General features: G+C 34.4%; 1 protein-coding gene across 1 annotated transcript; it reads left to right on the forward strand.

Annotated features, from left to right (window-relative positions):
- Nucleotides 1–2,826: 2,826 nt before the first annotated feature.
- Nucleotides 2,827–51,560, forward strand: MS3_00008362 (uncharacterized protein). The gene is made up of 10 exons (XM_051216723.1): nt 2,827–4,343; nt 16,354–16,516; nt 19,543–19,667; nt 31,849–31,884; nt 35,794–35,893; nt 38,806–38,870; nt 40,889–44,576; nt 46,348–46,402; nt 47,842–48,115; nt 50,351–51,560. The coding sequence occupies exons 1-7, from the start codon at nt 3,662–3,664 to the stop codon at nt 40,993–40,995; spliced, it is 1,278 nt and encodes a 425-aa protein (XP_051065319.1). The 5' UTR covers nt 2,827–3,661; the 3' UTR covers nt 40,996–44,576; nt 46,348–46,402; nt 47,842–48,115; nt 50,351–51,560.
- Nucleotides 51,561–61,194: the final 9,634 nt, after the last annotated feature.

Raw genomic sequence — 61,194 nt, forward strand, 5'->3', positions numbered from 1 at the left:
TCGAAATGTACAAACATAATTAAAAATTCAGTCACAAACATTCACCTTCAAAATCTATGGTTTAAGCTTTGCATATATAATTAACAAGGGTTGAAGTGTTATTCAAACTAGTAGGAACTAAACATAGAGAAATCGATATAGGCTTATTGTAAAAGAAGATCATACTTTGTTGAAACAGTAAATGCTTGACTGTCAAAGATTATCTTTGTCTTCTTGGTGCCCAAATGTAACAAGAAAGCTTCATGAGTTTTTTTCTGGTGTTGTTGGACTGGACCGGTTTATTATAGAATAAAGAAGCAGTGTTTAGTCTCTGTCTTAATTATTGAGAAATACATACTTATGGTCACCCTTCATGGAGGATAGTCCGAAGTCTGGGATTCTCCAACTTAAGCTGTCCTCTCTATTTGTTTTTAAGAGCTACTCATTCTTTCGATGTATACCTCCAATTTCCAAATCAGTATGTTCTTTGGTCTTCCTTTTTTTGCCATCAAGATTCCAAGTTAAGGCTTGTCTCGTTGGGCAGTTTGATGATTTCCTCAATATGTTTCCTAACCACTTATGGCATCTTTTTCTAATTGACTTTTTACCTAGAGTCTGATTTGTTCTCTGTCACAGTAGGTTGTTGTTGATGCCTTTCAACCAATGGACACTGAGTATTTAACATAGACAGCTGTTTGAAAATACCTGTACTCTTTTTGACATTAGTTGTGGTAGTTTTCCACATTTCAGCTCGGTACAGTAGAACTATCCTGATGTCCTAACTGTCAAACTAGTTTCTTGATATTATATAAAATATTTCTATCAACAAAGTCATAAGAGGACAGTCTTACACTTCATGTTCTCTACTATTCGACCTACCAGTTCATATTTATGTATCAGAGAATCCATATTGAAAGAAATAGAAGAAAGTTTATTGTTCATATGCGTTGTATGTGCACAGAATGATGATTTCTTTGTACTTGATTGAAAACTTGTTACGAATTCCAAATATATATTACGTTCAGTTGTGCTTATCAAGTTCTAACTGACTGAAATTGCATGATTTCAAGAATTCTTAGTCAGTACTTTAATTCGAATACTTCTAATTATCTTTACATATAACATATTTTCAATAACTTAATCGTTTGTCATGATGCTAATATTTTAAAATAACTATAACCTGGATAACTACGAAAGCTATCATCCACAAGATACAAGTGTTTATTAACAGTTGTCTATGCAAAATACTTCGGATCCATTGGTCAGAAACAACCTACTGTGGGAGAGAACAAATCAGATTCCAGTGGAGGAAGAAACCAGGAAAAAGTACTGAAAGTGGATAGGACACATAGTGAGGAAATCACCCAACGGCATCGTAAGGTAAGCTCTTACATGAAATCCCGAAGGCCAAAGGAGGAGAAGAAGACCAAAGAACACATTACGCCGAGAAATGGAGACATAAATGAGAAGAATGAATAACAATTGAATAGAACTAGAAAGGAGGACCCGTGACAGAGTGGGATGGAGAATGCTGGTGTGCAGCCTATGCTCCTCTATGAAGGGTAACAGGCTTAAGTAAGTATGATTATTATATAGAGTTATTGTAAAAACACGTACCGAATAGAGTTCATGTGAAATGTTACAATGAATAGCATTTACTCAATGCGCAAATGTTTTTAAACCATAAAATCTAAACTTGCTTTGGACATCTGAATATTAGATTTTGATTACATTTTCATTGGAAAGGAACAATCAATAGTTACATTCATTTTAATTGTGTAAACTAGATGGTTTAACAGTAAAGCTTTCTTTAGCGTCTTGGATATCTTCATCAGTGTTTATTACATGTGGAATTGTGTGTTAATTTACCCTTTTCTGACAACCATATTAGTGAATGATTATGTCAAGAGTCTGTGTCGGCTTTTCTTATCATTGTATTCCATTTGATAGTCTTGACATAATATCCAGCTTAGAGAATACAACACAAACGAATAATCCATCTGAACTAGAATGCTTATCGAGACTGTAATTTATGAACGAACCAATCAGTCTTGAATTTTGGTGAGAATTTCATTCATCCATTTAGCTAAATAGAATCTTGGCATTTTAGCTGATGTCAGTTCGTGATGAAAACCCTAAGTCTAATCCCCAACCCTAGCCACCAACCATGAATCATAATTCTAATTTCTCACACTGGTTTATAACCCCTATTAGCCCTAATGAGTAGGAAGACATTCTCAGTCCTTTAAGGTTGCTCTAAGGTCGTTTATAAATTTTAGTCTCCGTTTTGTAATACATTTATGATCTAAGTTTTTGATAATTCACTCTATAACATCTCCCCTGTCAATCAACTTGTGTAATATTGTAGTGTATACTCAATCAGTTAGTAACAAAGTAGAACTTCGTACGTACGTACGTCAGTTCGAGTTGCCATACTACTCATATCTGTCGACATAAGTAGTGTGTAACATCAATCGGAAATGGAAAACCTGTCACAGGAAGGCTATGAAGGTCAACTTAAAGAAAACAGGAACGGAATTAGAAAAGAATCGGGAATCGGAATAGACATACAGAATGTGAACGACAAATCGTAGAAATTTACAGATGAAGTACTTAATGGGTAATACTCATATTTTATCAAAATACTCTGTAATTTTGTATTAAAACATATTGGTTATCCCCATCCGTGTTCTCATTCATTTCAATATGACCTCATGAATTTCTTAATACTTTCTTCTAGAACATCTGCCCGATAAATCCTGGGTTCGGATCTCGCAAGGCGGTTACTTGTGCTAGAAAAATAGTCCTCCAAATGATATGGATTCTTCTATCTAATATAATGTAAAGCTTATGTGATTTAGTGTATTGACAATCAGAATGTGATAGAGAGATTATGAACTGATCAATGTTATACCACCACTGAAAACCTGGAAGCACTGGACTACCGTTTCGTTCTAGTATGAGACCCTTCAGAAGTGCGCATCCACGATCTCACCTCACGAATCCAGTTACACATTTACACTATTTGATACCGGCCGGCTCAGTGGTCCAGAGGTTAGGCATTCGCGCGCGAGACTGACAGGTCATAGGTTCGAATCTATCGAGACGGAATCGTGGATGCATACTGCTGAAGAGTCCCACAATAGAACGAATCAACCATCCAGTGTTTCCATCTTTTTCATAGTGGTCTAGCTTCAATTAACTCATAATCTCAACTATTAAAAAAATTACTATCATATCCACAAAAACCCCTTCTGATACATCAATATTTAATATAATAAATAAAAAAAACATGAAAGATACTATTAACTCTTGTGACAATAAGATTAACAACTAAAGTACCATACAATCTGATTATCCAATCATAATCATTTGTATCGGTTCTTTTTTATTTTGCTCTCTTTTCTTCTGATCACGTTCATCATACTATACATACATATGTATTCAAGTACCCCTCAAATACATATGAGTATGTACAATGATATGATTATATGAATATTACAAAAAACGTAACCATGATAATGAACAATAATAATAATAATAATAATAATAATAATAATAATATAACTGTTCAATTTACATATTCATTGCACTATATTATTCACTGATTATCCAAAGTTCACATTATTATGTAATCATCATCATCATTATTATTATTTCAATCGTATTACATATAGTATCCATGTATATGATATTTTTCATATTCTATAGTTTGATTATCATTCCTATAAATCAATGTATTGATTATGAAAAAATACAAAAAAATATCAGAAATTTCAATCATTATTATTATCCTCATCATGATGATTATGTGATCCATTCAAAAGATTCATGTTATCAAATTCAATTCAATAATAATAAGATTGAAGAATTAATTAAACAATCCGATGTAATTATAGCGGGACGTTTAACATATCATGATACATATGAGAAATATAAACAAATTCATTCATTATATCCTAATCATATAATGACTACTACTACTACTACTACTACTACTACTACTACTACTACTACTACTACTACTACTACTACTACTACCAATACTACTACCGATACTACTACTACTAATAATAATAGTAATATCTACTTCAATATAACTGTATTAGTTAAAACTATTTATAAAGCTAATTATCCGATTGGGAATGAAGTTATTATTGGTCCAGTATATATATTAGATAATAATAATCATCATCATGGAAATGGTATAGGATGTTTACCAGTATTTTATTCTAATGCCAAATATATATTTTTTCTAAAGAATAATAGTAAACTATTGAATTATTATGAACCTATTAGTGGAATAGCAGAATATACTGAATATATGGAAAAGAAAATTTATGCATATTATTGTCAAAATTGTGGTAGGTTGTACATAATATTGTATGTAATATTGAATATATATACATATATGCATACTCTATATTTTGCTATATCAGTCAATAAGGGGTGAGGATTTTGGGTAGCTATGTGAATCATATGATGGTGTTTGAAGCGAATAGTACTGAGTTCGAGTCACAGAGTGAACATTTAATTAATGAGTTGTTATAACTCAAAGGGGCCGCCGATTAGAGGGAAGTGACTTATCGATCAAATCAAGGGATTCGGAATCTCTTTAGGCTATTCTGGTCCGTTGTCTCCGACTCAGCTAACTCCATCAAGAAGTCTGAGTAAAGCGTAGAAAGTGTATTCTACAGACAAACAGCAGATACCAAGTCAGGTCAATCAGGCACACAAGTCAAATATTTATAATCGATATTGTCATGGTAAAATGTTTTTAAACATTAATCAATAAGTTCATCAATCGATAGCCATCCAAATATTCAATCGATAATTTCATCAACTGACTGCTATTTAATCATTTTTAATCGATAAGTTCATCAATTGACTGTCATTCAATTATTTAAACATTTAATCGATATGAGTTTTGAGGATCTATCGTCTCTAACATGAGTCCTAAATAGAATGAAACGAACATTCTAGATTCCATTGTTAACTTGTTATCTATTTTTTTTGTTTATAATGCATGTGAATTAAAGTCATATCAAGTTAATACGCATAGTATGCACATATGCCAATAAGAGATAGAGATTGATCGATTGAAGTTATAAACATCAAAATGAGAAGATTCATGTAAACAATATCTGGTGGATTTTGCAAACTTTTTTTTATTTTTGTGTTATTCAGAATTGAAGTTGATTATTCTTACCTGAATTATGGGAATCTGATTGGATGACTTAATATTGGAGTTCAGTTACAAGTTTTTTCTTGGTGCATTTCGGTTGGAATCAAGTATCCGTTTCCTGACTTATCAACTAGATGTACATGCGTCTCAGTGTTTACAGGCATAATGAAATTGGAACTCAATGAAGTTTATCCAGATGCCAACGCTTTGCTCATTAAGCTTTTGAGTTCATATGTGGACTAAATTCTTCAATGGGTATAAAATATTAATAAAGATTGGTAATATCCCATTGTTTATATTCACCACAGTATTTGATCAGTCTTTGTTGACAATTAGGTTATATAATCATATACCAGGATATATTATGGTCGCTAAACGTTGCTTATATTACATCAGCACTAAGATACAAGTATATCCAGTCAAATACTCTTAAACAAAAGGCACCGCATGTCTCAAATTCCATTACTTCCGATTATTCCAAGTGATAAGGTATATTATAGCATTATTATAACATTTCACGACTTTTGTTTTTTAAAAAAAAAACACTGCTGCAATAAACTAATTTCTGTGTAGTATCAGTTTACAATTGTAGAGAAACATGCAGATGAGAGAAAATCTTTTTCCTTTTTAATGGAAATCAAACTGTACAAAACATAAACTAACGATTTTCTAACAATATCCTATAATGATCCTAATGTGACAAAACAAAATGTTTTTGATTGAGATCATGAACCGATTGATATTAGACAACCATAGTAAACCTGGGAATACTGGACAAGCCATTTCGTCTTATTATGAAATTCCTCAACAGTGCGTATTTACGATCCCACTTGCGGGATTCGTACCCAGAGCTTTCAGTCGCGCACGCGAACTCTTAACTTCAATATCACGCGAGCGGGATCGTGCATACAAACTGCTGAGGAGTTCTGCAATAGAATGAAACGGCCATCCAGTGCTTCCAGGTTTTCAGTGGTGGTCTAACATCAATCGGTTCATGATCTCAATCAATAACTTAACAATCTCCACAACCCTATACTGATAAAACAAAAAGTCACAAGCACAGAACAATAAGGATGAAAAATAGGACTTTACCATAGAAACTTTATAATTATCTTAAGATGTACATGTTAAAGATCCATTTATTGATAATCTTTTTGTTACATTAACCCGAATGAATAAAGAAATTGTATTTTTGATGTTTCGTGACTAAATATAAATTACTTCTTCAGAGTAAATATATAACCGAATTCAATTAACACAAGTTTAAATAATACAATAATACTCTGAAAAAGTGAATTAAGTCACGAAACACCGTTAGAGATACAATTTTTTTATTCATTAGGATATAGTAAACGGAATACACTCATTAAGAAATTAAATAAGGAAGATTAGTTTAGCGAAAAGTTCTCTTTTCGGTGAATTCATTTTCAAAGCTGTACAATCACAAATATATATACTTATGTTTTTAGAATGATAATAATTACAATAATAATGATAATAAACTTCTGTTAAACATAGTGACAAAGTCATTAAAAAATTTTAGACAAGGAAAACCCAGGGGAACATCAACTCCGAAGTGCAGGTACATCCAGCTGACAAGTCTCAAATAGGACGAAACGCGCGTCCTAGATTCCACTACTAACCACTATCTATCTTAGCATATAATGCTTGTGAATTAAGACTATATCGAAGCAGTACTCACAGTAAACACATATGCCAAAAAAAGAGACTGATCAATTGCGGTCGCAAACATTAACGGGAAGATTCAAACAAACAATACCAAGTGAATTTGAACCTAATAAACATTTCATTATTAGTCGCCTAAATATTCATCAAAAGATAGATAGAGAAATAATCATGGAAACAGGATAGCTCAGAATGATAAGATAAAACGTTGAAATTGAGAATAGATGTAATCAGGAAGATCGTCGAAACAGAAATAAACCAGTTGAGGGTAGAAGACTTAAAGGAAACATGGAGGGGGAAACAAATAGCCTTGATAGAAGAAGAGTATGAAGAAAAAAAATTTCAAAAAAAAATTATAAGACATTAAGACCATGGTAGAAGAAGAGGTTGTACCAATCTCTTTTGCACACACAATTCTGGCTTTCTCAGATGTATGGCTGTTGCTTCGGCAATGCTAAAGAGATGCAGTCTAATTGCCATTGGAAGACTTCTACTTACCTTGTAGATGAATTTGAACTCAGAGTTCATCGTGATTGAGTGACCTGTGTTCATAAACTGTTCGATTAATAAAATTGTTATTGAACCGTTTCCTCCTCTTCATCGTCACGCCGGATAATGTTCTTAAATTCTTTTAGATAAAGTACGCATCGAACGACCTATATACCTAGCTCTACATGAGCAGATAAATTGGGATATAACGTTGAAAAGACAATATTTATTATCGTGGACACGGAGAGTCCACCTAGAAGAGTTGGAAAACCTTGATTCAAAACCATTGATGCACATGAGACTCCAGTATCCTGGAGGAACACATGGCGTATGAACCTACTGTTGGTCAATGACTACCATGAGACTGCATCTCCTTACGTTTCTCCACTGTCTTGCGGGTTAGATCTTTAGGTCAAAGGCTCGGGGTGTGGTCACCTAAAAAACCACCTGCTTCGTTTTGTGCACCTGAGCAGTATCCCAGCCTTCACACAAATCGAATGATTTATGTGGCGAATATCTATTTGGTGACTCCTTGTACCAATGTTTATGTGTTTAAATAAATAAAATACTCAATTTATTTGAAACTATCAAATCCAATCTTGATATGAATACCCATCATTTGTTGATTGTTATATAAGACTGAATCATAGTTAAATTAATATCCAATCCATGATCTTATCATTAAGGTCTATAGTAATTTACTTCTTGTTGTATCCCGATGAGAATAATGAATGGTAACTGTTAGAATCTATTTCTGGACTAATACTATACATATATTTTGCGTTGTATAATTGTCAAGTAACTCAACTATTTATATTCGTGTTCCTGTTATTATAAGCTTTATTTTGACCTACAGATTGTTATTATACGATTCGTCGTTCCTGATTTATATCCAGTCTATTAATTAGAGTTTCCCACATTCACAGCCACTTTTGGCTAGATCTTGTACAAATGTTAGTTTCTATTTTGCAGTGTGATGTGGTCTGTTTGGTTTGTATATAAACCCGGTATGTTTGAAATACATAATTCATATCACAGAGGTTGAGATTGATATTCTGGACAGGAATTAGGATCGCTAAGGACTGTAGACTGCTCGTAGAGGTTTTATGCGTCATTGGTCCAGTCGATAATTCACTGTTCTCTAATTGGTGGTATCATTACGTTATACATTGATAGGGGAACAAACCCACAAGTTATAACACATCTAACAATTGAATGTATAATTCACTATTGCATATCATTACATCTTTACCTAATAACAATAGTTACTAAGCTTAATTCTAATGATTAAGTTTCAATATACTTTTGAAGAATAGAACTATGACACTTAACTCTCTAGAACCTGAACTTTATCATCATTTCTGATGTTTAATGTTTTTAAATCTAAGATTACTCAACAATGAACATCCAATCTTACAAGGCATATATCTATTACAGATTGTATTCTATGAAAAATATTGTACTTTAAACTAACATTACTATTGACCATACGTTTTACATGTATCTTTTGGCTTAGACAATTAATAACTCTAACATAATAGTTTAGTAACAAAATAACTCATAATACAAGCCTATCCAAATAACATACCTTGGTTTATCAATAAGGTATTCACCTTATATACGGATATATAAATGACTTTTATGTTCTTTAATATATATGTTGGTGTTATTAGAAAGAAACTAGAGAGCTTAAAACCCATCTGTTAGATATCTAGTGGTTTAGAAAATATCTTTCTTCTAAGAACTTATTATCTCTATTGAAATCATGAACCAATTTAAGTTAGATAACTCTTAAAAATACAAACACACTGAACGACTATTTCACCCTAGATTGGGACTTTATAACAGGGTTAATCGTTAGTCAGTCAATCAGCTACAACGTAGGATCAGGCACATATATATGCATCGGTCTAAGTTGCCACACCTCATTGGAATAAAAAGATCAAAACCAAATTCATAGAAGTAGTTAATTCAGTGGAAGTATTATGTAAAATAAAGATTACTAAAGAATACAATACAAAATGAAAGAATCAATTCACACGAAGGAAGGTATAAAGTAACTTGGATCTAACGGTTTAAGGGAAGACAGAGAGTATATACACCGACGACATTGTGGTCGATTCTGAGCCATGTCACCCACAGTCTCCAACTACTGATTACGACAGTTGCGCGGACCCCAAACAAGTAGTCTGCATCTAACAGCATGGCTCAAATCAGAAGTTATTGACTTTACAGACTGATACCACGTATTGGCTGGTTTGGCCGCCCCTAACTTTTTTCCAACAAACCCCAACACTAGTCAGCATTGCGCATCGTGATAACCAGTGTTGAGGCATACGTATCCCATGGCCCATCCATCTGTAGCAAGCCCATTCAACTATTGTATCATTTGTCTACTCACTGTAATTCAGACACTTAATTCACTATGTTAATTTCTGTGTGTATGATTGAGCGCGTGTCTGCACATCAATTCTTAATATATTCTCCTATTGGTTATAACATACAGATAATCAATAATTTACCCACACTTGATTGACACTCAAAAATATAAATGGATTTTTAACTCACACACACACTGTCGTGGTTTCACAGTGTGCTTGCTCGTTGTACGCTTGTGGATTTTATTTATCTTTAAAAATAAAAATATCTCTACAACTGGTGTTCAGGCTTCTGAATAATCTCGAGTAAATCCATAATTCTACTAGGAGATTTAGCCTACCTTAAATACTCAGTTAACGGGATATCATTTGTTGGAGTCAGATATACAGGAAATTAGCCTCAACACATCTCACTCGATCAAGATTTACAACCTCATCAACTGAGTTACCATCATTCACTAATATCCTGCATCTAACCTCACTATTACTTAACTGGTGATCCCAGCAGATATTGGCAATATTTCTAAGACATCTGTGATCGAATACTAGTAACTTACGAGTATCTTCTACTCTTAATGGCCACGTTTCACAACCGTAAAGTAGAACAGAACAAACTGCCGAGCCGTATACTCGTCCTTTTATTGATAGACGGATATCTCGCCTTCGCCATAGGTGACGTAAGTTGGCAAAAGCCAAACGAGCTTTTCGAATCCATGCTGAGATTTCGTCAAACACCAACTCATTAGGGCTGATCAGACTTCCAAGATAAGTGAAGTTGTCAACACATTCGACTACTTCACTCCCTATCCTTGGTTCAGGTGTTGACACAGATCAGTCTTGAAGCAACGGCTTGCATTTAGAAAGGGAGAAACGCATCCCAAACATCGTGGCTTTGTTTCTGAATGCTACCAAAAGACTCTGCATTTATCAGTGTGTTCACCAAACAGGCCAACGTCATCTGCGTATCCAAAGTCGATAATTGGATCTCCTGTGTAAGGAGATCAATTTATGAAAATTCATACGACGAGAACGTTTTTTCCATCAGGGTAAAATGACAATCTCTCAACCACGAATCAAATTTAGTCATGTACACCACTAGATATCGATCCAGTAGTCTAGAGGTTACATGTTCGTACACGAGACTGAAGGTCACGGACTCAATTGCCACTACTGCTGAATAGTCCTATACTAGGATGGAACTGCTATCTATTGCTTTTAAAGTTTCCAGTGGTTTTATAACTTAGATTGGTTCATGATCTTAGTAAAATTTAATAATCCTTACAACCTTATACTAAAACTCTTATGATCATTACATTGCATATTCCTACAGAAACGGATAACTCTAAACTCAACTAACTCTATGTTAAATTTAACGACATAACACTTTACGCTTTCTTATATCAAATATTACCATAGTTTTTCAAGTGATTACATTTGAATAAATATGATATATAAAACCGTAATCAATCATTTTTCACTCATCATCTAGCAAGCGTAACATAGATGATCATTAGGTCAATGATATGAATTCATTGCATAATAATTCATTTCTAATCAGAGTTTATGCATTCATATGTCCTTTTTTCTTCTTCGTTTTCTTCTTCTTCAAATGTTCATGATTTGCATAAACATTCTCAAGTATTATTATGAGTTTTGTAACAATAAAAAGAATACAATGATAATTTTCTACGATAGTTCAATTCATAAATCGATTTAAGTTAGACCATCGTGGAAAACGTAGAAGCATTCGAAGGCTATTTCGTCCTAGTATGAAACTCGTCAGCAATGCGAATCCATGATTTCGTCCACGGGATTCAAACCTAAGACCTTCGGTCTTGTATGTGAGCACTTAACTCCTAGACCATTGAGCCGAGTCCCAATAGTGTTATTATTTAACTTCAATCAATCTATGAAATTGTGCCACCGTTTCTTACACTATTTGGTATTGCGATAGGATACTAGTCTATCAGTTTATAGAGTACTTGCTTTATAACGTTTAATTTATGTACAGTATCTAGCTTTCTTTTCATTCATGAACGTTGAATATTTTACTTCAATTTCTAACTTTCATATAATTTGTGTTTTTCCCCCATTAGACTAGTAAGAAGGAACTACAATGTCATGTTCACAATAGACATATGAATATGACTTTAGATGATTAAAATGAAGTCTTCAGTACATAATTACACTCTTACGTAGAGCATTGACCCAATAAATGAATGGGAACTGCATAAAAAATGCTAGATATTAAAATTTTGTTGAACATCGGGAACGGAAAGTTATCCTCGCTTTTTACAGACAACTTTATTAGCGGATGTATTTTGTTTACTATACACTAGTATAAGTGTATAGTTAATCTAAAGTCTATGGTGTATCACAGCTTAAATAGATGTACATATGTACCATATTCTACTTTGCATATGACTGACTGATGTTATACACGGACGCGAATAAATGAATGGTGACCGTTAGGAATTACTCGTGGACTAATATTATATGGTTATTCATGTTATATGACTGTTAAGTAACTACATTATATGTATATTCACATGCCTTTCATTATAAGCTTTTATTTGACCTACGACTTAATATTGTGAAGTTATTCCCAATCTATTAGTTAGAGTCTCTCACACTCGCAACCACTTTTGGCTTGATCTTGTATAATTGTTATTTTCTATTTTCTAGTGTGATGTGGTCTGATTTGTTTTTATATGAACTCAGTATGTTTGAAATAAAGGATTCATATCGTGGAGGCCGAGCTTAGCGTTCTGGACATAACAGGCAGGGTTAGGAAAGAAAAAGAATAATTAAAACTCTAGGCTGCTTGTACAGATGTATTCGTCATTTGTTTGGTCGTATAAGTCAGTGTATCTAAATTGGCAAACGTATTTTGTTATAATCGCATAAGTTAAGGTCATAACAACTGATTGACTCAAACTTCCATATATTAACGAGTAATTTTCTTGATCTTAATATATATTATATAATTAGCAGTGGGGCATAGTATGAGGGTTCTTTCCTATTCAAGACCGATAAGAAGGACGTGTTTACATCCCAGAGTAACTGGAAACTAGTACCATTTGTTCCATACTCCCTATGAGGTATCCACTGAGTTACTGAGTCCAAGCATGAAGTAATTTACTCAACGAGTACAAATATCAATTCCAGTTCTGAATATCAACAATAGGAAATTACAAACCATTATAATTATGCGATGATGAAGCACTTTGTTATTTGTCATTATTATAAATTTAGTAAGACAACTACAAACTTACTTGTTCTGCCAAATGGTTAAAAACAAGATATGAATGATACAAATAGTACTGATATTACCTATAAATTTAGAGCAAACGTTTTACATAAAACATACAATTCATAAATCCGTGTCCAAAAGGGTGAAGATTTATTGCCATCACAATGGCGTTATTCACTTAGCTACTGAGTTCAGATAGTCATTAGCTAATGATATGGAGTGAAGTTTTAATTCATTTTTTGTTTGTTTTGGTTGCCAATTAGAGACGTGATCAATTTCAATCCTAAACATCAATGGGATAATTCAAATAACCAATACAATAAATGAATGATATTAATAAGATGTTGTTATTGTCATCAATACAATCAATTGGTCTCATAAAGAAATATCTATTTGATTGCTTTATAATGAAACTGTTTCAATTGAATTTGTTATGATTTGGATTATACCGTTATTAACTGTTTGATTGAGTTTTCATAGGTCTTATCTGCAAATTTTGCATCCTGTACAGATTGCGTCAATATAGTCATTGTGATACAAGTTAACATGGAACAGATAGAATGTGGTTAGTAGTGGAATCTAGAATGAGCATTTCATCCTTTTTGAAACCAGTCATCTGGATGTACCTGTGTTCCTGAGTTGATATTCAAGCATCAACTACAACAAAATTAGAATACACATCTGTTACATAAGTGAGTAGTTATCTGAACGGATTGTCTGAGTGGATAGTGCGTCGTAGTTTGAAGAGAAAGTTATTGGGTTCGGACCTCAGAGTGAGTCTAAAATAGGATAAACGCTCATTCTGAACTCATTTTCCAACTATGTTTCATCTATTTAAAGTAAATAAGTAGTAAATTGTTTAGTTAAAAGAGTTTTGTGGGGATTAGTTGGTTTCAATAGCTAAATATTTACAGCATAACTTAAATGTTCTAGATTCAATTCTTAGTGAAGATCTAGTTACACACTACTAAAAGTTCACATATTATGACTAAATAAGTGTTTGGCACTTTAACTAAGATCAATAGTAGAACAAATACAACTTACGTTCTAAACTATGTTCATCAAAACAAACATTGTCATAAGTTTTTTTTGTTATATTATCTTCACCCTTTTTTCTTTTTCATTGTTGCTAAGAGAAATTCCGTAAACAGATATCTAAAAAAAGCACACTGCAAATGATTTTTTTTAAAAAAAAACTTTACTTAACAATAAAACACTTCAATGATTCACTCGGTATTGTTGTTTACATAAATCTTACCGTTCATGTTTAGCACTGTCATTGACCAGTATCTTATTGACATATGTGCATATTGTCTCGATATTGCTTTAATTCACAAGCATTATAGGGAAAGATGGATAGTGGCTGGGAAAGAAAAGGAGGATGCGCGTTTCGTTCTACTTGGAACATTTCAGCTGGATGTACCATGGGACTCGAACCCAGTACCGTTCGCTTAAAACACTACCATGTTATCTACTTAGCTACTGAGTCCTGATAGTCACTTGCTTGTGTGATGAGTGAAGTGGAAATTCACTTGGTATTGTTTACTTGAATATTTCCATTGATATTCAGGGCTGCGATTGTCTATCAGAACTCAGTCACTAAGTGGATAACGCGATGGTGTTTAAAGCGAATGGTATTGGGTTCAAGTTCGGGAGTGAATATCTACTCTGAGATGCAGGTACATCCAGCTGATGAGTCCTAAATAGTAAGAAACTTACATCTTCCATTCCACTGCTAACCACTATCCATCTTTGCTTATAGTATTTCAATGATTGTTATCTACCTATGCGTTTATGATTGTTCTTTTTTTTGCTTTGTTTCGTTTACTAAAACAACTCCCACATAGTTTACAGTTCATCATTTTCATTAACACTATACACATATATATACATTATTAATTTTTAAAAATTTAAGCATAACAACTACATGATCGATTGGTTCATTATTATTGATGAAATGATTAGCTTAGTTGAAACAATCATATAAAGGTACATAAAAAGGTACAAGTTTGAACTTGTCACATTTCTATAAAAATTGTCAGTTGAATTATTCAATAAAGAATAGAAAAAAGAAAACTTTCTAAACTTTCTATTGTATGGTTCATTAAAACAAATTCTTGTACAATGTTTTAATCAATTCATCAATGAAAATGAAAGTTGTAATAAGGTTTGAGTTTTCTTTTTCACGGGTTAATTTCTACGGGATGAGGTCGCTAACCCCATGCTCGACCCTTCTACTTTATCTGGGCTTGGAACCGGCAGTAGCCCTAGAGGGGCTCCAAGCATAGTTTGTAATAAGGTAATAAATGTAATTGAATTCTAAATAGATAAGATATTCTAAGTAAAGATGGATAACAGGCTAGCAGTGAAATCTAAGATTCACGTTTCATCCTAATTAGGACTCGTCAGTTTAATGTATCTGCATTTCGCAGTTGATGTTTCCTTTTGGACTCGGACCCAGTACATTAATAAAAGAAATTGTTTAGTAAATTTATTAGGATTATAAAAGTGAACAAACAAATTGTCTGCTTACTGAATCAATCTTTAAGTTCAAGTTCCAATGATATGATTTTCAACAAAGTAAGATCAATGATTAATTGATTCAAAAGAATCCGATGTTGATTTATGGATATTGGTTATTTACGAAATAGTACGAGTCATTTAGAACATTCTTCATACTTAGAAGAACAAGACATTGCTTACTTAATTACGCCTGTTACTCCTCGTGAACGAGCATAGGCCGCTCACCAGCATTCTCCACCCAACCCTGTCCTGGGCAATCTTTTCCAGCTCCTTTCAGTTGTTATTCATTCTTTTCATATCTGTTTCTCTTTCCCGACATTATGTTTTCTTTGGCCTTCCACTTTTCCGCTTCCCCTCAGGATTCCAAGTTAGGGCTTGCCTCATGATGCAGTTTGATGGTTTGTTTAATGTATGTCCTATTTATTTTCATCGTCTTTTCCTAATTTCTTCTTCAGCTGGAACCTTGTTTGTTCTCTTCCAGGGAACGCTGTTGCTGATGGTATCCGGCCAATGAATGTTGAGTATCTTGCGTAGACAGCTATTTATAAACACTTGTACCTTCTTGATGATGGTTGTTGTAGTTCTCCAAGTTTCAGCTCCGTACAGTAGAACTGCCTTGACGTTTGTATTGAAGATCCTCACTTTGATGTTGGTTGACAGACAGTTGTTTTGAGTTCCATATGTTAGAAGAACAAGACATAGAAGCAAATAATAGCTTGATTCTATTATATATATATAAACCGGTTTGGGGCCTTCGAAACTATTTGCCACTCAATACAATTTAAATTTCAGGCAATTCATTGAATATTTATTATTTTTAATTTTATTTTAAAACAAAATTCTACTTTTTTTTATCCCAGTAAAACCTACAATTGAATCTATTCCTAATCAAGTATTAGAATATGGTCAATCATTAATAACTAACTGTATAGCAACTGGTATACCAACACCAAATATTATGTGGATAAGAGATGGGAAATCAATTAATCTAGCTGATAAAGGTTTAACAGTTGAAACATTTGAGTAAGTTGTATATTACATTTTGAGTTCGATTGATAAAACTGTTTCATAATATCCATAATTAGAATAAAGTTAATGGCCAGCACTGAAAACATTATTGAGGTGATTAGAAAAACTATTTAAGTTTTGTATAAAGCACATTATGTATCTTACGTTTGTTACCCTTCATGGAAGAGCACGCAAAGTAACTAAAGTAAAGTATTTAACTCATCTAAAAAGAAGAAACGAACCTACTTACTTTATTTTGCTTACGACTGTTACCTCTCATGGAAGGAGCATAGGTCGCTTACCAGTATTCTTCATTCAACTATGTACTGGGCAATCCTTGCCAGTTCTTTCCAGTTGCTATTCATTCTTTTTATATACGCTTCCAATTCTTGATGCACTGTGTTCTATGACCTTCCTCTTTTTCGTTTCCCTTTAAGATTCCAAGTTACAGTTTACCTTTTGATGAAGTTTGATCATTTCCATAACGTACGTCCTGTCCGCTTCTAGTGTCTTTTTCCAATTTCCTATTCAATTGGAAGTTAGTTTGTTCTTTCCCACATTAAGTTGTCGCTGATGGTATTCGATCAATGGACATTGAGCATCTTGTATGGACAATTGTTTAGAAATACTTGTACACTTTTGATGATGGTTGTGGTAGTTCTCCAAGTTTCATCTCCGTACAATGGAACCAGCTGTCTTGACGTTGGAAGTGAATATTCTAACTTAGACTTTGGCTGAGAGTTATTTTAAGTTCCATATGTTCTTTAACTGTAGGAATGTTGACCTTACTTTTCCAATCCTTTCCTTTACGTTTGCATCAGATTCTCGTTGTTCATTGATGATTCTTCCCATGTAGCACATGCATAAGTGAAATGTTTCTGAAATGTGTACCATGTCAAAAGTGAAATTGATATCCAGATTTTTCCAGAAAATTGTCTCTTCATATGACTAACAGCTTGTTTAGTCGAATTCGATCTTGTTTTTATCATTACTGACCTTTGTCCTCTCATTGTCTAAATGTTTATTTTGATTATCTTCCATTAATACCTTATAATTGTTTATAGTTCCGTTAATTTGTTGACAAAAGTCAGATTAATTGAACTCAGTGTTAAGATTTAAAAAATTCTCTAGTCCACTTTATATTCCTTTTATCTAGTATTACAATAGTTTCCCAGTCAACAATTATCTACATGGTTCTATATAGGTACGTCTTAGTGTGTTGATAACTAGTTGGTGTTCATGAAGACATACATAAATAGGGTGGCCATCTGTGTTACTATATGGCCTTTCATTATTGTATATAAGAACATAGAAACATTTCGATAATGTCCAGGGTTTCCTGTCGACTACCTCCAACCACCATCTAATCCCAATATACAGTGCACGCAGTGTCGAGTCACCCAGACTGGTGGCCACATTGCGCCATGGTCAATAGCATTCGATCTGCACTGAATAAGGACTTGACACACATGACATTGATCACCACCCAGTGATCAGTCAATTGTGATTACATCTCAGTCCTGCAGGAGGTCGGTCGCGGCTCGGATAGCTCAGTGGTAACGTCTCAGAACTACATAATTCTGATAATCTTCGTCTTCTTATTACATTACCGAAATTTATCAAAGAGAATAATTTAAATTTCTTAAAAGAAGACTCCCTGCACATAGAAACATTTATTTAGAGGATGTTCAATACCTAAAACAAACGTGATACAATCTTTTTTAAGCAAAGATGGATAGTGGCTAGCAGTGGAATCCAGGACATGCGTTTCGTCCTATTTGGGACTCGTCAGCTGAATGTATCTGCATTCCAGATTTGATATATGCTAATATAAGAGACTGGTCAATTAAAGTCCTAATTAACAATGAGAAGATGCAAGTAAAACAAAATCAAATGAATTTAAACGTGACTACCAGATTCAGATCTCTTGGATCATGAAATGAAAGACTAATTAAAAGGCAAATTTGCATAGATTGCCAAACTTATACCGACAAACATTTAATTGATTTTAATAATTGAGATCATGAGTCAATTGAAGCTAAACCACCATGAAAAACCTGAAATCACTGGACGGCCGTTTCGTCCTATTTTGAAACTTCTCAACAGTTCTCATCCACGATTCCGCCCCGCAAGATTCGAACCCAGGACCTATCAATCTTCCCCAATATTTCCAAGAATTTTAACATACAAATCAATAAAATAAATAACTATGCTCATTAAATTCAACTTTTAATTTAATCACCATTTAATACAACTTCATCATTGCTGATCATAATCTAGGCGGATAAACGATTGTTTATACTCTTTCTCTCCTTTTTCAAAGTTATCTTTTACTCTAGGTTAACTGAATTATATCGATAGTATGTTTTTTTCTTCTTTGAGAAACCTACTTATGACTTGTAAGTAAGTAGTATATATATATATCAATCGTATATTTCATACACGTAATTGGAACATTTGTCTCCACTGTCAACTGATTACTTATTGTATTATCATCTATATCAACAATCAACTATGTATGTTTTAAGTTGAACTATAGAGTAACTTTGTTACCAATTAAAAATCTGTAATCTTTCACCCTTCCCTTTATCTATTTGTATTTAATAAGATAATATTTCTTATAGAATATACCACTGTTACTCAATTCTAACCTCTTCCTTTTGTTCTATATATCTCTATAGGATACATACATAAGAGATTAGTTTGTTTTAATTGTTGTTTTCTTTTTAATTGTTCAACACTATTCCAATATAAACCAATTAGAGTTGAATAGACAGGAATTTTTCCCTTCTCAAAATACACACAACATTCTATTTTATTCTCTGTATATATGTGTGTATGTGTGCGCGTATGTATGTATATCCAAGTGTATTAGCTTAAATATCAATCTAATAAGTAGTATATATATAGCTTTCCAATATGAAACATTTAGTTTACATAAATTAATAAATTGTACCCTAGTAACTAACTTCAATTATTGTTTAAATCACGTTTTATTTTGATCGCTATTCAAAAACAAACAAAACAAAAAATCACAATAGACGTTCACCAGGATATGTGGAATCTATATTGGAAATAAACAATTTAATTCTAATTGATACCGGTGAATATTGGTGTTATGCTGAAAATGCATTAGGATTAGCCAAGGAGAAGTTTATTTTAAAAGGTAAGATTTAAAAAATAAAAATAAAAACTTATTTCATGGAACGATTATTGATTCATTATTATGTTCATTTCAACCATTGAGATTATGAGTTAATTGATGTTAGACCATTATGAAAAACTTGGAAACATTGGACGGCTGTTTCATTCTACTGTTAGGACTCTTAAGCAGTGCGCATCCATTATCCTGCTCTGTGGACCATAAAAAACTCCTTCTGATATTAATTATATGGTGAGACTATAATTTATCGACGACCATTTGAGTGACACTGAAATAACCTTGACAGTGTCCACCTAATAACTAAAACTAAATGAGGGTTATAAACCTGTGTGTGAAATTAGAATTATAATTTACAGTTGATAGTTATGGTAAGGAATCAGATTTAGGGTTTTCATCATGAACTGACATCAGCTATAATACCAAAACTCCATTTATCCAAATGGATGAATGAATTTCGCGACAAAATTCGAGACCTGTTATCTTATACCTGATTGGTTCATCCATAAATTATAGTCTCACCGAATTTCTGGTTAGCGTTTTTTAGCGGGTTAGTTTTCTACGTGATGGGGTCGCTAACCCCATTCGTAATCCTCCTCTTTTACCCGAGCTTGAGACCGGCAATAACTCTGGAAGAGCTACAGGCGGAGTTAGTCTCGCCTAATTATGTTATTGTAAATGATTGATAAAGTTCAGTGAATTCTATGGTTTACATCATGGATCAACTTTAGGCAACTATTAAAGACAGGAAGTGCTGAACATCTGTTTCATACCGATATGAGACTCTAGTGATTCATATTCATAACTTAGTGAGATTCTGTGTTCTGTTCTGATGAGATATATCATGCCTGGACGAAACCCTTTTTCAATGTTACTGGGTTTTAGTGATTTAACTTACAAATTATTTACATCGATTTTCAAAAATTCACATTATATTAACATACAAAGTTAGTCGAGTACATAGAACATTCATTTCAACAAATTTTCAATAGGATTTACAAAGTTACCACACTAAATAAATGATTAAATTAGAATAAATTTCGACTTCGGAAATTCTTTAATGTTTAAAAATCCTCCTTACTGATGACAGTCATGTGCTCACTAGTGACTAACTTCAAGATGTAACTCCTGGAGTTCTAGTGAATAGTCACGATCAATGAAGTCTAGTCTATGTAGAGTTGGAGACAACTATCGACCTCAGGCAAGACCAGCCCAGTGGTCTAAGGGTTAAGAGTTTGCGCACGAGATTGAAGGTTCTGGGTTCGGTTCTAATGTGCAGAATTATGAATATGCGTAACTGGGAAGTCTCATACTAGGACGAAACGATCGTTTAGTGCTATCAGCTTGACAATGGTGCTCTAGCTTAGATTAACTCGTGATTTCAACTGTGAAAATACTACAACCTCCATAAATCCCCATACTATTAATCTGGAATAACCACGTAAAAGACATATATATTTGTCAGCATTATGATGAGAAGATAGAATAGATATGGAAACGTGGTTTATTTGAGCTGAACATTTATCAAAAGATTTCTAATCTTGAACCTAGTTTAAAGCTTCTGGTGATAAAAACAAAACCTTTTATAAGCAAAGATGGATAGTGGCTAGCAGTGGAATCCAGGCCGCTCGTTTCGTCTGTTATGACTTTATGAGCCGCTTGTTATCACGTAATCTATTCGCCAATCAAAATACGACTTATACAATCCTAGCACTGTGCCAAACCAATGACTTTCGACCGGTATAAGCAGCCTAGCGTCCTTATTGGTCCTATGTCCACCTAGCCCATCCACTTTAGTCCAGAACACCAATACCAGCTTTCAATATGCGAATCGAATCGAATCATTTATTTCAGACATACTGGGTTTATACATCAATCAAACTGACTGCAACGCACCATTAAATACGAAATAACATTCATACACAATAAAGCCAAGAAGTGGCTGTGAACGTGGGAGGCAGTAGTCAATAAACTGAACATAGCTTAAGAACAGTAAATCGTGCAATTATAAATTATAGATCGAAATAAAGCTTATAATAAGAGGAATATAAATATACATAATCTAATTATTGAATAGTTTTACCATAAGAATATATAGATAATATTAGCCAATGAATATGTCCCAGAAGTTACTCGTGATTTAATCTTCTCTCGGATATAAAATCATCCTATTTGGGACTAGTCAGCTGGATGTACCTGCATCTCCGAGTTGATGTCCACTCTGGGACTCGAACTCAGTACTGTTCGCTTCAAACGCTTGTAAATTAAGGCAATATCAAGACAATGTGCACATATACTAATAAGAGACTGATCAATTGCAGTCCTGAATATTAATGTGAAGATTAAAGTAAAAACAATATCAAGTGAATTTGAAACTTCTTATATTTTCAAATTAGATCATTTTACCTCTCTTTTCTTTCCAAAAATAAAACACCATTTCTACTTAACATACCAACCCATTCATATATGAGAACTTGTAAAGGTCAATTCAATATTTTATTCATATATAAATGCTTTGATAAGTAATATGTATGGCCAGATTTCTTAAAATGCCTTGGACCCATACACCATAATCCTAAAATTAATCTTTTCATCTCACTATACTACTTATGAAAGGTAATAGTCATTATCCTTAGAAATAGGAAATATGAATTTACGATTATAAATCAAATAAATTGGTCAGTTTTCGTCACAATGACTAGTATATTATGTCTGCTTGTAAGTTAATTCAAGTTGTGAAACCACTAATCATCACTGAAACCACTTGTGTATGTGAAGAATTTTCTTCTTCATAGCCATAGTATAACAGCAGCTCCTATGAATCTAGTCTTTGTCATCCGACCCGCATTCATTGTGTTTCACTGATTCCAAGCACATCCAGGTTATATCTTTTCATTTCTGCAGCAATTTGCGTGACTCTCTCGGTCTCCCACATTGTACGAATATTCTTTGTATCTAAATTAATGGTTACTCTGGTTATCAGAATGGGCATCAGCCTTGTGTCTTCCGAAGGAATTCGACTTTCACTATGGGGCTTCATAACTATTCTAAATGAAAACGTTCTAACTCCTGGGGCAGAGTTTAAATGGTTTGATTTATTTCTTCTGGTTAGCGTTGTTTTTTAATGAGTTAGTTTTCTACGGGATATAGTCACAAACCTTATGCCCAACCCTCCTCCTTTACTCGAGCTTGGGACCGGCAGTAGCTCCAGAGGGGCTCCAGGCGGATTTGAAACTACTAAGCAGACTGAATATAAGGGGTATAGATTGGGAGTAGTAGTGTCGTTATGATTATCTTATCTAAATCTGTAATCACATATTATATATTCTGTCAAAGAATATCTCAAGTGGGCTGTAGCAGGAAATGTGAACTTGCTCAATCTTAACCTAGTGTCTTGATAATGTAGCCGTGAAGATTTAACACATGATCTGAAAGTACTGAAATCATTCCCTAGCTGGTTCATGGATAGCTAGGGAAACTAAAATATAACACTAAATAATGAAACAGAGATCGACTCATGAAAATAACATCCATTTTTCAAGAAAAAGGAAACTTACTGATCTCTAGAAATAAAAAAAGGAACGAACATTAAACAACAGATAAGTGGGTAACACGATGGCATTTGAACCAAATAGCACTGAGTTCGAGTTTTAAAATGAACATCAGCTCTAAGATTTAGGTACATCCATTTGACAAGTTCCAAATAGGATGAAACTCGCCTCCTGAATTCCACTATTAACCATTATCCATCTTTGTATAAAACATTTTCAAGGTTAATTTATGTTTAGTTGAATGAAACTACCAAAAAAAATCAATGAAACATCATTCTGAAAACCAACTCTACTCTCCTTTTTTTGATTTCTTATTTAAACTTAGTAACAAAAACAAGTAATAATGTATAGTACAAATATAAATCTTTTTAACATTTATTAGTACCCCTTTCATTACCCCTTCTGATATAAGAATTTCTCATCACTATTAATACAACTTAATCTAAATCGTATGTGTTTCTATGTTATAACAAAATCTTTATAATTTATACACAATATTATTAGTATTAGTATTGGTATTGTTTCTTTTAACTTAATCCTACAAAAGTAGATGGGATTAAAACAAAAAAGATTTATGTATCATGGACTTAGTCTTAGTGACTAGATGGTACATCGTTTATTCATATATATATGTAATATCCATTTGTACATTTGAATCGGTCAGCGTTCTAAAGGACCGCATATACATTTATCTTTTGGTAAACAGTCTTAACTGATAAAGAATTAGTTTTGTATGAATAAATTCATTATAAAGAAAAGAAGCGAACTAAAGAAAGAAAGAAAGAAAGCAAAAACAAAACAAAGAACAATATCCCTTATTGATGCGTATTTTTTCCACACACACACACACAAAGAAAAAAAGAAAAAAGAAAAAAAGAGAAAAAAAATTTTCCAAGATCAAACCAAAATGAACAGAGATAAATATGAGAATAATTTTATCTCTCTCTCTCTCTGTGATTAGTTTAAGAAAAAGAAAACTATAAAGGAAGAATCTAAAAGAAAAAAACAGAACAAGATATAGAAATAGAGAAATGATAAAAAAATAAAGAAAAAAGTGTTTAAAATGTAAAGTTATTCGATAATAGAAAATCGAAAAAAAAGAAAAAAAAAGAATGAATGAATGAATCTATTTTGTACGATAGGATGATGATATTTAAAGGTAACTCATTTATATTTCTGAAAAGCTTAACTATTCTAAATTTAATCCTTGATAAATTTATTGGTGAATACTAATGAGATGTTTGCATAGATTAGAAAGAAACATTTATTCAATGTACTATGGTTTATAATAGTTCAGTTATTGTTTGAACATATAAACATTGATACAAGGAGGTACCAAATAGATATGTGCAACATAAATCATTTGATTTGTGTGAGGGTTGGGATACTGCTCGTACATCCAAACCGAAGCAGATGGTATTTTTAAGCCGCCACACCTGGAGCGTTCGACCTAAAGATTCTATCCACAAGGCAGTGGAGCAATGGCAGGAGACGTAGTCACATGGTAGCCGGTGACCAATGATTGGTTCATACGCCATTTGCTCCTTCAAGATCATGAGGTCTATGTGCACAATTGGTTTTGAATCAGGGTCTTCGAACTCTCCTAGGTGGTCTCTCTGTGTCCGCCGACTCGGTTAAAGCGCCAGTTATTCTCTTTTTGTCCTCTCAAATTCGTAAACAACGTCCCGGCTAAGAGAAGGCAGTGAGTAGGACTTCCCTGGTAGAAGTTGTATGCACGTGGTCATGTGAGAGCACTTGGATAGAGAGAGAGCTGACTTTAACCACTATCGGCTGTACCAGGGTGTCTGGGGGTCTGTTACCCCCCGTGGAGGATCATAGGTCGCTCACCAACATTCTCCATCCAACACTATCCTTGACAAACCATTCTAGTTTTTTTCAGTTGTTATTCATCCTTTTCACGCCTGTTTTTTTATGCAGTATGTACTTCCGCTCTCCTCTTTTCCATTTCTCTTCACGATTCTAAGTTAGCACTTGCCTCGTGATGCAGTTCAGTGATTTCCGTAATGTATGTCCTGTCCACTTCCAATGTCTTCTAATTTTCTCTTCAGCTAGAAGGTACAATTCAAGTGTATCTAATTTGTAGAAAGATGTGTAGTACACTGAATAAGCCGCAAAAAATTTATTATTATTATTACTATTATTTCTAGTTAGTGTATTCAGCATTTATTTTACTAGATGGTTATGTAATTTTACATAGGACCTAATGAAATGCATGAAAATATCATTAATAGTTCTGGTTATTGTATCATATGAATGACATAGATACATACTTAGAAGCGAATGTATCACATGAAGTGACCAAAATAGAAGGTTTTCTTTTCTAAGTAATCATAACAGTTCAAACTGATGATTATATATATATATATAGGGAGGGAGGGAGGGAGGTAGAGAGATCTGAGATTGTCAGTTAAATTAAGATGAATAAAGCCTCGCATTGATTATTCTGAGAAATATTGAAAATAACCAAAAAAATTTCACCTAGTAACTAAACCTAATTGTTACGTAACTGTAAAATTATTTCTTTCATTGTGTTGCATATAAGAAAAAAGATTATCAATAACGTTGACTACTAGCTGAATTATCTCATTAATTACTTGAAGTTAAAATTGTATGTCACTGAATTTAAATTGAAGTTTCAAGGGAAATCAAACACACTGCCCTTAGTTTTATTATTATTAAGATTATCAGAGTGTATTGCTGAATTTCGTACTTGGTCAGTAGAATTGGATTACCATTTAGTGTTCAGTCCGAACATAAATATCTTGTGGTGGTCGATATTCAATATAATCCATAAACTTCGTATACAGTTCGTCCTGACAACCGTCACTAGATAACGCCCCAATGATGTATTAATCAGAACGCGAATACGAAGCGTTGATTACGTTTTTTTTATTGCATCACGCACAGATCATCACAATTACGGGTACACTAAGCAATCATGGAAGAGTAGTGCCGAAAGGCAAGCGGGCAAGCGAGTCGAATGAGTGAGTTCAAAATGAATAGGATTAAAATGTACATAAATATACATAGGGAAATGAGTGAATCATTGAATCAATTAAGCGACTAATATTATAGCCAGCTGAATGAATATATGTGTAGGCAGTAAGCAATACTCAAGCATACATATTCATACAAGTGTGACGATAATCAATGTACAATGGTATAGATAAGTTTTTATTGTACGAATAACTCTATCCGTTAAATAAGTTAACAAAAGGGTTTAACCGAATTCAACGTGAACAAACTCAATTGCACATAAGTTGCTATAACCTCTATCATACAGCCAGTCACGGCGTGAACAACACAGTAGTATAGACTCTTGTCAAGGAACTGGGTAATGTTGTTCAAATTCTATCTCGAGTATAAGTTTCTTCTTCAAGATTTCAAACACAATGTGATGATAAGAGCTAACTGATACAAAACCTAGAATCGGGGTTTCTTACCTAATGCCTTCGATAAATTAACATCCGAAAGTAGTGTACGCTTCGTTGGTTCACTTAGACTAGGGGTCACATTGGAACATGATCGATAGCATTTAACCAAAACTACCAAGAATGAACACAAACACAACATTCATTACTTTCATCATTTACTATACCATTATTGAGTTGTTTCTAACTACAACTAAAAACGTTAACCAGTTCACCCTAGTTTATAATTATACCTCAACAGAGATCAATGTGTGACAATTATCGCTTACAAATTAAAATTATCTCCACGGAACCAGTTCATCTAAAATGTAAAAATTACCTACTTTTCACATTGACTTTAATTGTAACGAAAGCTAGAAGAAATTCTAAAACTTCATATGAAACACTTTGGAATAAGCAGCTCAACAAAATATAAAATGAGTTCATGTTAAAGCAATTAGTCCCTTTTATAAATTTCGATAGAACAATGAGAAAACTGAGTCGATCTGAAAAATGTAATGTATTTGCATGTTTGTGTGGACACATACATTGGGAGGAGTAGTAGAAAAATGCAATCAAGGGTCGTTGAACATGTGTCTAGATGGCTTCAAAACCAATGAGTGTCAAATGGTCCGATCAATGTGGGAGATAGAAAACCAGGTTCATCGATAACGAAACATCTAATTGAAACAGAGCACTAAATTGACATTAATACAGCTTTTAAAACGTTGTATAGAAATTGTCAAGGAAGAATTCTCAGGTTTATTGAAGCCTTGGCTATTCGTAAATTCAAACTCCCCTTATGTGTACAAAGACAATTTGTCGTAACCTTGAATTTACCTTGGTAATCCTTAAGTCATTCTATGGCCTTGGATAACGCGACAATTTCTTATTCTTTCTCTCCCCCTTTGTTATTTTACTTGAACTTTCATTTAATTGACCTTTATTAATTTTCATATAAAAATGCCCTGACAAGTATATGTGTGACCAGATTATTCGAAATGTACAGCGAGTTCATGTTACTTTGCCAAAATCACTTTACCTGTTTTCGTCAAGTCAATAAAAAGGAAATAGGTGTATAAGATATTAAGTATGTATTTGTATGTACAATTTTATATGAGTTGTGATTTAATAGATGTTCTGAGATATAATGTCGAGTCCTATGATATTTAATGCTTACCTTACTTACGCCTGTTAATCCTCATAGAGGAGCATAAGTCGCTTACCAACATTCTTCATCCAACCTTATCGTGGGCAATTATTTCAAGCTGTTACCAGTTGCTACTCATTCTTTTGATCTTTGTTTCCAACTCTCGACACAGTGTTTTCCACGGTTTTTCTCTCTTCCATTCCCCTCCACGATTCCAAGTTAGTGCCTGCCTCGTAACGCAGTTTGATGATTTCCGTAATGTATGTTCTATCCACTTCCAACGTCTTTTCCTAATTTCCTATTCAACTGGAAGTTAATTTGTTTTCTCTCACTGTAGGCCGTTGCTGATGGTATCAGTCCAACGGACATTCAATATATTGTGTAGACAATTGTTTAGAAATATTTGTACCTTCTTGATGATGATTGTGGTGGTTCTTCATGTTTCAGCTCCTTACAGTGCAACTAACTGTCTTGACATTCTTATTGAAAATTGTGACTTTGATATTAGTTGAAAGACAGTTGTTTTGAGTTCGATATATTCTCCAACTGTTGGAATGCTGTCCTTACTTTGCCAATTTTCGCCTTTACGTCCGTATCAAATCCTCCTTGTTCATCGATGAAGCTATTTAGTTACGTGAATATTTTAACCTCTTCTAGAGTTTCTCTAACATGTGCGATTGGATTGGTGCTCTAGTGTTGCATTTGAGGATCTTGCTTTTTCCCTTGTGTATGTTCAGGCCTACTGATTCAAAGATTGCTGCAACACTAGTTGCCTTCATCTGCATTTGTTGACATGTATAGGATAGAAGGGCCAGTTCATCTGTGTAGTCCAAATCTTCTAATTTATTTCCAGCCGTCTATTGTATTCCGTGTTTTCTCTCAGTTGTCGAGTTCTTTATAATCCAGTCGACCACCAGAAGAAAATGGATGGGAGAGAGAGTAAGCAGCTTTATCTGACTCCGTTCCTCACTTGGAATGTGTTTGTCAGCTGTATGTTTTTCGTTTTATTTTGTTCACAATCCTTTCGATTTCACACTCCAGCTACCTTAATAATTCATGGATAAATCAATATTTAAACTTTAATAGCTTTTGTCCAATCTCTTATGAAATAAACCTTGTTAATGTACTGTTCTCGATGGTGACTAGACTATATTGCAAGGATTCTTTTATTAACGAGTTGGAAAGTGTTCGAAGGTAAGTTACTCAGTAATAGTTATCCCATAGAGTTAATGAACAAAAACTTTATGTCGATAAATGAGATTTCTTAACAACTTTTAGCCTTCAAAAAGAAAGTATCTGTCAAACTTCCATGATTCAAGAGCTCAAAATAGGCGTCTATTTAGGGTTAGGATTGAGTTTTATTTTCTTTCTATCGCTTTGATAATTGTGTATGAAATAAAAGGCTGACTTGGGTAACAAATCTCTTCTAGCTACCTTCAATCAATTATATTTTGTTACCTATATGTTTCGTAACACGTACATTGGAAGAACAGAGAGGATATTATTTAACTCAATCTCACAATGAAGGCGATTCTTTGAAAAAATTTTCATTTTGACGATCTCATTTACTTAATCTATACAATCACATTTATACCTTATAAAGTTCGAGGAAGATATTGAAACAGAAAATCTGTAAAACAGACTTTCTAGATCTTTGAGCGAAAAATTCCATTCAGCTGAACTCTTTTCTAGTCCGCATATGATTTGTAGTTTTTTGAAGGATAAGCTCCCACTTTGGGTCAAATGAATATGTATCTATCAGTCCACTTGCTAATGGGAAACACGTAATACTTGCCTACAAAGCTAGCTCTTTTGTAACCCAACTCCGAATATTAACCTGGCTGGTTTCTAAAGGATTATAGATGTCAGTCACGAATTAAATCTTGGAGCATTTAGTTAGTTCTGGTCATTTCGCTTAACTGAATGTCCCCTTAAAATCACACATACAATCAGAAGAGACGGTTCAAAAGCAATTCAAGTCAAAAACTTAGTTACAGCAGAGGATATTGTTACCCACAAGTTTAAGCCTAAATTTTGTATACAAAAACAGTGTGTTCAGTCCCTTATTCTAATCTATGATCTCAACGTTCCTTCCTATATTCCATAATCTATGGTCTTTGTGAAAAAATATTATACTTATACTATTTCTTATTTGTTTTCGCAACTATTAGTTAGCTATTTTTCTTATTGAGATCATGAACCGATTGATGTTATACCATTCATGAAAACCTGGAAACACTGGGCGGACGTCTCGTCCTATTGTGGGGCTCTTCCTTGACAGTGAGCATCCACGATCTCGCTCGCAGGATTCGAACCCAGGGCATTGAGCCTCGCGCGCGAACGCTCAACCTCTACACTAATAAGCTGCATCCAGCGGTGTTAATGTCTTACCTTAACCAAACTACGAAATTGTGCGACCATCTTCCACTGTACTGAGGTAGATACCTGTCTTTACCCGACACGGATTAGCTTGACTTGTCACGCCTTCTCACTAGAACTCCGAGAATTCCCTCACGAATCTAGTCACTAGTGAGCACATGGTAATTATCAATATAGGGTTGTGGGGATTATTAGTCATTTTTATAACTTTTGATTATTCTCTTCTTAATAGCTAACAAATAGACAATTGTTTTCAGCTCAACACTTTTCAGACAATAATTACATAACTTTGTTTCAATATCTGGTTTTGGTAAACACTTCATTTCAAGATACTATTTCAATCATTTTCTCATTCATCATAAGTATCATTCTCTCTACAATTATAAATATTCCACTGTTATTATTCTGGCAACTAATATCCCCTTCGTTAATTCGCCTAGTGTAATCATGTCAATTAGTGCACCTTAGTTCTACTCGATTACATTATGATCAATCTTACGTTTAATCTGTCGATCTATTCATTAAAGTTGTATTATGGTGTGTACTACTGATGTTGACGTATATAAATAGTATGTATCATCAATTGAAAGTGGCGGCAGAATGTTAAGAAGACTGAATAAAAAGAACGAGAACAAAAAGTGATTAGTATGGAACCAAAAGAACAATGAAATTTGAGACGATTGATTGACATTTGCGAACGGAACAGTCAAGTTTGAGACAACCGATTGATATTTTGCAAATGAAGTATTTATTGTATGGTTCTCAGATTTTATTAAGAGATTTTATATATTTGGTTGCTCCCACTTATGTTCTCGTTCACTACAATATGACTATGGAAAGCATTTAGAATTATTATCAGAAGGGGTTTTTGTGGATATTATAGTAATTTTGGTAGTTAAGATCATGAGTTAATTGAAACTAGACCACCATGTAAAACCTGTAAACACTGGACAGCTGTTTCGTCCTATTATAGGGCTCCTTAGCAGTGCGCATCCATAATTCCGCCTCGTGTTATTCGAACCCAGGACTTTTTGCTCGTGAACTAAATGACTTGATACAAGTCACACATAAAAATTACAGTTTTATAGAGCAATATGATGTTTGTATAAGATTTAGAGAAAACGCAAAAAGATTGAATAACTTCAATTCATCTTACAATGCCATCTGTTCTTGCCTGACAAACATCTTGAATATAATTACAACTGATTAATGACCAATATCACGTATCCCAAATCATTTTTTTCTAGTTTCGATCAAATTCACATTGAATTCTCATCACAAGTTATGACACTTGATTTCAACCTACGCAAACTAGTGATCAACTTGATCTCCAGAATTTGATCAAACATGACAATGGATAATACTCAATAGTCAATGGGTTATAAATTTATCTCAGTCCTATAGGATATCAATCGTAACCTGAATAGCTCAGTGGTAACGTCTTAAACTATCAAGCTGAGCATTAAGTGAATGAATTCTCTAAGGACCACTATAGTTCCTCAAGATAACAGGTATACCTTGATGATGGGTACCAAATAGTAGAGATCTCTATCGACTATTTCCAACTATCACCTTGAATATATATTTCACAACAACAATTGACAAAGTTGTTGTTATCTTGTAAACGATAACATCTAAACTGTCAGTTCTTCTTTTTTTCCTGCTTTATTTTCCAGTTCAACAAAATAATAGAACAGACGAAAAATTAATGGGTAAGTGAATATCATGTCATAACTACAAATGTATGTAAACAGGTTGTATTCATAATGCTTTGATACATTTTATTAACATCTATATGCCCAATCTATTGTCAATTAGGTAAAGTGATTACACTGATAGATAGAATTTAATCACCATCAAGAGTAATAGAGAGATAAACAACTGTTACTAGCCCTAGGGTTAGTTGGCATAAATATAAAACCTATAATGGACATTAAATCATATAACAATTAACATAAAACATTGTTCTCTATTTGAGAACATCAACTCAATCATATTTGATAAAGAAACTCTGGATTAGGTGGAAACATTCACATAACTGAATAGCTTCATCGATGAACAAGGAGGAGTTGATACGAACGTAAAGGCGAAAATTGGCAAAGTGAGGACAGCATTCCAACAGTTGGAGAATATATCGAACTCAAAACAGCTGTCTTCCAACTAATATCAAAGTCACAATTTTCAATAAGAATGTCAAGACAGTTCTACTGTCTAGAGCTAAAACTTGGAGAACTACCACAACCATCATCAAGAAGGTACAAATATTTCTAAGCAATTGTCTACACAATATATTGAATGTACGTTGGAAGGATACCATCAGTAATAGCCCAGAGTGAGATAGAACAAACCAACTTCCAGATGAAGAAGAACTTAGTAAAAGTCGTTGGAAGTGGATAGTACATACATTACGGAAATCATCAAACTGCGTTACGAGGCAGGTACTAACTTGAAATCTTGAAAGGGAACGGAAAAGCGGACAGTCGAAGAACACACTACGTCGGGGAATGGAATCAGATATGAAAAGTATGAATGGCAACTGGAGAAGATTGTCTAGGACAGAGTTGAATGGAGAATGACTGGTGGGTGACCTATTCTCCTTCATGAGGGGTAACAGACATGAGTGAGTAAGTATCTAAGTATTGTTGTCTGCTCACAAGCCTTTTAAATCCGGTACTCGATCATTAATTTTAGAAAATCTGTTAAAGATTCATTAACATAGGTTGTGTTACATTCGTGATTATCCATTTTATTAATAAATAATACGATCGTCATAACAACTGAGAATATGATTATAATTTGCACTTGACATCCTATAAATAATGAATCCACAGTGTGAATGATAGATTTATTTGAAGAATGAAATGGAATCGAATTGGATAGACATAGATTTAGTCAATTTCTGTACTTCAAACATGAATGTTAATTCAATAGTCTGACTAACTTCATTAGGAATACAACCATTTGAGTGAATGAAAATACTGTGGTGTGTACTACTGATGTTAATAGATAAAAGTAGTATGTATCATCAATTAAAAGTGCAATACCTGGCGGCATAAGGTTAAAACGATCGAAGAGAATAGAATGAGAACAGAGTGTGATTGGTATGGAAAAGAAGAATCAGTCAAATCTGAGACAATTATTTTACATTTTGCAAACGAAGTATTTATTGTATGGTTCTCAGATTTTACAAAGTGATTCTTTAAATTTGTATTTTAATACATTTGGTTGTCCACACTTATGCTCTCGTTCGCTATAATACCATTAAAAAAACTAAATCCTAAAAGTTTAAGGTAGTTACTGCCAGACAAGAAAGCGATTAGTTCTGCCTTTGGTTGAGTTTTGTGTTCTCGTTGCTGAAGAGCTACAAGTAAAGCATAAAATCTGTCCAGTAATATTGACCTTTAATGATTTTCCATAGTTTATCATCATGGCCGTCAGGCAAATCAAGAGTGGCAAAGCAGCAGGATCAGAAAACATCCCAGCAGAGGCACTGAAAGCAGATGTAGCGGTAACTGCAAGGGTACTCCACATTCTCTTCAATAAGATTTGGGATGAGGAACAAGTACCAACAGACTGGAAAGAAGGACTTCTGATCAAAATACCAAAGAAGGCAATATCAGAAACTGTGATAACTACAGGGGCATCACTCTTCTCTCAATACTAGGAAACGTGTTCAACAGGGTATTGTTAAACAGAATGAAGGACTGTGTAGGCGCCCAACTTTGAGACCAACAGGCAGGATCGATCGTGTACAGACCAAATCGCAACTCTACGGATCATTGTGGAACAATCAATTGGATGGAATTCATCAATGTACATCAACTTCATTGACTACGAGAAAACATTTGATAGCATGGACAGAACAACACTACGGAAGCTTCTTCAACACTACGGCGTGCCTCAGAAGATAGTCAATATCATACAGAGTTCATATGATGGATTACACTGCAAAATCGTGCATGGAGGACAGTTGACAAAGTCGTTCGAAATAAAGACCGGTGTCAGGCAAGGTGTCTTACTCTCACCCTTTCTCTTTCTCCTGGTGATCGACTGGATCATGAAGACATCAACATCTGAAGGGGAGCACGGGATACAGTGAACATCTAGGATGCAGTTGGACGATCTAGACTTTGCAGATGATCTGGCCCTTCTATCCCAAACGCAACAACAAATGCAGGAGAAGACGACCAGTAAAGCAGCAGCCTCATCAGCAGTAGGTTCCAACATACACAAATGGAAAAGGAAGATGCTCCGATAAAATACAACATGCACCAATCAAACCACACTTGGCGGAGAATCTTTGGGGGATGTAAATACCTTTAAATATGTGGGCAGCATCATTGATGAACACGGTGGATCTGATGAAGATGTGAAGACGTGGGTCAGAAAAGCAAGAGCAGCATATATACAATTGAAGAACATCTGGAACTCAAAACAACTGTCAACCAACACCAAAGTCAGAATTTTCGATACAAATGTCAGGACAGTTTTGCTGTATGGGGCAGAAACCTGGAGAACTACGAAAGCCATCATCCAGAAGATACAAGTGTTTATTAACAGTTGTCTACACAGAATACTTCGGATCGGTTGACCAGACACTATCAGCAACAACCTATTGTGGGGGAGAACAAACCGGATCCCAGTGCAGGAGGAAATCAGGAAGAAGCGCTGGAAATGGATAGGACACACTTTGAGTAAAGCACCCAACTGCGTCACAAGACAAGCCCTCACATGGAATCCTCAAGGCCAAAGTAGGAGAGGAAGACCAAAGAACACACTACACCGGGAAATGGAGATAGACATGAGAGAAATGAACAAAAATTAGATGGAATTAGAAAAGAAGGCCCAGGAGAGAGCGGGTTGGAGAATGGTGTTCGGCGGCCTATGTTCCATTAGGAGTAACAGGTGTAAGTAGTAAGTAGTAGTATAGTTTATCAGTATTTAAAGAATAACACATACAAGTGAGATGAAGCACTACAAGTTCCTTTACTAACTGAACTATTATATCCTTTGTTCAGAAGTATTCATGTAGATGCTTAAATGATGAGAAAAACTAAATAAAATCTAAGAATATAAGTTTAGGGATAAACGGTTGTTGTAATTTCATTTACAAAAAACTGATTGGATAATCTTGCAGAAACTTAGATAAGTTATATGATAGAGATGGGGCAGTTTAAAACAGTTGACAAGGAAGTCCTGGATGTAGAATACATTCTATTTGGTATATGTTAGCTATGAATATCTAATACTATACGATAATTCGAATGATTGTTATCGAGATTCTGACTTATATAAACCAGTTAACACAATACAAGTTGATCGGTAAAGTTCAATCATTAATACTAAGTTTACTTACGCCTGTTACTCCTCGTGAATGAGCATAGGTCACTCTCCAGCATTCTCCATCCAACCCTGTCCTGGGCAATCCTTTCCAGATCTTTCCAGTTGTTATTCATCCTTTTCATATCTGCTTCTATTTCCCGACATAATGTGTTCTTTGGCCTTCCACCTTTCCGCTTCCCTTCAGGATTCCGAGTTTAAAAACAAACAGAATACATTGATATTGATTAAGTAATGATTTCATGCATATATCATACAATTGTTTCCTTTACTTTATTCAGTTGATGAATTAATACCTTGTTCAGATGAAGATAAAGATTACTGTCTCAATGGTGGTCTATGTTATATGTATAAAAATGAAAGAGTATCATTTCAATGCAGGTAAGCGTCGTTTCCTTCATTTTTTTATTGATGTATATTAACTGTAGAATAATTATGATTCTAAAATTGTAATTCTTTTAGCCACAATAGTGTATTCGTAGTTTTAATAGTCATATTCAAAGTTTAAAGTTGATATGAGTTTGAGAAAGTAAACTTACTAATAAGATTAGATAGTCTGTGAAGCAAGAGTTGGAGTTATACGAAATGATGAAAATATCTACCTATATATATGTTTCTTGTTAATATAAAAAGTTAGGGTAATCTCTAACTGAACTAAGTTTTTATTCATGTTGTAGTATACGCTACTCATGTCGACAGATATAAGTAGTATGTATCATCAACTGAAAGTGAAATACCTAACGGCAGAAGGTTAAGAAAATCAAAGAGCAGAGAATGATTGGTGTATAAACGAAATAACAATGAAGTCTGAAACGATTGGTAGATATTTTGCAACTGAAGTATTTATTGTAGGGTCCTTAGATTTTACTAAGAGATTCTGTAATGTTGTATTCGAATATATTCGATTGTCCCCACTTATGTGTTCTCGTTCACTACAACGTTACTAATAACAATTAACAGTTGTGTATAATCTTTATACGATCATGAAAGATTTTAATTACAGACTATTACCATTCATCGTTTACTAGACACATACTGCATACAGATCAATAAGTTTAAATTTCAAATAATTTTCAATATGGGGTTGTGAACTGCTGAGGAGTCCCACAATTGGACGAAACGGCTGTCCAGTGCTTCTGAGTTTTCAATAGTGGTCAAACATCAATCGATTCATGATCTCAATCAAATAATTTTATTGTCTTAAAATTCCACGGTTAATGTATCACATCACTGACCCTACTGATATCCACCTATACACACAAAACCGTTCATAACGCTTTCCTGGGAACACAACACAACATAACACAATGCTTTCCACATTGTTCATTTTTTCCTTCATTCCATTAATGTGGAATATAACAGCTTAGATTGATATACATTCTCACCAGATTGGACAATTAACTAAATAAACTAATTAAATGTGCTCACTAGTGACTAGCTTCGTGAGGGAATTCTCGGAGTCCTAGTATGAATGCATGACCAGTGAAGCTAATCCGTGTCAAGTAGAGACAGGTATCTGTGCAATTTCGTGGACTGTTTGAGATGAGACATTAACACCGCTGGATACCGGCTTAGTGGTGTTGAGGTTGAACGTTCTCGCGCGAGACTGAATGCCCTGGGTTCGAAACCCTCCCTCAGGATCGTGAGTTTGCATTGATGAGGGGTCCCACAATAGGACGAAATGGCTGTCGAGGTTTTCAATGATGGTCTAACATCAATCGGTTCATGATATCAATCAATAACTTAATAATCTCCACAATCCTTCACTGATAAATAAATGAAAGGTAGCACACTTTGAACAATAAAACAATCAAAACAAAATCTACTCAATCATTTTGTATTCTAACTATTGAATGTTATTTTAAAAAACAAAAACATTTTTCAAAAAAATAAAGGTGTCTCGATTATTATTTTGGTGATCGATGTCATTTTCATACCGATGGACTATATGGTAAGTAATAGTGTTTATCCTAACAAATTGTTGTTACTGCTTCTTCTTCTTCTTTTAGCTTTATCTAACACATTCCTAAACACCTATTATAGTCGGAATAATAGTAATCCATACTGAATCATAGTTCCTAACTATCTAACTGGCTACTATTAACAAAAAGATTATTTGGTGAGACTATAATTTATGGATAACCTTTGAGTAACACTAAAATGATCTTGGAAATATTCAACTATTTAATAAACTGATTGCATTAGCGTAACGAACTAGGATTATAATTTACAGTTGAATGTTAAATTTAAGAATTAGATTTAGGATTTCACAATTGATTGATCACTGGGTGGTGATCAATGTCATGCGTGTCCAGTCCTTATTAGTGCAGATCGAATGCTATCGATCATGTTGCAATGTGGCCACCAGTCTAGGTGACTCGATACTGCGGGCACTATATATTGAGATTAGATGGTGGTTGCAGGTAGTCGACAGGAAACCCTGGACCCGGGTTTTGTGCTACTTGGCACTCGTCAGCAAGGTGTACTTGTAATCTTGAGGGAACTGGTGCTCCCTGGCGGATTCGGTCTCGTGTCACCCAGCTTCACAGTCAGAGACGTTACCACTGAGCTATCCGACCGCGACCGACCTCCTGTAGGACTGAGATGTAATCACAATTGATTTATCACTGGGTGGCGATCATTGTTATGCGTGTCCAGTCCTTATTAGTGCAGATCGAATGCTATCGATCATGTTGCAATGAGTCAGAGGCTTTACCACTGAGCTATCTGACTGTGAAGCTGGGTGACATGAGATCGAATCCGCCAGGGAGCACCAGTTCCCTCAAGATTACAGGTACGCCTTGCTGACGAGTGCTAAGTAGCACGAAACCCGGGTCCAGGGTTTCCTGTCGACTACTTCCAACCACCATCTTTTCTCAAGATTTATGATTTCTCATCACGAACTGACATACTAAAATGGTATTTAATCAAACGAATAAAATGAATTTGGCGCTAAAATCCAAAATCAATTATCTCAAATCTGATTGGTTCATCCATAAGTTCTAATTTCACCAATCATATTTTTTATTTATCATCCAACATTAGCTTTTTCTTTTATACTTAGTGATTAATTGATTTTCTTTTGTTTTCATTTTTCTTATACACTAAAATATGTAAATCTCAATCCATATTTAAAATTCCCTTCCAACCCTCACCCCCTCATATACATATTTATATTGATTAAATTATCATTGTGTTACACTATTTAATTAACCATTGAAACAAACACACACACACACATACTCATACACAAAAATTGAAATTATCCCTTAACAATGATCATAAAACTTTAGTTGCTATACACCATATTTTGGTTCAAAATGTGAACGTGTGGCAGTTGATTTAAATGAATATAAATGTATGTTTTCAATGTATTTCATTGTTTGAATGGATCAATTTATAAGTTTTTTCTTTCCCCAATCATGATTACCATTTTGTATAAATTTTAATGACATCAATGTTATGTTCATGTTTAACTTTAACTAATCCACGAAATTGTACCATTGTCCAAGATTGTCTTCAATGAATTACTGTATCATAACAGACACAGTTTGACTTCACTAGTCATGGCTTCCCAATAGAACTTCAAGAAATACTTCTTGAAGCTAGTCCGAAACCGAAATTTCTGGGTTCGAATCCGGTGGGCGTGATCGTGGATGCACAGTGTTGAAGAGTTCCATACTAGGATGAAACAGACATTTAGTGCTTCAGGGTTTTCCATTGTGGTCTAGCTTTAATTCAACTATTAACAATTACTACAATCTCTACAAAACTCCCTTCCTGATGTAAAGGAAATATTCAAAATTATAAAAATTTATAATTGAGAACATTTAAGGTGACTTTGTAATGCATATTGTTATATTATTGAACATGAGTCTTTCTTTTGTTTATCAATATGTGTATGATCTCTAAAGCTCTGATCGATAGACATGAATACCCTGGGTCCAGTTTTCCATAGAGACGAGGAGTTCCATATTATGACAAAATAGACTTCCAGTGATTCTTCGTCTTAAACATCGCTTCACAGTGCAGTTCATATGGATAAATGAAAAGTTGTCACTTTGTTAGATGGTTTCGTGTTACCTTATGCTCGTCAGTATGCTATATAGAGTGGCTTCATCTTAATGTCTTAAACTATGAAACTATATGATATTGGTTCGAATTCATCAGGGAACACCAATTTCCTTCAAGATCAAAGGTATGGCCTGTTGACGAGTATTAACTAGTATGAAGCATAAGTCCAAAGTTTTCTGTCAATTACCTCTAATTAACGAATATCTCAAAATATTTTACTCAATCTTAAGTCCCTTAGACCAGTGATCAGACTGTAATTTGATCGGTAGAATTCGAACAACACTAAAGGATGTGGCAAATATGATGCCAGTAATTACTTAGTCAATTATAGTCATTAGTCTTGTTGAATTTTATATGAAATACAAAGTCATAGGTTATTATCACACTAGAAATGGACTAATATTGTGACCCTAAACCACATGTATGATTCTTATTCATTGGCTTTAAAGTTGATAAACTGGGGAAGTTCAAGCGTATTATATGTCTGTTCTCACATTCCCATCTAAAAGCTTAATAGTAGATGAAAGATTATAAACGAGAAATGTTATCGGAGAAACCTAATTGTAATTCTACTCAAGGTCTGAGTCTATATGTCCTTGTCTAGGTCAGAAGGAGAAGATCACAGATACCAATGATTCGTATACCTATTTGTTCGATTTGTTAATTACAACAAACTAATTCTTATCCTATCAGCGTGCGCCAACGCAAGCGTGCATTGAGCATGAGTTAATTCAATCTATGTCCCGCTAACAATATCAATTTTGAAGAAATGAGTCTGGTTCTAGATCGGTTCAATGTCCATTAAGTAGAAGTGATTGAATAATTGAAATTTTATTCGTAACAATTTATCCAGTACATAAATTAATCAGAGAAGGGTTTTTGTGGATATTATGGTGGTTCGATAGTTGAATTCGTGATTCATTTAAAGCTAGACCTGGAAGCACTGGTTAAGCGTTTGCGTGCCAGACTGATAGTTCCTGGGCTAGGATCTCGTGAGGTGGAATCATGGATACGAACTGCTGAGGAGTCCTATACTAAGATGTAACGGACGTCCAGTGCTTCCAGGTTTTTCATGGTAGTCTAGCTTCAATTGACTCATCAATTCAACTATTAAATTACATAAATTAATGTCTGAAAATTAGTATGTAAACTAAATTAATTTTGTGAACACGATCCAGAAACCAGGGATCACGTTTTTATAATTCCGCCTACTGGTGTATATTTTATTGGTTTGAATATGATTTGTAATGATTTGAATTATTCTGTTGTTGATATTTTGACTGAATTTCAGCTCTATTTCAGTTTTAGAAGTTACTTTATCTCAACGAACAAAATTGTTAGTGATATTTGGCGCCTTATTTGCGTTTTCAGTAATATTATTAGGGACTATATTAATAATTATTTGGTAGGTGGGATTATATAATCTACTCATATTTGCATGGATTGATCTTTTTCTTTAAACTTATGGCCCTTGAAATGAATCGCTTAGTTGATGTTGTTCGCAATATATTTTGATGTTGTTTTATGTTACTTTGAGTTATTAAGTAGTATATCTTTTTAACATAAATTTCTTAATCTGAATACTATCATATAACTAAAACATTTATTTATAGCTTCACCCAAATTTCACGCATTATCTGGGATGTTAAATATGTTATATTAAAATATTTCTCAATCAGATGCCAATAATCTTGTCTTTTACAAACCGGCACCTTCTTTAGGATTTCATTTTAAAGATAATATCTTCGTTACAAAAGTTGGTATCACAATCACGACTTGTTTTACATTCAGTGTGAATTTTCATATTAACTTACCCACTATCTATTTGTGAAAAGGTCTGCCCTAATCAAACAGGTTTAGCGATGATACGGAATTGTGTGAAGGTTTTGGATTGACTTCAGCTATGTGATGAGTTAGATATCTGGGATTTTACATGTATTGCTGAAGACTAGGTCGTCTGAACTACTTACATACAGCCTAAACTAGCTTAGTTTGTCTTCATTTAGGCTTATAGCTTGTTCACTCCAAATCAAAAAGAGACTATATGTCATTGAGAAGTCTTAACTCACCAGTTATTCTTATATATCAACTCGCGTCATATATGGCGTACGGGAAGTGTCCATCTGCTAATCAAAGGAAGATTATACTGCACAACAATTATCTCTATATTAATCCATAACTTTGAAATATGACTTGCAGGTTTTTAATCATTAATAGCTTAGGAGCACTCCTCATGCATATGGGGACAAATAAGTGGAAAGCACTAACATCAAAGAACGTTACTAAGGGAATGTGGAACGTTTGTCGATGAGATTCTGGATCTTCTTCAATCTAGGTAGTTGGAACATGTTTTACAAGGACCAATCCACCACCTACCTGGTCTCTTAATGGTGGTCCAAGGTTGTAACAGGTCATGAAATCATTAATTGCTTGAGTGAGTTATGTTAGCAAGTGCGAAATCGTTCACGATGAAGCAGACGTAATTACTCCTTATCTTCCTATAGATATTGAGTTTTAGTATTCTTTCAAACACACCTTTCCATCCCTTCTCGTAGCATATCTTCAATGTTTAATATTTATTATTATTATTATTATTTCAACCCCTTTTATTCATTTGTCTCTATAGTTTTAACCCGATATTCTGGTTTGTCTTGATAATTGATTAGCGTATGTCAGTCTCAGTTTGTACATTGATTATTACATATTAATGCAGTATCATTTCACAAAACGTTTTCATCAAATGAAAACGACTGTTTAAGAAACATTATGCAATTTAAATTATAGTTGAATACATAATAATGAAATGTATCTTCTACCTATGGTGACTGTAAAATCTCAATGGACCTAACCATGGGTTCGTCAGTTAATATCAACACCACGTTCTGATATAATTACGGTAAAATAATGTTGTTTCTTATCAGAATGTGGTTTTATGGTTGCTTAACTTTAACCGACTCATAATTTCAACTAGTAAAAATTACTACAATCTCCACAGAATCCCATTTTGATCAAAATCATCATCTGTTCACTAGGGACTAGCTTCATGACGTATTTCCTGGAGTTCTAGTGAGAATCGGTGACCAGTGGAGTTCAACCGTGTCTGTTGTAGAGGCAGTTACTCACTGAAGCCAATGGTGGACGGTCGCTCGATATCGTGGATTGGTTGAAGCTAGACATTAACACCGTTAGATATCTGCTCAGTGGTCTAGAGGTTAAGGTCCTGAGTTCTAGTCCCTCTTGCGAAATCATGGATGCTTACTACTGAGAAGTCCCATACTATGATGAAACGGTCGTCCACTGCTTCCAGGTTTTCCATGGTGGTCTAGCTTAAATCGACTCATGAATTCAACGAATAAAAAAATACTGTTTGTCAGTGTGTTAATCTGAGATGGTGGGGAAGATTTATAGCACAAGTGGATGATTTCAATGAAGTTTTGTTCACTGAGCTGGATAGTTTGGTCGTGGAGCTTTCATCATTTTTCTGAAAGATATCATCAACACAAACTTCAGGTAGAAGTGAAGTGTTCGAATTTCTCCCCATATGGCTCACAGCTCGTTCTTTAGACCTCGATCTTGATTGGTTATTGTTGACACTTCAGTTCTACCTGAAGTTTGTACTGATAATGTTGTTCAGAAAAACGATGAAAATTCCAGCTTAGAGAACAAAACTCCATCAAAATGTGGTGACTTTTTAAATTATTGTTTCCATGATCGAACTATCATGTAACCTACATTAATTTGTACAAAAAACTCAGTAGGTTATATCACTTTATAATACAATACTATATTATTTGCTAGGCAAATTCATGTAATATAGTAGTAATCCCTGTATAGCATAAGATGTATTCAACAAATCATTTCATACATCCATTCTTAACAATCTATTATCATTATTACATCATTTAGTCTAGTATGCTATAGGGATATCATTTATAATCTGAAACAATTTACTTTGTTGTTACATAACACTTTCACTAACATTTTATCATCTTTATAAAAATCATTCATTTTCAATGTGTACTTAGTTGATATGTGTATATTGTTTCAATGTGAATGAATACGTGTTTTGATGTGTTATGGTAGTTGGTTTGGTAACATTGATTGTACTAAGTGGAGTAGATTTGTAGCTTATGTGGATGGTTTTGATGGAGTTTTGTTCTTTAAGCTGGATGGTTTGGTCATGGAGCTTTCATTGTTCTTCTGAAGGACATCATCAGTACATCGTTCAGAAGAACGATGAAAGCTCCATGATCACACCATTCAACTCAAAGAACAAAAATTTATCGAAATTATACAAAGTATACATATGATCTGTTGAATAAGTATACGAACTGAGTCATTCATGTTTTTCTATTGAGATTACAGAACTATATTCATGTAATATTAGAAGAAAGTTTATAGCTCTATCCAAATAGTTTAACCATTTCATTAAGTGGTATGAACACTGCAAAATTAAGTTACTATTCTATTCAATTCGTATATTTAATTCACTTGTTATTGTTTTACTTGAATCTTCCCATTGATGTTTTAGAACTGAAATTGATCAGTCTCTTATTGGCATATGTGCATACTGTGCGTATGCCTCAATATTGCCTTAATTTACATGCATTATAAGCAAAGATGGATAGTGGCTAGCAGTGGAATCCAGGACCAAACGCGCGTCCTGGATTCCACTAATAGCCACTATCCATCTTTGCTTATAATTCATATATTCATTTGAATAGATTAGTGTATATCAATGTTGTCTATTTATAAATACATGTGAAACTTATATTGTTGTTTCTATCATTTCCCCCCTCCCTCCTCCCTCTCCCCCTTCTTTATATTTGGAATTAGCTTTTTCTGAATCTCGTGGAAATGATCTACAATCTATGTTGCATGCATTAACTACAACACTTACATTACGTGGTGTATTTTTCACATTATTTGGTGCATTAATGAGTGTTTTAACATTTTATGGAATATGGAAATGTCAACAAAAAAGCATGTAGTATGTTGTTTATATTTTATTGTTATAATGTAAACTATTTGTGTAACTTCAAATGATATACATTTTCTGATCTTTTTAATTGTAATGGTTAATTTAGAACTAATGATGTTATTCAAAGATGGATAGTGGTTAGCAACGGGATCCAGGACACGGGTTTCGTCCTATTTGGGACTCGTCAGCTGGATTTAGCTGTATCTCATAGTTGATATCTTGGATTCTACTGTTAGCCACTATCCATCTCTGTTTTAGAGGTTTGTGACTTAAGACTATATCGAGGCAATCCTCGCAGGATGCACATATGCCAACATGTGACTGATATATTACAGTCCTAATTAACAATGGGAAGATACAAATAAAACAACACCAAGTAATGATGTTAATCTTTATTGTGTGAAGTGATTCTCCCTTGAGTATATTTCTATTATTTGAAAGTGGTGTTATGTAAGAGCTGAAGTCAATGTGGAGAAAGAATAGTTCTGAATCAAGATGTACGATCTTATAGAGTCAAGCGGATGGCTTTGGTGTAAATACATCGTATATATATGATATAATGAGAATTAGTATTCTTAATCTAGTTTTTAATAGTACAAATCATTGATCAAGTATCTCTATGTTAAATATGATTGCCACTGATGTAATAAAAGATTCTTGTATAAATGGTTTAAGTGATATCAGCCTTTCTAAATTCTCAATTACACCTTATAGGTGTACATTAGTAGGCCCGAAATACTTATCATTATACTTCATTGTTTGTGTCATTAACCATTCAACACTTATGTCCCGCGTGAGGAATCATGGATGCTCTGCACTGCTAAAGAGTCCCACAGTAGGGCGAAACGGCCGTCCAGTGCTTCCAGGTTTTCTATGGTGGTCTAACTTCAATTGACTCATGATCTCAACTACTGAAATCATACTATTTTGTTCATTTACTGTAGAGTAATTGAGTTGCTTTGACGATAATAATGATGATTGTTTTTAAATAGTGTATTCAATGTAAAGTATTACAATTGATTGGTGATTAAATAGTGACCAATATTATGTTTGTCTAGCCCTTTACATGCTAATGAAATTTTATCAATAAGGTTTCATTGTAGTAATTGGTCTAATTGACTTGATATCATATCCATTGCATTGATATATTAGATGACTAGAGGTAGCCAACAGAAAGCCCTGGGATTATGTTCCGTACAAGTTAACAATTATCCGTTCTAAAAGATTGGATAGATATGATTTTAATGATTATTCAATGATCACTTAGTTGTAACTATTTCACTTCTACAAGAAGTCAGTTACAGACTGATTAACTCAGTGATAACATTTCAGATTATGTCGCTGGATGATATGTGTTTGATTCTTGCAGAGAGCATTCAGTTCTCTAACGATTACTGATACTCCACTCTGAGAAATGTCAACTAGCATAAAACTTGGATCCACAGTTTTCTTTTGTCTATATTCAACTATCTAGCATTTCAGTATGAAATATACTTACTTACTTACATACTCCTGTTACTCCTCGTGAAGGAGCATAGGCCGCTCACCAGCATTCTCCATCCAACCCTGTCCTGGGCAATCCTTTCCAGCTCCTTCCAGTTGTTATTCATCCATTTCATATCTGCTTCTATTTCTCGACGTAACGTGTCCTTTGGCCTTCCTCTTTTCCGTTTCCCTTCAGGATTCCAAGTTAAGTATGAAATTTATGTTAACTATATTTCAATATTTATCATACAATGCGTATATATTTATATGCCTTTTATTATCCTTTTATTTCTAGCCGAAGACACTTAAGAAGACGAAACAAATCTTTATTTAAACATGATTCACAAACGGTAAGAACTAGTATTCTATAAAAAAAGTTAACCGGTATCCATCGATTAATGAATATCCAATAAAATATTTCTTCTTCTTCTTAAGTAGTAAACATTAACGAATGCTTACATGATTGAACCTAGAAGCTTCACATGTTTAAATGAGATAGATAGACATTGAGTATTTAACTGAAGTTGTAAACTACCAACCACGGACCATTGAATCGTATGATTCTTACTTACTTGCTTACGCATGTTACTCAACATGGAGGAGCATAGATCACCCACCATCACTCTCCATTCAACACTGTCGTAGACAATCCTTCCCAGTTCTTTCCAGTTGCTATTCATCCTTTTCATATCTGTTTCTCTTTCCCGACGTAGTGTGTTATTCGGCCTCCATCTTTTCTGCTTCCCTTCATGATTCTAAGTTAGGACTTGCCTCGTCAAGTAGTTTGATGATTTTCGTAATATATGTCCTATCCACTTCCAACGACTTTTCTTAATTTCCTATTCAGCTGGAACTTGGTTTGCTCTCTCTCTCTCACTGTAAGCCGTTGCTGATGGTATCCGTCCAACGGACATTGAGTATCTTGTGTGGAAAATTGTTTAGAAATACTTGTACCTTCTTGATGATGGTTGTGGTAGTTCTTTAAGTTTCACCTCCGTACAGTGGAACTAGCTGTCTTGACATTCGTATTGAGAATTGTGACTTTGATATTGGTTGATAGCTGTTTTGAATACCATTGTAGGAATGCCACCCTTGCTTTATGGATTCTTACTTTCACATTTGCATCAGGTCCTCCTTGTTCATCAATGGTGCTTGCCAGTTACTTGAAAGTTTCCACATCTTCCAGAGTTTCTCCATCAAATGTGATTGGGTTGGTGTTCTCTGTGTTGTATTTAAGGATCTTACTGTTTCATTTATGATCATATGATTCACTTTCATGAAAAAATTCAGATCTTTATTTATTTCTTATATAGAATCTTTGATTCATAGTCTTGAAATGAGTTAAAAATGAACGAATGATCTTTTTACTTCTGTCAATCATTTCATTTTAACAAAGAATAAAAGGTTTTTATCTTAGATATCTTTAATCTATGTGTTATATCTATAGCTTAGATTCTTAATATGCCGCATAGAACTTGAACACCCAAACGCTAGAACCCTCCCAAGTCACAAATGAGAAAACAAAAGACAAGTGAAAGGAATGTTATTCCAAACAGTGTCAATTATGCTACAAACTGTCAGGTATTTATAGTTTTTTAGTAGAAACGAAACCATCATTATAGTTACCCAATCCGAACATAGGGGAGGGGTCATTAGCATTATCCAATAGGAAAGCTACTCAGGCACCGTCCCCATACTATAAACTCTAATATGTTATATTTACTACCTTAATCAATAATCAATGTTAATAACTTATCATACTTCTTATATTTCTAAATGAATTCTATAGAAAACTTCTCATTCTATCAATCATTCAAATCATGAAAATAGAATATATAATACAGTAAAAGAGAATACAGCGCCAATTTCAATTAATGATTATTATAAAAGAGATCAAAATATTGAACATATTCCTATTCCAGAAAATTATTATGGACAAACTGGTAATAGTTATATATTACCAACTTCACATTTAGCTAATAATGGTTGTTATGAGAATCGTTCACCAAATTTTACTCATGATGTCATGATTGATTTAAAATCTCCATTAGCAACAAATCATGGTAAGTTGATCATATTTACATCTATGATGTATATGTATTACATCATTTATATCAATGAGCACTAATCAGAAACCCATACATAGAAAGAAACAGTCATCCAGTGCTTTTTAAGTTTTCCATAGTGATCTAGCTTCCATTGACTCATGATCTCAACTATTGAAAAAAATAAGTTGTTTGTTTGTTAAACAGTTTTTTTATGGCATACTCAATAGTGTTGATGTTATTTAAATGGTGTAAATCATGAAACATTGTACAACTGTTTCATCCTAGTGCGTGTCTCTTCAACTGAAGTTGTAAACTACCAACCGCGGACCATTGAATCGTATGATTCTTACTTACTTGCTTACGCATGTTACCCCTCATGGAGGAGCATGGATCACCCACCAGCACATCTCCTGTCCAATTGAGGATCAAACTGAGAATTTATAGATCTCTTGTAGACTCTTAACCTTTATACTATTGAAATATCTTACAATGATTTACAGTTTTAAATTCAAACAATTCAAGATATTAAACAACTATCTTCCAATACCATTGGTGAGTAACTAGCTCAAATCGGAAAAAGCAAGATCTTCAAATACAACACAGAGAACACTAACGTAATCACACTTGATGGCGAAACATCTGGAATATGTGGAATCTTTCGCATACCTGCGAAGCATCATCAATGAACAAGAAGGATCGGATGCAGATGTAGAGGTGAGGATTGGCAGAGTATGGGCCGCATCACTACAATTGAAGAACATATGAAATCCGAAACAACTGTCTGTTAACCAATACCAAATGAAAATCTCCAGTGCGAACGTCAAGACATTTAGTTCCACTGTACGGAGCTGAAACTTGGAGAACTACCACAACCATCATCAAGAGGTTACAAGTATTTATAAATAGCTGTCTACGCAAGATACTCGACATCGATTGGTCGGATACCATCAGCAACACCATTCTGTGGGAGAGGACAAACCCACTTTCAGCAGAAAATGAAATTAAGAAAACACGGTGGAATTGGATAGGACATACAATGAAGAAATCACCAAACTGCATCATGAGGCAAGCCATAACTTGGAATTGTGAAGGGAAGTGGGAAAAAGGAAAGCCGAATAACACACCATGTCGGGAAATAGAAGCAGATATGAAAAGGATGAATAGCAACTGGAAAGAACTGGAAAGGATTGCCTATGACAGGGTTGGATGGAGTGTGCTGGTGGGTGACCTATGCTGCTCGATGAGGGGTAACAGGCGTTAGTAAGTAAGCAAGTAAGAGATTGAAAATAAATTTAATTAATATTGTAGACATATTATCATATGAAGAAAAGGTTTGAGCCCAAGTTTAAGATTTTGATTTCTTAAAACAGTTCAACGCCATGATAAATCATTCAAATAAGAAACAACAAAGATCACGTCATAATAAGGTTAACCACTTAATGAATATTTAAATGGATCATCTGTAATTTAAATGGTTCAGTAAGTGAGGAAATAACGCAGCAAAATTTTTCATAAATGCCCTGATAATCTACAATAACAACAATGAATTGCTGGTTTCATTCTTTCCTTAGGTTATTTTTCTAGTACATCAATCACCGTAACTGGTTATTAAACTGGTAACTACATCTTGGATTAGTAAAAAAAAGAACGTAACCACACATTTCAACGAATACTGACTTATCAGAATGGGGTTTTGTGGAGATTTTAGTAATAGCTGGCACTGATGCCAGCTCAGCGGTTTAGAGGTTAAGTGTTCGCGCGCGAGACTGATAGGTCCTGGGTTCGAATATCGCGGAGCGGGATCGTGGATGCGCACTGATGTGGAGTCCCATACTAGAATGAAACGGCCATCCAATGCTTCCAGGTTTTCCATGGTGGTCTAGCTTCAATTGACTCATAAATTCAACTATAAGAATACTGACTTATTTAAACGTAATATGATGTATTCGTTTTATGATTTGTCAGCTTACCAATGAATTTACTAACAAAGACTATCTTCCATATTCTCCGTTTCATTTTCAATTTTAAAGCTACATAGATATTTAAATTATTATCTTCCTACTTATCTTGCTTTGAGTATACCAACCATACACAAATACAAACTCATAAAACATATGATTCAACATCCCCTTATATTTGATTACTGAATTACATTAAATTGATAAGTTCATTTCAATATTTCAGCGGTAATATTTCTGAATATCTTGAATATTTCCACTTAAGTCTTACAAGTATTTCTTTTTATTCCAGTGAATCCACAACAATTACATGATCATTCAAGAAACGCAATCCAGTTCGGTTATCGACCATCATCCTCTTTAGATCAATGTAATGAATCAGCCCATAAACCTGAGAATGGATTAACTTTACACAATAGACCTTTCGGGACAGATTGGTCAACACGAAGGATTATATCACAAAAACCTGGATCTATACGAGATCGACTACCAGTGCTAGCAGAAGGATCAAATTTAGATTTGAATATTGATAGATATCCGAATTACACAGATCCTATAGACAGAATGAATAGATTTGATCAAGACAGAGATATATCATTAAACATGATTTCATCTTCTTCTTCATTTATACAAACTAATACTTGAATATACGATTAAGAATAATGTTAAAAAGCATTCATTCATTTCAGGTTAGAAGAAGTAAGAAAGTCAAGTATATGGTACTATCTATTATCATATAACAGATCTTATAACTACTATTACTACCATTGCATATTCTACCTTTAGAGTTACTAATTAATTATTCTGATGTAATATACCATAAAGTATTTCAATTCTGCATTGTTTCTTTCGTAGTTTTGTAATAATAATGATAATACTCGTGTCCTCAGTTGTCTATTTTCATGAATGAAAACTGACGCAAACGCATTTGTTTTACAGTTTTATCTATTATTTACAAGAAATTTCTTGTGTCACCTTTATTCTCACTTGAAAGTAATAGAACATTGAAGTGACTTATGTTTTATGCTTTGATTCACAATTGTCTAATCATTGTTTATCAATCGTTTATACCTCATCATTATGTGTATATGTCAAAAGAAATGTATCATCTGTTTGTATATTCTACTATAGACGTGTGTGTGAGTGAGTGAGTGAGTGAGTGAGTGGGAAACAGTGGCCTACTTTCTGTTTGATTATTCAATACATAATTTAATACTTGAAATAAAGTGAAACGTTTGCCGGTAAACAATTTTCCCTATTGTAATTGTTATTATTGTTGTTGTTAATGATCATGGATATCAGTAGAAAACAAATAAAGTCATTTCAAGAGTTTATTTTAATTTCTAATTATCAACGTTGTAATCATAGTTACAAAATATTCAGTAAACAGAAGTGAACAGGGAATAGTTTGCGACATAGTACACGCAATGTTGAGTCCCCTAGACTAGTGGCCACATTACAACTTGGTCGATAGGATTCGATCTTCACTAATAAGGACCTGACACACATGGCATTGGTCACCACCCAGTGATCAATCAATTGTGATTACATCTCAGTCTTACAGGAGGCCAGTCACAACCCGGATAACTCAATGGTAACGTCTTTGACTGTGAACCTAGGTGACATGGGATCGAATCCGTCAGAGAGAATCAGTTCCGTCAAGATTACAAGTACGCCTTGCTGATAAGTGTCAGATAGCACGAAACCTAGTTCCAGGGTTTCCTGTCAACTACCTCCGACAACCATCTCACAGTGAATAATATCAACTATCGCTTAATAATGAAAAGTCATAAATTATGTAAATTTATTAGTGAAACAAAAGAATTTCATTTTGTACTTTATGCAACTACTTTTACTGAAATGAATGCAGCCCAATTTATGATTTTGTGTTTCTCTCTACTGCTTTTTTCCAAGTCTTATGATGTCATTTCAATGCTTCATTGTTTGCTGTCTTGTGTTGTCGTTTCAATGTTCTACTGTATGCTGAAATGGTTGTCATTTTTTGACAGTTCGTAGAAATAATCACAATTTCCTAATGACTATTTTGAATAGGTAATCTGAATGATTTTCACAAAGGAACAGTCATTCTTTACCAGACTACCCAATACATTAATAAAGTGTTTATGGTGTTCATCATGACCGGATATCAGCTGAGCTACTATTGAAACTTAATGTTTAGGCACTAACCACTAGACCTGAGGGTTTTTTCTTTGGTCTCACGGGGGAATCGTGAGTGAAGTTCAATACCAGTACTGACTGGGTAACTGGCGCTTTATAGTTTGTGATGATACTCCAACTGAAACCAGTTTTTGACGAGTGCCACCAACAGATTAAAATAATTTTCATAAAATAACTTCATCTTGACATAAGTAATTTATCAATCAGTCAAGAAAAACACAGAATTTTATTAAATTTTAAATCAACACATGTCGTGACAATTCAAAACAGCACAGTGCCAAGAAAATAATGAAAGCCAGAATATCGTTGGTGAAAACCTGAAGGCAACGGATGACCGTTCCAACCTAGTATGAATTTCCTCGGTAGTGCGCACCTACGGTCTCATGAGACGGACTAGTGCATATACGCTTAACCTCTGGACTACTGAGCCGGCACTTCAACCAACCCACGATATTGCGCGACCGTCTTCTATTGTCTTCGGTGGGTAACTGACTCACATTCAACACGGTTGAAGTCTACTAATCACGGCTTCTCACTAGAACTCCGAGAATTACCTCTCGAAGCTAGTCACAGGTGAGCACATGATGACTATTAGTGTGGAGCTGTGGAGAATGTTAAGTTTCATTGAAATAACTAAACTTACTATGATGGAACTAAATATAATAACACCATTTCAACTGATTTACAATCATATTGCTCAACGTCTAGTGACAGATTAAGATTCGTACTGGTCGTTTGAATCCTCCATTGATTTTTAGGACTGCAATCGATCAGTCTATTTCTTAACATATGTAATCCTGTGTGGATTGCCCTGATATTGCCATTAAGCAGAGATGGATGGTGATTAGCAGTGAATGCAGGATAAAACTCACATCTTGAATTCCACTGCTAATCTCCATCGATCTCTTATTATACATATTAAAATCACTATTTGGGTCTAATCATTCAAGTCCAAACCTCTCTACACTATTCAGACCAGGAGTCAGTGATGGATTTATGTTGTAGTGACTCACATTTATCACGAGAACACGACTGGTTTAATAAAAACAATTATTATTATAACCAACTGTACCAGTGTTTGTTTTAATGTGCTTTTGTCTGACTGTGCTAATGACAGCTATTTTGTGCTTCCATTCTTATACTTACACTTTGGTTGTAACTTCGCGCGAATTCGGTTACGTTCTGTAACCAAGCTTGTATCCTGGCACGATCTCGGTATCCTTTCGATACCACGAGATCGCCAGCAAATATAACTCGACTTGGTCCATTACTTGCCTTCTGATATTTGGCTTCTCGGAGATTTTATGGGTTTCTTTGGTTACGTCCAACCTTCGCCTTCTGATTTATCTGGCACGTGTTTCTTGGTAGCGGTGTTCATAGTCAATTTCGACTCGACGCCACGCTACAATGTTATGTTTAACTTTGAAACTCTGTTTATTTCTTCCAACATATACTTATCAGCATATTATACCGGAGTGTGAGGTAGAAAGTCATGGGTAACGGATATCCCTACTATATTAGTCAATAAGGGTTCATAACCTCATCAACTTGACTCTTATACCCATTTATTTATAAATAATCATAAATTTACTCACTCAGTAATTACGTCAAAAACGTCTACAATCGAAATACCAACAACTCGTCCTTATCTTCAACCTTCATAAGCAAAATTGAGTAAATATACAAATAAACAGAATCTGTGTCAACCAGAAGCACGTTATAATTGGAGAATGAAATAATCCATGGGAATAAAGTTATATATTTCACAAAAATAACCCAGTTTTTGTACATTCAACTAGTAGATCAAAATTAAGATCATCTGATGTCTGGTCGGTTTTTATTTACATTTTCAGCATTAAAATTGGAAAGTTTGTTTATATTTGGCACAAATCACAATATGAATTGTTACATCTGACCGAAGGATTAATGAATGGTAACTGCTAAGAATTATTTATGGACTACTACTACATACATTCTTATAGGATAATTACAGAGTAACTAGAATATACATATAGTTGTATTGCTTTTATCATAAGTTTTCATTTGACTTACTGGTTACTGTTATACGATTTATCGTAAATTTATTTATTAGTTAAAGTATCCCATACATACAGACACTTTTGACTTGGGCTTGTATAATTTTTACTTTTTACCTTATGGAATAGTGTGGTTTGGTCTGCTGATACATAAACCATGTATGTTTGAAATATACGATTCATGTAGTGGAGGCTGACATTTGTGTTCTTGATTGAACGGTCCGCACTACGTAAGAAGTTGCTATACAGATAACCAATAAGAATCTACGGTTGACACAAGACTGCGAGTGCTGGTCAACACATCGTTGGTTTAGCACAGGGACGAGGTTATAGAAATCGGTATTCTGACTGTCTATTTTTCCACGTGATATTCTAAAGGTAATAGGACATAACATTTATGATAGCAAATACTTTATGACTGATAACTCAACAACCTTAAGCGAAATTATATATATATATATAGTATTATTACAAATTGGTACATTCAGTAATTCAATAACATCAATTCATCCAGCTTCGAACTCCACTAGTCGACAACACAATTTAACTGTAACCTCTGATAAAATATCTGCACAATGATGCGTAGTGATGTGTAATAAAATGGCCGAGATTAAAAAGACAGAGGTGATATGTAACACTGGACATCTGTTGGTTATATAGGAAAAGACATAACAAATTTATTTTCTTGGGTTGAAATAGGACCCGTCTGATTAAGCTTTAATGACAGTAAAGACGTTATATAATCTCTTTCCCTATCCGATAATCGGTTAATTGCAGTATGATGGGTAATCATCTATTTACTGACTGACGCAACCACCAATATCTAACAATCCAAGTTGTTCAGTGCGAAACACGAGTCCTAAATGATCTTCATTTTGATTACAATTCGTGTGATTTCATATCAAATGTTCTTTATATTTATCATGAAGTCACTTCTAATCAATCCTCTAATTACTGTGAGAGATGTTTTAAATGAGGCCACATCATTACGAACTTGGCGATGTAAAGATCCAAAATTATTTCGTGGGGAGGATAGCGTTGTAAATTCTATGGTTCAAATTCTAGATATCAGTGATTTTGTTACACAACAGACATGGTGACTGCACACAATTCCAGGACCCAGATGAGTCCCGATTTCATTTGTTAATTCTAATACTTATGAGTACATTCTGGATCGTACAGAGTCTACATCAAATACACAGTCAGACAGACACAGAATGAATTTAAGGAGATGTACAATCGATTACAGAAACTTAGATTCCATTTTAAGCTGTGGTGGATGTAGTGTTTGTGTGAACTAATGATTCCTTTGTACTTGATGACTGCCTGATTTCGAATTCTAAATGCAATGCGTTTGTTCGTGCTCACTTAGTTCTCCTTGGTTAAACTGCGTTATTTCTGGGATTCTTGATTCTCACTATAATTTGAATATCCCTGATTATCACACTGTAGCGATAAATAAATCCCCAAAATAAATAGCTCTGTAAGTTTTCGTTATTGGATGCTGACCATATTAGTTTTAACGGACTCACCTAGCTAAAGGCGCTCGGTCATGCATCCGCACCAGATCACGAGTAGGAACGCCGTGCTCAACAACCCCTGCAATCGCTAGCCAGATTAGATCGGACGATCCTCGATATATTGGTAGCCTATCAAATATATCTTCGAACCTTCTAGCTCCTGTCTTTTGATTTCACTTGGTGGGTACGATTCATATTAGGTGTTACCGGTTAAAGCGTTGTCAAACTCCGAATAACTGTGGCATCTTCAACACGTTTTCTGTAGAAAATTTTAAGCAGACTACACCCAAGACGTAAGCAACAATTTGAAGCCATTACTCGCGAGCACATATAATGACATTCCGAATTGTGGAGTACATAACCAAATCACTTTCACGTGGTTACAAGGTGTCTTCCACGTCAATTTTGATAACACTAGTATGTTATAGTATAATTGCGACAAGGAATAAGCTCAGTTGGACACATTGAAATAGAGATAAGGCCCTGTTAATTGAGTTGGAAATGAGAAAAACAAAGTTTAACTAACTGATCATACTAATCACTTAACGAATGTGAAGTCTAAACTCCCAAGAATATCTGTAAACTTGTAACAACTTAGGTTGGGTTGTTAGCAGTTGGGTGAAAACATATCGGCAATATCAAAACATTGTAGCTCAAGTATTTATTTAATTCCTCATTTTGCGCACCATATATATTCTATTATTCTTTATTGATTATTAAAACTTTGCGTGTTTAAAAAAGAGAATATCGCTCCCAAATGTTCTGTTCCATGATCTGAATAAAGACCTACTGCAGCCAGGAGTCTGGCTTCTTCTACAGATAAAACATGAGGTAACCAATAGCACCGCATTGGCGAACCAGAGATGATCCAGCTTGATGACCTATATCCATTATTCTCTCCACATTACATGCTAAGTGAGGTATTGAGGTGTCCGGGTATTAGTCATCCAAACAGTGTTGGACGTAGCATGTGTTCATCTTTATTTTAGGACGGCTTCACGTATGGATTTGTCCCCCCCCCACTAAAATTTGAAGGGGAAATAATAATTATGGTAGTGATCTATCACCTAATTTTTCTCTTTGGGGAAGCCTTTGAGTTCTTTAACCGTCTGACGAAGATAGACGGTTCACTATTTCATATGTTAAAATGTAGTACGTTTGTGATGTTGAAAGATTCAAAATTAAGTCGCGGACTTCGTTGACAACTGAAGGAAAGAGCATAAATCTCTTCATCGAATTTCCTTGTAAAATAATATTCTAGTTGAGCAAACGACAACTCGGGGCCATTACGACCAAATGCTGGGATTCGGGCTATCATAGTCAAAACAGTGTCCATCCCTGCCGACGACAAATTATGCTTTTTTTCCGGGCTTTCGCCATGCATTAAATCCAACATTTGGTACGCGACAAAAATATTAATATTGTATGAACGGTGTGAAATAATGATTTTAACACGAAAGCTGTATGATAGATATATGTGAAGTTTGAGCTAAAGATAATCATACTAATCTATCAGGTTTACTTTTACGGCAAAACAAAGAACAAGTATAAAAATTTTTGTGTTTCATTCTGGCCTTGTCAACAGATACAATTCGCAATAAGTGCACTGAAAACGTTCAGCTGATTTTAGTTTCTCAGTCAACTGTCCGAACTCATATTAAAGTGCTATCTTGTCTTCCAGAATCTGGTCAGAGTAGATTCTGAGAACTATTTGTAGTGTGGCAAAAACAACGATTGGACGTCCCTTGATAGCGTTTGATAATGAACGCGTCAGGAGTGTTGTCTGGGGAGTTGACAAATCGTCCTTTTGGTCAAGGTTAGGTCGCTTCGGAATTTTGCTCACTTGGGATTCATACCATCTTTGTGACTGAACAATCACAGGTCGAGTTTCCATAGTGCGATGATAAAGATTAGAAGTGTACCTATAGATAATTACTTTATTGTAATAGATGGTGACATTTTAGGCTATTGAAAACGTTAGCTATTTTTTGTTGTTAGACAACAAATATACGTAGCCGGTTTGATCATTTGTCCCGATTCCAAGACGTATACGGTGTTACTTAGTGTTACGACTGCACGTTGTGGTGAGGTCGAATCAATTATTAAAGCTATTGTTACAGTTTTAGTGACTGCAAAAGATCCGTAAAATACTTCTACAGCATGAGAATCCCAGATTCCCTTAGTGGTGAACTTGATTAGGCAACTGAAGCTTAGCTAATTGGATAAACCAACATGCTCAATATTTAGTGAAAATCCAGCGTTTTGGGACAGCGTAAAATCATCCAGACATATATTACTGGTAGCTCGAGTACTGATTTCATATAGTGACGATGAAATATGAAATTAGTTTAATTCTGTTGATTAGCTTGTGCTCAGTTTTGTGACTGATTCCAATGCCTTCCCATTCCTTCCAATATTCCTCTGTTTATCTGTCTCTCTGCTAGCTATATTCCATCATTGAATTAAGTAACTTGTTAATGTAAATCCTGTGGCATTTGTAGCAATTTGATCTTGCTTGTAAACTAGTATGCCTCATGTGACATGTCGTTATCTGAGAATATACCTTTAATATTTTAAAATATTCTGTAAAGTGAAGAAGGATATTAATTTGGCGTTAAATTATAGGTGAAAAGTTTTCATAACTATGATTTACAAATAGAATAAACAGTGCGGTATGTATAAAACATAGAATTCAATGTTTAGTATCACTGCGAGCTAACATAAGTGGTAACAAAGTAGTATCAAAGAGAACGAACTCATACTTATCAAACTATACAGTTTCTGAATGCGAGAACGGATATTAACAAGTAAGTAGATTGCAGCAGGAGGAAAACGAAACCACTACAGCATCTCGATGAAGCAATCTATCTAGGTATTTGGAAGAAAATTCATAATTTTATGACAGTAATAATCTTGATAATCTGTTTCTGATGTAAGAGCTGCATGTCGTGTTTAGAAGTATGATCCGTAATGCAAAACAAAAGATCATGCGTAAGATACTTTTCCAGGTGAGTTCTCAAAAAGCATACATCTGTATATCAGGGGACTTCTACAGTGAACCATTCGCGGTGATGTGTGAGTTTTTCGTGTCTATAGGTAACCCTCGTGCTATTGATAGAAGAAACCAGACAAGTAGTGAATAGGTCTTTATTTCGATCTTAGCGCAGTCACAGTCGAGCGTGGGATTATCTGTTCAGACAAACAAAGGCTCTCAGCATTCAATATAAGATAATAGGGAATATAACGCTTATACAAAATAAGGAAGTGAATGAATACTTGAACGATACTGTTCTGGCATATACTTGGTTGTTTGGGGTCAACTCTTAACCAACCAACCTAAGCTGTTACATTAGCTTCCCCCTAGAATCGACTTCCGTAGGAACGTCGGTTCGATTAACCTATCTATCGAAAACACCTTAGTTCTATTTCTCATCCCAAGGGAAAATTATCGACTCCCTCACTGTATGACTTACAATCAGTGACGACTGACGCTGTCAACGATAGTCCATGGATGTCTCTTCTTTACTAGCTTGTCATCTTATTTTGTAGCATGTGATTTCTTCTACAACTATCGACGACGGTCTGCTGCGTGCTTTCAAGAGAAAGTGTGAGAATGTGGAATAAGAATATCTGAGGAAGTGCCGCGAGCGGGCTACCCAACACCATGTTGGTGAGGTACGATTTTCCGTGCTCAGACCGGCTATCAGGTGTTTACTCACCTGCCTCTTGAGTCGCCCTCAAGTAAAAAGTAAAGAAGAATCTACTTCAAAGGTAATGGTGAAAATCAAGCAAACCTGAAGAACTGCTCCACTACCTGCATAAAATAATAAGATACAAAATGGAAATACATAAATGCAATTGATAGTTGTTCGGTTCCATGTAAGTGCTTGGTCTCCAGAACGGATTGGTATTCTGGAAGAGAATAGACATAGTGTAGATATCTTGTGCACGAAAAACCATGAAAACAAAAAAAATACTCTTTTGTAATGCATATATGTAAAAGGGTCAACTTGCTAGAAGTTGGACTCTTTAACAAAATCGATCAAACGCGTGACCTTGAGGCTGTGACGACCGCGTTTTACAACTAGGTGTGTAACCAAGAGTGCATCAGAATACTCCACGAAAAGGAAAGGAATATACGGTTAAGAAGCAAAAAAAATTGTGTAGAGTATGCGGATCAAGTACAGTTGTGTCAAATACCCTTTTCTTATTTGATTTAGGTATGCATGATATATTGAAGCAATATATCGTCAATTCATCCAAGTAACGAATTGGTTTACACCTCAGAAGTGTGTAAGTCCTATTACTCATTAGTATTATGAGTGATTAATTGGTGTAAGGAAATATTGAAGTCACTTTCTCCATGGTCTGATGTGGCTTAACGGCTAAGCACGCGGTCTAGCATTTAGGAGGGCAGAGGTTCGAGTGCGTGTGGAGCCTGTGTTTTTGTTCACCAGGCCCACCTTCAATACGATGTTTGTTGCCCGTAAGTCGCGCACATATGAGAGAAAAAATGACAAGAGGACAGATTGATATATCAAAGTGCCATATTGGAAAAGTATAAGTTCTTTGTTTACATGAATATTATCACTATAGAAAAAAACTACAAGTTTAGTAAATTTCCATTTTACGTTATATTTAAACTAACGAATATATATATATATATATATATATATCAGTTATTGACATAAAATGTCTTTTTTATAACGCCAATGTTAAGTTCCAGGACTTTGTATGGGCCACTAATAATAATTGGTTTAACGTTAGCATAGTCGTGATATTCATATTGTCAGTTCAATGTTATGATTACTAAACAGTTCCCTTATAAGTTGTTTAAAATTAGGTATGTGGAATCAATGCGGCTGACATAGTAACCTTACAGTAACGCACTGTACTATATCTTCACGGTTATTGATTCTTAAATGTCAGAAATTAAAAAAATCTGAATATTGCCAATAAAGATGGGTTATATGATCACACTAAAAAGCATGCTGCAGGGAAACTGGTTAAGTCATTACGTAAGTTTCCTAAACATGAAAAAAAATGATGAGAACTTTAATAAGTATTTGACCATGGTTTAATCCAAAATGTTTTGTCTAGAAAACTACTTATTAATGGTAGTATTAATCGTATCAAGCTACTAAACATATCCTCAACCGAAAACTTTTAGAAGTAGTTCATATGGTATATATGTATAGCCAGTCTACGTGAAAAATGTATATAAATATATAAGAAGTACAGCCAACATAGTTAATTAACCAGAAAAAGATTATAAAACTCGCCTGGGTTGCTTTTTGAATTCGTTGTATTTGCCAGTGTTAGTTGTATGAGTTTGATTAAAATCCTCAGCCATCGTTGCGGAATACCTAGCTTATGTGTCCAGTATTTTAAAAAAATATTTA

The sequence above is a fragment of the Schistosoma haematobium genome, chromosome 6 (assembly GCF_000699445.3).
Source record: "Schistosoma haematobium chromosome 6, whole genome shotgun sequence".
Lineage (NCBI taxonomy): Eukaryota > Metazoa > Platyhelminthes > Trematoda > Strigeidida > Schistosomatidae > Schistosoma > Schistosoma haematobium.

Bases quoted from the DNA above. Each gene is read 5' to 3' on its own strand.
- MS3_00008362 (XM_051216723.1), top strand. From the start codon at position 3,662: ATGTATATGATATTTTTCATATTCTATAGTTTGATTATCATTCCTATA. The intron at 4,344-16,353 runs GTAGGTTGTACA...TTTTTATCCCAG, and splicing joins ATATTATTGTCAAAATTGTG to TAAAACCTACAATTGAATCT. The intron at 16,517-19,542 runs GTAAGTTGTATA...AAATCACAATAG, and splicing joins TTAACAGTTGAAACATTTGA to ACGTTCACCAGGATATGTGG.